This window comes from Tauraco erythrolophus, chromosome Z (assembly GCF_009769465.1).
Source record: "Tauraco erythrolophus isolate bTauEry1 chromosome Z, bTauEry1.pri, whole genome shotgun sequence".
Classification (NCBI taxonomy): domain Eukaryota; kingdom Metazoa; phylum Chordata; class Aves; order Musophagiformes; family Musophagidae; genus Tauraco; species Tauraco erythrolophus.
The window spans coordinates 70,141,148-70,213,236 of record NC_141496.1 but is presented as its reverse complement, the minus strand read 5'-3'; the positions used below and the strand labels follow the sequence as shown (position 1 = coordinate 70,213,236).

At 41.4% G+C, this 72,089-nt stretch overlaps 1 protein-coding gene across 3 annotated transcripts; it reads left to right on the top strand.

The window, feature by feature from the left end:
* The first annotated feature begins 34,004 nt into the window (after positions 1 to 34,004).
* FAM174A (family with sequence similarity 174 member A) lies at positions 34,005 to 53,623 on the top strand. Of its 3 annotated transcripts, XR_015222931.1 has the most exons (4): positions 34,005 to 34,279; positions 43,361 to 43,495; positions 43,602 to 43,714; positions 53,174 to 53,211. XR_015222931.1 is itself a non-coding variant. In XM_086629321.1 (3 exons), the coding sequence occupies exons 1-3, from the start codon at positions 34,005 to 34,007 to the stop codon at positions 53,193 to 53,195; spliced, it is 432 nt and encodes a 143-aa protein (XP_086485447.1). In that variant the 3' UTR covers positions 53,196 to 53,623. The 3 variants fall into 3 exon arrangements, 2 of the variants coding, with proteins under 2 accessions (XP_086485447.1, XP_086485446.1); XM_086629321.1 differs by lacking the exon at positions 43,602 to 43,714 and having other exon boundaries at positions 53,174 to 53,623; XM_086629320.1 differs by lacking the exon at positions 53,174 to 53,211 and having other exon boundaries at positions 43,602 to 43,715.
* The last annotated feature ends 18,466 nt before the right edge of the window (positions 53,624 to 72,089 follow it).

The window sequence follows — 72,089 nt, the reverse complement described above, 5'->3', positions numbered from 1 at the left end:
CACCCCAACACGACCAGCCTCAGGCTCAGGCATCTTCTCCCCACAGGCTGCGAGTGGGTCTCTTCTCCACCGAGGCTGTCCTGGTTGCAGGGGGGCCGCCTGCTATCTCACCATCAGCCGCAGGGGAAACTCGGCTCCGGCACCTCCTCCCGCTCCATCCTCACTGACCTGCTGTCGATGCGGCTGTTTCTCTCAGATCTCAGTCCTCTCCAGGTGAACTCAGCCCAGTGGGCACCCCGGGACTGGGGTGCCCCCGAGTTCCCCAGCTGGCTCCGCCGCCACCATTCTCCGTGGGCGGCGCCGGCCCGACGCAGGCAGGGAGCGGGGGCAGTGCCCTCCTCCCTTCTCTCCTCGATCTTGGGCAAAGCACCTTTTCCGGTTCCTTTGTCCTGACTTAAATAGGGCAATTCGCAGAGGCGCCCTATTGGCTCAACCCCGAGGGGGAGGGCAGTCTGATCTGGTGGCCAGAACTAAGCCTAACCCGGTTCCAAAACCGGGGAGGTCACAGGGAGCAAAACCCCTCTCCTGCCACCAGAACCACCCCCCCTCCACATCAAACCATGACAGCTATACAGGGAGTTTCATAGCAGCATGTGATTACTGTACGACCTTACTTTTCATTGAAATATTTCTTATAATTCTATATTATTAAAATCAACTACAAACCACATTAATTACAAACTATTGATTAAATTTTAATTACCAAATTTCTGAAACATTCTGAAACATTCTGCCCATTACTGAAACATGGTGGGATGACTCGTATAATTGGAGCGCTACCATGGATGGCTACAAGCTCTTCAGGAGGGATAGGAGAGGTAGGAGAGGTGGTGGGGTTGCCCTTTATGTAAGGGAAGGTCTAAACTGCTTAGAGTTAAGTGTTGGGGACGACTTGGTGGAATGTCTGTGGGTAAAAATCAAAGGGGAGCCTATGAAGGCGGATATTGTAGTGGGAATCTGCTACAGGCCACCCTATCAGGAGGGTGAGGCTGATGAACTATTCTTTAAACAACTGGGGGAAGTCTCGCGCTCACTAGCCCTTGTCCTTGTGGGTGACTTTAACCTACCTGATGTCTGTTGGAAGTATAACACGGCAGGCAGGAAACAGTCTAGGCAATTCCTGCAGTGTGTGGAGGACAACTTCCTATCGCAACTGGTCAGTGAACCAGCTAGAGAAGGTGCTCCCCTAGACCTGCTGTTTGTGAACAGAGGTCTCGTGGGAGATGTGACGGTTGGAGAATGCCTGGGGCATAGTGACCATGAGATAATAGAATTCTCAATTCTAGTTGGGAGGGGGAGCACTCAAACGGCCAAGCTGGACGTTGGGAGAGCTCACTTTGGGCTGTTTAGAAGTCTGGTTAATAAAGTCCAGTGGGAGACAGCTCTCAAGGGTAAAGGGGGCGCAGGAGGGCTGGTTACTACTCAAAAAGGAAATTCTGGAGGCACAGGAGCGAGCTGTCCCTGTGTGCCGGAAATCGAGCCGCCGGGGTAGAAAACCAGCTTGGATGACCAAGATTTGGGAACACCTCAAAAGAAAAAGGGAAGTCTATAAGTCTTGGAAGAATGGGCAGGCATCCAGGGAGGAACACAGGGAGAAAGTTAGGGCATTTAGGGAGATAATCAGGGGGGCAAAAGCCCAACTGGAACTTAGACTAGCCTGCTCCGTAAGGGACAACAAAAAGTCCTTCTATAAATACACTAATAACAAAAGGAGGGCTAAAGATCACCTCCAGCCCCTACTGGACACAGGGGGGTACGTTAGTCACTAGGGATGAGGACAAGGCTGAGGTCCTTAATGCCTTAGATTACCTTTAATCTCAGTAATTACTTAATTACAAATAATTTTGTTAAACATTAATTTTAATTAGATGCAAATGAATTTATATGATGCAAAGCTATTTGGAAGAAGAATAGGCTGAGTACCTTGTAATTAAACATTATTTCACATCTTGAATATCAAGAAGAATAAAGACAGGTGGCATGTCTATATACGTAAACTCGTGCATATTTCATAACTAACAAAAGGAATTTAAGTCCATATTCAGGCACAGCTTTATGGCACCTCTGGGATTACAGAGAGCTGGTGGATTAACTTGCATGTCTTAAAGTATGGATAGGGAGCAGGTAGGGAAGGGAAGCAGGGTCAGAAGAAAAGAAGATGTTACTGTGGGCATGTCCTGCAAAAGATGAGAAAGCGGACAAAGTAATCTCTGCCTCTTATGAAGGTATGAGTAGCTCAGTGAAAGAGGGGAAAGTAGGAATTTACCTTGACATTAACAAGGCCTATGGCATGTTCTCTTATACTTCTGTAGTAGCCAAACCATGAAGGTCCAGACTGAATAGGTAGACTACAAGACAGATGAAAACTGTCTGCATGATTAGGCTCAGTAGTGGCTGAGCATATCTAGTGGCTGGTAAACAAGTGGCATTTTTCAGTGCTCGATCTGAAGTCCAACATCGTACCATCTTTAGAAGTGATTGGTGTGTGTGGTGGAGTAGAAGGCATTATCATTGTGTCTGTAGGTAACAGCAAACTGGCGAAGCAGCCTGTGGGCACAGGGCAAGGCTGCAATTCAAGGGAACCTCTACTGTCTGGCAGGAGGCACATTGAGGTGTGTAATGTCAAATGCATAATATTGTGCCTGAAATGGAGTAACCCTGTACAAGAGCTATGCAGAAGAAGATCAGTGTCCTGATTTGCAAAAAAGTGGACCGGTCACGAGTGGCGTCCCTCAGGGGTCCGTGTTGGGCCCGGCCCTCTTCAACATCTTTGTCGGTGACGTGGACAGTGTCATGGAGTGCATCCTCAGCAAGTTCGCCGATGACACCAAGCTGTGTGGTGCTGTCAACACGCTGGAAGGGAGGGATGCCATCCAGAGGGACCTCGACAGGCTGGAGAGGTGGGCCCGTACCAACCTCATGAAGTTCAACCAGGCCAAATGCAAGGTCCTACATCTGGGTCGTGGCAATCCCAGGCACAAATACAGACTGGGCGGAGAATGGATCGAGAGCAGCCCTGAGGAGAAGGACTTGGGAGTGCTGGTGGACGAGAAGCTCAATATGAGCCGGCAATGTGCTCTTGCGGCCCAGAAGGCCAACCGCGTCCTGGGCTGCATCAAGAGGAGCGTGGCCAGCAGGTCGAGGGAGGTGATTCTTCCCCTCTACTCTGCCCTCGTGAGACCTCACCTGGAGTACTGCGTCCAGTTCTGGAGCCCCCAACATAAGAAGGACATGGATCAGTTGGAGAGGGTCCAGAGGAGGGCCACGAAGATGATAAGAGGGCTGGAGCACCTTTCCTATGAGGACAGGCTGAAAGAGTTGGGGCTGTTCAGCCTGGAGAAGAGGAGGCTCCGGGGTGACCTTATAGCGGTCTTCCAGTACCTCAAGGGGGCCTACAGGAAAGATGGGGAGAGGCTATTCAGGAGGGCCAGTTGTGATAGGACAAGGGGTAATGGTTTTAAAATAGAGGGAGGTAGATTCAGATTGGCTATTAGGAAAAAATTTTTTACTATGAGAGTTGTAGAACACTGGAACAGGTTGCCCAGAGAGGTGGTGGATGCTCCATCCCTGGAGACATTCAAGGCCAGGTTGGACGAGGCCCTGAGCAACCTGATCTAGTTGGAGATATCCCTGTTTGTTGCAGGGGGGTTGGACTAGATGACCTTTGAAGGTCCCTTCCAGCCCTAACCATTCTATGATTTTATGATTCTATGATTCTATGATTCTAATTACTGATATTGTTACCTTGGGGTCTTGGGTTTTATGGGACAGTGAGTGAGTTATTTGGTGGGGGATTTTTTTAGTTTTTACTATGGATTCTGTTAGATAGTCTACATTTGTGTCTAGAAAGACCTCAATGACATTTGACACATATGACACAGTCTCCCACAGCATCCTCACAGCTAAACTGAGGAAGTATGGTTTGGATGATCGGATAGTGAGATGAATTGTGAACTGGCTGAAGGATAGAAGCCAGAGAGTAGTGGTCAATGGGACAAAGTCCAGTTGGAGGCCTGTATCCTGTGGAGTCCTTCAAGGGTCGGTACTGGGACCAGTATTGTTCAACATATTCATCAATGACTTGGATGAGAGGATAGAGTGCATGGTCAGCAAGTTTGCTGATGACACTAAACTGGGAGGAGTGGCTGACACACCTGAAGGCTGTGTTGCCATTCAGAGAGACCTGGACAGGCTGGAGAGTTGGGTGAGGAGAAATTTAATGAAATACAAGGGCAAGTGTAGAGTCTTGCATTCGGGTAAGAACAATCCCATGTACCAGTACAAGTCGGGGACTGAACTGTTGTAGAACAGCACATGGGAAAGGGACCTGGGGGTGCTGGTGGACAGCAGGATGAACATGAGCCAGCAACGTGCCCTTGTAGCCAAGAAGGCCAATGACATCCTGGAGTGTATTAGAAGGGGTGTGGTTAGTGGGTCGAGAGAGATTCTCCTCCCCCTCTACTCTGCCCTAATGAGGCCGCATCTGGAATATTGTGTCCTGTTCTGGGCTCCTCAGTTCAAGAAGGACAAGGAACTGCTTAAGAGAGTCCAGCACATGGCCACAAATATGATTAAGGGAGTGGAGCATCTCCCTTCTGAGGAAAGGCTGAAGGAGCTGGATCTCTTTAGCTTGGAGAAGAGGAGACTGAGGGGGACCTCATTAGTGTTTATAAATATGTAAAGGGTGACAGTCATGAGGATGGAACCAGGCTCTTCTCACTGGCATCCCATGATAGGACAAGGGGAAATGGATATAGAATCATAGAACGGCATAGGATGGAAGGGACCACAGAGATCATCTAATCCAACCTCCTTGTCATGGGCAGGGACGCCGCTCAACTAGATCAGGCTACTCAAGGCTCTGTCCAACCTGGCCTTCAACACCTCCAGGGAGGGGGCATCCACAACCTCTCCGGCCAATCTATTCCAAAATCTTACCACCCTCGTACTGAAGAATTTCTTCCTAAGATCTAATCTAAATCTGTTCTCCTTCAACTTAAACCCATTTCCCCTTGTCCTATCAGTGGACACTCTTGTAAAAATTCCCTCATCAGCCTTTCTGTAGGTTCCTTCAGATATTGGAAGGCAGCTATTAGGTGCCCCCAAAGTCTTCTCTTTTCAAGGCTGAACAATCCCAGCTCTCGCAACCTGTCCTCGAACAGAGGTGCTCCAGCCCCTGCGTCATCATTGTGGCCCTCCTCCGAACACGCTCCAACAGATCTATGTCTCTCTTATGGTGGGGACACCACAACTGGATGCAGTATTCAAGATGGGATCTCACAAGAGCAGAGTAAAGAGGGAGAATCACCTGTCTTGACCTGCTGACCACGCTTCTCTTGATACATCCTAGGATGTGGTTGGCCTTCTGGGCCACATGAACGCACTGATGGCTCATGTTGAGCTTCTCATCTATAAACACCCCCAAATCCTTCTCTTCAGGGCTACTCTCAACCCACTCTGTGCCCAGTTTGTATTTGTGCCTAGGATTGGCCCAACCCAGGTGAAGTACCTTGCATTTTGACTTGTTGAATCTCATGCAGTTTGCACTGGCCCAATTCTCAAGCCTATCAAGGTCCCTCTGGATGGCATCTCTTCCCTCAAGTGAGTCCACGGCACCACACAACTTGCTGTCATAGGCAAACCTACTGAGGGTGCACTCAATGCCGTCATCCATGTCGCTGACAAAGATGTTGACCAGCACTGGACCCAGAACAGAACCCTGATTAACACCACTTGACACTGGTCTCCATGTAGACATTGCACCATTGACCACAACTCTTTGAGTGCGACCATCCAGTCAATTCCTTATCCACCAAGTGGTCCATCCGTCAAATCCGTGTCTCTCCATGACAAGGATGTCATTTTGGACAGTATCAAATGCCTTGCACAAGTCCAGAAAAATGACATCCGTTACTTTACCCATGTCAACCAGCACTGTAGCTTTGTCATAGAAGGCCAAGTTGGATATATATCCATATAGAATATCCATATATTCATATATATGAACACTAGAACAGGCTGTCCAGAGAGGTTGTGGAGTGTCCTTCCATGGAAATGTTCAAAACCCACCTGGACGCGTTCTTGTGTGATCTAATCTAGGTGGTCCTTCTCTGGCAGGGGGATTGGACGAGATGATCCTTTGAGGTCCCTTCCAATCGTTAACATTCTGTGATTCTGTGTGATTCTGTGAATGGAAAGGTACTAGATGCTAAATCCAATTTAAATGTAAGAGAATAAGATTTCTTACAGAAGGCTGCAAGTTTTCAAAGTTTTTTTACTTTTTTTGGATGAAGTCCAGATTACTTGCTGTCTAATTTTTATATTTTTGAAATATAAAAATTTTTAAAGAAAGTTTAGTCAGAGTAAACTAAGTATGTTTTTAAATGCATCAATTAATATTTGTTGGCGATTTTCCTGAGTCTCGTATCTTTTTCCTGTCCTATGGGAACTACGAAAATTCTTCTTTGAGGAATGTTAGTTTAATTCTTTTCTCTAGAAGGTTTTCCTTCTAGCTCTTCTGTCCTGCAGCTTTTTCTTCTCTGAATATTTGTTGATATGGAATGTTTTTAGCAGTTATAACAGTATCATTAAACAGAGTTGACTATAACTGCACCTAACTGATTGTCCTGGTTTTAGCTGGGACAGAGTTAGCTCTTCTTTTTAGCAGCTAGAAGAGCTCCGTGTTTTGGTTTTACTCAGAGGCTCGCTCTGAGATGAATGTGGATAGCAAGCTGCTGTTTATAGTTGGCACTGAGGTCTCAAGGACTTTTCAGCTTGCCGTGTTCTTGCCAGTGTGCAGAAGCAAAGCATAACAAGGGGCGAGCATAGCTGGGACAAGGGGGCCACAATTCCCCTTGTGGAACTTAAGATTGAGGGCCAAACTGGCCAATTCCTATTCCATATATACTATCTCTCTCTGCCCCTCTCTATTTCGGGGCCTCGCATTCGACCGGGATTGCAGCTTTGGGACGAGACGGGCTTCACATACGAGGGGGTGGTGAGCATCTACACTGTGTATTAAATCATCTGTATTAAATTGTTCTTATCTCAACCCACGGGTATCCCATTTATCCTTTATTTCTCTCCCTCATCCCTCGGGCTGGGGGAGGGTGAGTGAACGACGTGAGGGGGGGAGCGGTTTGGTTGCCAGAGTGGTCTAACCCACAACACTAAAACTCCCATCACACCTTCTCATTCCTGCATTTGTTGTGTTCTAGGCACCTTCCTCAGCTGCACATAAGCATGCCATCTGAAGATCTACAAATTCTACCTGTGCATCTAGACTTTTTCTTCTCTACGATTTACTTTCTAGGCCAACATGCTTCAATGTGGTTTAGTACGCTGTGATCATATAGATATCAGCTGGATAGCTTGTCTCATTTTTTGCATATATCAGGGTAGGATCAACAAGACTGAACTTTGCCCTATATGCTTAGCAATGTTCTATGAATGGAAATAATGCAAACCATATCAGTTCTCTGCAGCCATAGTCTGCCTCCACCAGTGGTTAGAACTGAATCCAGTTCAAGACTTAGTGTTATGAAGGAGTTGTTGACTCAGAATTTAAGTACCTCTGAAAAATTTACGTATGACATATTCAGATTTTGTAGTTTAGCAATTATTTCTGTCAGCAGCTTTCTATTTCCAAAGATGTTTCTGTTACTTAACTTAGCCGAGAACAATGTTATTTAAATGACTCTTTTCATTTACATTTCTAAATTGCGGAAATAAGGTGAAAAGCTGGCTGAAAGAAGAAATTCCATACGCTTTTCGGGAATTTACTTGTTTTTAAGCCTGTCATTTCTAGAATTTGTCTCCCATTCTGTCAAGTATTCAAAATTTAACAGGTTGATACCCTCCCTGCATTTATAATCGCTTTTAGCAATGCTTTGTACACATGTGCAGCATGTCATTCCTATGGTACACTGTATAAATTTTATTCTATTTTAGAATGAAGAATAATGAAGTTTCTAATCCAGAAAAGTAACTCTCCATGGAGTTTTCATCATGCATCAGCTAATAAATTCATATCAGAATGCACTGTATTACTAACTAGACACTTAAAGAACAGTAGCTGAAGCTTCTTAAATTTGTCTTCTTTTTGAGATCTTCCTTGTTCAATTTAGATGAAAATTGTTAATTTTTAAATTTCATAATGGACACATGATAGTGTTTTATACTTTCTCCCTGTAGCATCTTTCTTGATTTCACCCTCCTTTTTGAAATCCTAGCACCTTCTTTTACATTTATATTCTTAAAGTTCCCATTGGAGGAGTAAATTTTTTCCAGTATTTTCCACATGTTGGAGGCAACATACAAAGAGACAAAACAATTACACAGAAATTACAACCCCAAATATTAGACCAAATTAATAGGATACCTGTTAAAATTAATTAATTAATTTAAAAATGTTAATTAATTAAATTTTTAAATTAATTAACAATTAATCAAACTGCTAATTTAAACAGGATAATTTGCATTTATTGGATTTTAACGTGAAAAGGAATGAATCATCAACTCTCTTAGTAAGACTGGACTTCCAAAAATTCTCCAAAGCTATTTCTCCTTTTGTAAAACAGGTTCTGTGCGGCACCTGGGGATTCTATTTTATCAGTGAGATCATGCAGTTTGCTATGGATCACACCAATGATCCACTTAGTTCATAATATTTTTAACAGTGCTTGTGCTACTGACTTATAGTGAAGGTTTCTTACTAAACCTTCCTTTTCACTTGATGTAGGTGATCGTTTATGGACAAGAAGGTGGTTTATAACTCCTTTCAAACAGTTTGGGGAGTATTTTAATCTCTGCATAAATGTTAAAATAGCAAGGTCTTATTAGTACTTGAATTCGGGTAAATTTGATGCAATAACTTGTATAGACTTAATTCTCATTATGTCGAAGGAAATTTATAATCTTTTTTTTTCCCCAGTTTTTCTCTTGCATTGTCAAATGATTCTTCAGCTCTCCAGATAATAACCTAAACTTCTTTTCTGTCCTTTGAATTTGCTGGATCGCTCTAATCCTCATTTCAGATTTTCGTTAAACTAAGATTCTGAAAATTACACTAAATCATATTTTCACTGATATTCTTAAAATAAGGACAAAATAAGGTTTGGTTGTTACAACTATCTTTCTTTTTTCTTTTTCTCTCTTGCTTACAACTTTTTAATTAGATCACATTTGACTTCTGACATTCTTTTGGGACAGACGGATCTATATACCAAACTGTAGGATGAATTTCCTCATAAATGACACTTTGGAGAGTGGTCTGCCCATAAATGCTAGACAGCAAATAGCTGATTCCTATATCATTTTGGCTCTCAGAAGTTTTAAAAGTCTGTAGTATGTTTGACCATAGAGGTAGCTTTGAGTGAGAGAAATTACTTCAAAATGGCATGTGTTTTGGACCATAGCTGTAATTCTGCCTTAGTTCCAAAATTCACAGCTCTTAATGACATCAAACAGCTGATAGCATCTCTTCTTTGTGACGTTTATCACCATGGTGTTTTTAAAGATATCAGGACTAAGATCATATTCTATTCATCAGATTCACTTAATCTTTGATTTTGAAAAACCTTATTTTGCAATTGTATGTGTCGTGGTTTCAGCTGGGACAGAGTTAGCTCTTCTTTTTAACAGCTAGAAGAGCTCCGTCTTTTGGTTTTCGTTTGAGAGTTGCTCTGAGAAGAAAGTTGATAGCGCAAGATAGTACAAGATGTTTATATTTGGCACTGAGGTCTCAAGGACTTTTCGGCTGCCGTGTTCTTGCCAGTGTGCAGGAGCACAACAGGATATGGGGAAGCATAGTTGGGACGGGGGATCCACAACTCAATCCTTATGATTTGTACCTAGACTTAGGATTGAGGGCCAAATTGGCCAATAAGTGCTCCATATCATGCAGCATCATGCCCAGTATAAAAATGAGGGTCCGCTGGAGAGAAGGGCCTTTTGTTCTTCCGGGACTCTCACTTTTGGACTCTGAGTGCTCTCTCTGACTCACTCTCTATTTTCGGGCTTCTTGATCATCCAGGATTGCGGTATCGAGACTTATCTGTTTCAGGATTGTTAATTCAGCATGAGACGGGCTTCGGTCAAGGGGTGGTGAGCAATTACACCGTACATCACTCGTTTGTATATATTTATCATTGTACATATATATTTATATATTAGTAGCAGTAGTATTAAATTGTTCTTATCTCAACCCACGGGTGTCTTTTCCTTTTCTCCTTTAATTGTCTTCCTCATATCCGGGGGTGAGGGAGGGTGAGCGAGCGGCTGTTTGGAGTTTAGTTGCTGGAGTGGCCTAAAACACGACAATATGGCATTGCAGGAAAATGTTATAAGCACAAATCACAGTTTATGCATTGAAAACATTGTCATTCTGATTTTCTTTATTAGATTGCATTTTCTTCCACAATCAATCTCTGAGTAATGTTCCTACACATTTTGAATAACCTCCACTAATTCTTTTCTTGTAAAGCACTCTTGCTACACATGAAAAACAAATTAAGACATTTAACTTGTTGGAAAGGCTTAAGAAACTATTCTCAAGTGGCAGGAACCTAGAATCCTGGTGGTTTTCCTAATTTCTCTTACTTTTTTCTCTTATGAAAAAATTTAACTTTTTTAGAAGAATTAGAAAATATTTTGCACCTTGTGCTATGCAGGGGATTGAGGTGACGTGAACAATTTGGAAACTCTTGGACAGGGTGTTGCATAAAATTTGCACTTGGTATCCTTACGCAGTCTCTTTTTATTCTTTTTTAATTCTTTGAGGTATAATTTTGAGTTCTGACAGACGATGTTCCACTGTTGTTTCAAGCTTCATATTTATTCCAGCTTCCTGAACCAGTGCCTTCATAACGGAGAGTTTTCAAAAGTTTGTCTGTAGCCTTGTAGTTCAGAACTGAACTGACACAGATTGCGAAATACAAATCAGTTACATCTGTCTGCAAAGCTGCAGTTACTTTTTGGCTTCATTCCAGTCCTGTCTTACTGTTGAACCCAAAACCTCAAACCTGGGAACTTGCTGAAGAAGCCACCAGAAGACAGCACATGCCACAAACGGCCTGAAGGTCCCTGACAGCCTAAGTAAGGGTTTATTGACATAGAATTTGGTATGCTCTCCATAGACATTTGGGATTAAAAAAAGACTAGGGAGAGATCAAGTGTTTTAAATATGACTTCAGATTTTTAAATTAAAACTAGCCATAAAAAGAAATATGGGAAATGATCCAGAGAGATTTTTGGGTTGTTGTTTGTTTGTTTTAAGAATAACAGTAATGTGAATAAGTTCCCTAAATGTTTTTACCCCTAACTGTGAATTTGCAAATAGCAGATTTAAATAAATTCTAATGGAGGTTTAGGGATCCCTGCATTTTTTATAATGGAAAGTGCCAGCCAGTCCTGTGAAAATACAGGGCCAGATAGAAAGAATGGCTCAGTCAGTACCTCAAATGAATAAAGCAACATTGTGGTCATTGTTTTTATAAGTGAGCAGGAAATCCACATGAGCAATTGCACTCAAGCCTTAGATCTATAGGAAACCAAAAGCTCATTCTTCTCCTTCAGCAGCTTCTGTTCATGGAGGATCTAAATGTCTTTACACACCTGTCTTGTGTATGAACACCATATTAAAACCTGTTATGCAGCTTTATCTTCTCTTTTTAGACTTGATATACTTTGGAAAGCTTAGTAAGTCTTTCTTATTGGACACAACTTGCCTTTGGGGCAAGACTTGGATTCACCTGAATTCAGGTGTATCATTACCAAGGATACTCGTGTATCACACTTATTTAAGGAGAAAAACACATTTAACAAAAGCTGGAAAAAGTGGAGGCCTAAGGGGATTTTCCTGGTCATAGAATTATTTAAAATAAGTTAAAAACTTGCACCATCCATATATTTCAGAAATTGTCAAGTACAGAGATAAATTATATTGTCCATAAATTATTTTGAAATGTCAATATCTTACAGTGAAGTAACCTAGCAAGACTATGGAAGGATGTCGCTTTTTAAAAGAGACTTCTGACTGATAAGCAGTAAATGTAAATGTAGATGTAGATAACAGAGATAATCAAACTGCTTTATTTTTAAAGCCTCAAAATAGATATTTTAAATCATCAGAATCTGAGCTATGAAAGTTTATTTTTCAGAAAAGAAATAGGTTTTAACATTTCTTGAAAATGTGACTAGAATGTGGGTGAAGTCCTCTGGACAAATGTATTTTAGTCATCTTCTTTCTTCATGGAGCACATTAAAGTGTAGGATTTAATTTTTTTCCTATAATGAAATGCAGCGGGATATGAAAGTACTTTGTAACTTTCTAAACATTTATCTGGAGATAAGACTGGAAGATATGAGAGAGTAAATGGATTAAGAAGTAGAAAAAGCTGCATGAGTGTGAAACAGCGATAAATACAGAGTAGAAAAGACTGAAGTTTTATAGACATATCTTTTACAGAATGTGAAGTAAAGCAGTAGCTTTCTGTGAGAGCTTTTCCCAGATCCCAGTTAGGAATATAAAATAATGAAATGGAATTTAAATGACTACATATTTATCCTTTCAGTTTAGTTCTACTTTTGCCAGTTTGATTAATTACTTAAGCATCATGAGACAGATACTACAGGGGAGATGAAGACAATCTTAAAATACTTGGTGGTCACTGAATGATGTGAAGACATTTTTTTCTGAGTCTTCTCTGCCAAAAATAAATGACTGAGCTTCCAAACTGTTCAGGGTATGTATAAATTTATTTGTTTCTTTACTACAGTTCAGAGAGTCTTGAAGACTTGGACAAGATATTAAGGATCCACAGTTTAATTTTCAGTGATATAGAACAAGTTTCTATTCTGCTGAGGCAGGTCCTCAGTCCTTGCATTTTTTCTGAAACATAACTGGGTCTTCCCTGTTCATATGCTAGACTTTTCTCACTAGAAGAAAGTTTCACAATATATTATTTAATTTTTCATCTGTGGATGATATTTCTAAAAAGAGACAGAAAATATAAATGTGGTTCTTAGACCGATACTTCATGGAAAAGCTTGTTTTGACTATACTTCAGAGGTAAGAAGTGCAACTCAAAATTGTTTTTGGTAGTCAAACGTGACATCAAAGTGTTTTATCAACAACAAGATAGTTGGAAAGTAAGTTGCAGAATTAAGACAGAGAGACTAAAAAGTTCTGCTACAGACCACCTGACCAGGAGGACTGGGTGGATGAGGCCATCTACAGACATATAGGAGCTGCCTCACGTTCACGAGTCCTGGTCCTCATGGGGGACTTCAACCACCCTGATATCTGTTGGAGGGACAAAACAGCAGGGCAGAGGCAATACAGGAGGTTCCTGGAATGCATGGATGATAACTTCCTTCTCCAAGGGGTAGAGGAACCAACGAGGAGAGGTGCTTTGCTGGACCTTGTTCTCACCAACAAAGAAGGGCTGTTGGGGAACGTGACGCTCAAGGACAGCCTTGGCTGCAGTGATCATGAAATGGTGGAATTCAAGATTCTTAGGGAAGCAAGGAAGGTGCACAGCAAGCTCACTACCCTTGTGAGCCTGCAGCACTATGACCTGATCAGCATCACACAGACATCAATCACAGACTCCTGCAATTGGTGTGTTGGACTAGAGGGGTATAAACTGTTCAGGAAGGACAGGCAGGGGAGACGAGGAGGGGGTGTTGTCCTCTATGTCAATGAATGGCTAGAATGCATGGAACTCCACCTGGTAAGTGATGACGATAGAACCAAGTGCCTGTGGGCCAGGGTGAAAGGAACGGTAGGAGACTTTACAGGGGGAGTGTGCTACAGACCACCCAATCAGGAGGACCGAGTGGATAAGGCCTTACATAGGCAGATAGGAGTTGCTGCTCATTCACAAGCCCTGATCCTCATGGGGGATTTTAACCTCCCTGACATCAGTTGGAAAAACAACACGGCAGGGAACAAACAATCCAGGAGATTCCTGGAATGCATTAATGATGACTTCCTTATCCAAGTGATAGAGGAACCAACAAGGAGAGGTGCCATGTTAGACCTTGTTCTCATCAATAGGGAAGGGCTGGTAGGTAATGTTGAACTCGTGGGTAGCCTTGGCTGCAGTGACCATGAGTTTGAGATCCTAAGGGCAGCTAAGAGGGGGAAGCTCAGCAAGCTTGAAACCCTCGATTTCAGAAGAGCTGACTTTCGCCGCTTCAGGAACCTCCTTGGTAGTGTGCCGTGGGATAAAGCCCTGGAAGGACTGGGAGCCCAAGATTGCTGGTAGACTTTCAAGGATCATCTCCTCCAAGTTCAAAGGCGTTGCATCCCTAAAAGGAAGAAATCAGGCAAAAACACCAGAAGACCTATATGGCTAAACAAAGAACTCCTGAATAAACTCAAATACAAAAGGACAATACACAAAGCATGGAAGCAGGGACTGGTAACCTGGGATGAGAAGTTGCTCGTGTCCTCAGAGACCAGGTTAGAAAAGCTAAGGGCCTGACAGTGTCAAATCTGTCCAGCAATATTTGAAATAATGGAAAAGGATTTTATACGTATGTGAGAGAAAAAAGAAAAACAAGAGAGAATGTTTTTTTTCCCATATCCTCCGGAAGGATATGGGTGACCTGGTTGCTGAGGACATGGAGAAGGCTGAAATATTCAACAACTTTTTTCCTCAGTCTTCACTGGCAACCACCTGAACCACACCACCTAAATCACAGAGGATGTTGGCTGGCTCTGGGAGAGTGAAGAACCACCCAGGGTAGGAGTAGATCAGGTCCGGGAACACCTAGAGAACCTGAAGGTGCACAAGTCCCTGAGACCTGATGAGATACATCCACGGGTCCTGAAGAAACTGGCGGCTGAAGTTGCTAGGCCACTAGCCATCATATTTGAGAGGTCCTGGCAGTCTGGTGAAGTTCCTACAGATTGGAAAAGGGCAAACATAACCCCCATCTTTAAAAAAGGGACCAAGAACAACCCGGGAAACTACAGACCAGTCAGCCTTACTTCTGTGCCAGGTAAAATCATGGAACAGATTGTCCTGGTAGCTGTACTAAGGCACATAAAAAACAACCAAGTGGTGGGTGACAGCCAACATGGCTTCACTAGGGGCAAGTCGTGCCTGACTAATTTAGTGGCCTTCTACGACAAAGCTACAGTGCTGGTTGATGTGGGTAAAGCAACGGATGTCATTTTCCTGGAGTTGTTGCAAGGCGTTTGACACTGTCCCACATGACGTCCTTGTCTCTGTAATGGAGAGACACGGATTTGACGGACGGACCACTCGGTGGATAAAGAACTGGCTGGATGGTCGCACTCAAAGAGTTGTGGTCAATGGTGCAATGTCTACATGGAGACCAGTGTCAAGTGGTGTTCCTCAGGGGTCTGTTCTGGGTCCAGTGCTGGTCAACATCTTTGTCAGCGACATGGATGATGGCATTGAGTGTACCCTCAGTAAGTTTACCGATGACAGCAAGTTGTGTGGTGCCGTGGACTCACTTGAGGGAAGAGATGCCATCCAGAGGGACCTTGATAGGCTTGAGAATTGGGCCAGTGCAAACTGCATGAGATTCAACAAGTCAAAATGCAAGGTACTTCACCTGGGTTGGGCCAATCCTAGGCACAAATACAAACTGGGCACAGAGTGGGTTGAGAGTAGCCCTGAAGAGAAGGATTTGGGGGTGTTTATAGATGAGAAGCTCAACATGAGCTGGCAGTGCGCTCATGCGGCCCAGAAGGCCAACCTCATCCTGGGATGTATCAAGAGAAGCGTGGTCAGCAGGTCAAGAGAGGTGATTCTCCTCCCCCTTTACTGGGCTCTTGTGAGACCCCATCTTGAATACTGCATCCAGTTGTGGTGTCCCCACCATAAGAGAGACATAGATCTGTTGGAGCGTGTTCAGAGGAGGGCCACAAAGGTGATGCAGGGGCTGGAGCACCTCTGCTACAAGGACAGGTTGCGAGAGCTGGGATTTTTCAGCCTTGAAAAGAGAAGATTTCAGGGGGACCTAATAGCTGCCTTCCAATACCTGAAGGGAACTTACAGGAAGGCTGGGGAGGGACTTTTTACAAGAGTGTCCACTGATAGGACAAGGGGGAATGGGTTTAAGTTGAAGGAGAACAGATTTAGATTAGATTTTAGGAAGAAATGCTTCACTACGAGGGTGGTAAGACTTTGAAATAAATTGCCCAGAGAAGTTGTGGATGCCCCCTCTCTGGAGTTGTTGAAGGACAGGTTGGACGGAGCCTTGAGTAGCCTGATCTAGTTGAGAGGCGTCCCTGCCCATGACAGGGAGGTTGGATTAGATGATCTCTAAGGTGCCTTCCAGCCTATGCCATTCTATGATTTCAGGAGAGCAGATTTCGGCCTCTTCAGGGATCTCCTCGCTGGAGTACAATGGCATGAAGCCCTGAGGGGAAGAGGGGCACAAAAAAGCTGGTTAATATTCAAGGATCACCTCCTCCAAGCTCAGGAGCGGTGCATCCCAACAAAGAGAAAGTCTGGTAGGAACACCAGGAGGCCCGCATGGATGAACAAGGAGCTCCTGGACCAACTCGGGCACAAAAAGAAGGCCTATAGAGGGTGGAAGCAAGGACAGGAAGCCTGGGAAGAATACAGAGCAATTGTCTCAGCAACTGGAGATCAGGTGAGGAAAGCTAAAGCCCTGATAGAGTTAAATCAGGCCAGGGACATAAAGGGCAACAAGAAAAACTTCTATAGATATGTCAGTGATAAAAAGAGATGTAGGGAAAATGTGGGCCCTCTCAGGAAGGAAACGGGGGACCTGTCTACTCGGGATATGGAGAAGGTTGAGGTTCTTAATGATTTATTTGCCTCAGTCTTCACTGGCAAGAGCTTTGGCTGCACAGCCCAAGCCACAGAAGGCAAAGGCTGGGAGAATGTAGAACCGCCCACTGTAGGAGAAGATCAGGTTTGAGACAATCTAAAGAACCCGAAGGTGGACTAGTCCATGAGGTGCTTCTGTGGGTCCTGAAGGAACTGGCGGATGAAATTGCTAAGCCAGTATCTGTCATATTTCAGAAGCTGTGGCAATCTGAAGTTCCCACTGACTGGAAAAGGGGAAACATAACCCCCATCTTTAAAAAGGGGAAAAGAGAAGACCCAGGGAACTACAGGAACACAGTCTCTCCTCTGTGCTTGGCAAGATCATAGAGGAGATCCTCCTGTTGACTATGCTTAGGCACATAGAAAATAAGGAGGTGATTGGTGACAGCCAACATGGCTTCACTAAGGGCAAATCCTGCCTAACTAATTTGGTGGCCTTCTACGATGAGGTTAGAGCATTGATGGATAGGGGAAGAGCAACTGACACCATCTACCTGGACTTATCCAAAGCATTTGATACAGTCCAACACGACATCCTTGTTTCTAAACTGGAAAGACAAGGTTTTAATGGATGGATCACTCGGTGCATAAGGAATTGGCTGGATGGTCGCACTGAAAGATGTGTGGTCAACGGTTCAATGTCCACGTGGAGGCCTGTGACGAGTGGTGTTCCTCAGGGGTTGTACTGGGGCCAGTGCTATTTAACATCTTTGTTTGTGACATGGACAGTGGGATTGAGTGCACCCTCTGCAAGTTTGCAGATGATATCAAGTGGTATGGTGTTGTGGACACGCTGGAGGGAAGGGATGCCATCCAGAGGGACCTTGATAGGCTGGAGAGATGGGCCTGTGAGAACCTCATGAAGTTCAACAAGGCCAAGTGCAAGGTCCTGTACGTGGGTCGGGGCAATCCCAAGCACAAGTACAGGCTGGGCAGAGAATGGATTGAGAGCAGCCCTGAAGAAAAGGACTTGGGAGTGCTGGTGGATAATCTTAACATGAGCCGGCAATGTGCACTGGCAGCCCAGAAAGCCAACCGTATCCTGGGCTGCATCAAAAGGAGCGTAGCCAGCAGGTCGAGGGAGATGATTCTGCCTCTCTACTATGCTCTCGTGAGACCCCACCTGGAATACTGCATTCACCTCTGGAGTCTACAGCACAAGAAGGACATGGAGCTACTGGAGCAGGTCCAGAGGAGGGCCACAAAGATGATCAGAGGGCTGGAGCACCTCTGCTATGAAGACAGGCTGAGAGAGTTGGGACTGTTCAGCCTGGAGAAGAGAAGGCTCCGGGGTGACCTTATAGCAGCCTTCCAGTACCTAAAGGAGGCCTACTGGAAAGCTGGAGAGGGACTTTTTACAAGAGCGTGTAGTGACAGGACACAGGGCAATGGATTTAAACTGAAAGAGGGGAGATTTAGATTGGATATAAGGAAGAAATTCTTTATATTGAGGGTGGTGAGGTACTGGAACATGTTGCCCAGAGAAGTTGTAGATGCCCCATCCCTGGAGGTGTTCAAGGCCAGGTTGGATGAGGCTTTGGGCAACCTGGTGTAGTGGAGGGTTTCCCTGCCCATGGCAGGGGGGTTGGAACTAGATGATCTTTGAGGTCCCTTCCAACCCTAACCATTCTATGATTCTACAATGAAGTACTGCTACACAAAGTAGCACATTCCGTTTATATAACAAAGAAAACAAGCAAACAATGAGGTATTTAAATTAAATGCCAGCAGTATGAAAAAATGATCACAGAAAAGACTGTCACAAATATTTTGAATCTAGCCACAAATGTCAACTACCACAAGACTGAAAATTAGTGGGAAGCAAAGGAAGAAAAGACTGGATAGGCAAGGATACATAACTGCTCTATTTAGTCCAGGGCACTTGCAAAGAAGTATGGAGCATTTAGGTATTGAAAGTATAATAAGATTTTTTAAAAGAAGAGTATTAAAAGATGCTAGCTCAGTCATAAACTGTTAGATTCAATTTTCTAGGGCAATAGGTCATCAAAAGTCTTATTGAATCTGGAGGCTGGTGACTGAGAATGTGTTTTCAAAACTAGATTTCTGGAATTCAAGCTTAAAATTCTGAGAAGTTGAAATTGTGCAGGAACTAGTAATTTGTTTGGATTTAACACAATAGCTGTGTACTAGAAGCTACAAACAGCATGTTTTCAAGCTGAAGAAATTCCCTTGAGAATTGTGGCTCATGATAATTTGTACAAAAATCTTTTTCTAATTGTACAGATAAAAAAGGCCACATGTTCAACACAGAAAATGACAATAACTGGACAGACTTCCAGAAAGGATGAGAACTGGTTGAAATCTATTATGTGAACTATTAAGGCTTTGGTCTTGTCTTGTATATTTATTGAATGTTTCTGAAAAGCAGAAAATAGCAAATAAGGAACTCTGGTTACAAGATATTAACAGCTTTAGAGAACTAATGTGCAAGAAAACTACAGAGACTTTGCATTTAACTTACCTACTGGCAATTGGACATTACTTTAAATTTAAATGGAGAACAGTCCATCACATAAGTTATCAAACTTTTGAGATCACATGTACACTTCAAAATTTCCTTCCTTTCCAATATACATGCAAGTCATACAATGACCTACAATACACTGCATCCCCAAGTCTAGAGCTGTAAGAGTCCATACTACCTAACCTCTACCAGCCTTGCACCACAAGACCGTAAGATCTTGAAAAGCCACCCTCATCTCTGCTGCATTAAGCATTTTCCCTAATGTCACGGAATGACACAGCATCCGACCAATAGAGGTCAGTTCAATAAAAGTCAGGAGCAATTCGACCAGTCTACCAGTTTCCCAAGAAAGACAACACCTTTGTATCCAACCTGCCTGCCCACCCTGAACAGCCTGCTAAGTCGGAGGGTGTTTGCCTAACCTATTCAGGGACCTCGCTGGCAGCTCAATGGGTCATCCTCCCTTATATTAAAGTTTCCGGAAACTTATATTAAAACAACGAATTTTAATACTGATGCTCGTGACAGGATACAGATTCAAAGATAGCCAGTGATAGGGACTGACTGCAAAAATAGATTTGATTTAGAACAATATAAACTAGAACTGATCAGCGATAATACTAAATAGCTAGCAAAATGTTAGTAAGTAAATGCGCATAACACAGAGCTCTTACCCAATAGGTGTCCCAATTGAGGGGGGGGAAGAGAGGTCCAGCCCGTCGACTGATCCCAGACATTTTGATGGAAGTCTTCACCTCATCCGCCTTCTCTTTAGCCATTTTATATTATTTCTTTACTTTTAGGTGGAGCTTGAATGACTCTAGTCATACATATGACATATGAATGTGACATACATATGACATATGAAAATGACATACATTTTCAAGGCCAGGTTGGATGAGGCCCTGAGCAACCTGATCTAGTTGGAGATATCCCTGTTCCTTGCAGGGGGGTTGGACTAGATGACCTTTGAAGGTCCCTTCCAGCCCTAATCATTCTATGATTCTATGATTCTATATCAAAATGACATTATAATGAGCAAAGTTCAGCTTCAGGACACGATCCAACTGTTGTGGTTGAGGAGGCAGTTGCAGTCCATCTTTCTTGACAGCAGTTGTGCTGTTATCTTCTGATAACAGGGACAAGCTGTGGTACCTCCGCACCACTCTACTCCTCATTTCAGGGGTATTGCACATTCCATCTGGCCAGATGCAGGCCTTAACTGTTTCCTGGCATTCCGTTTCTTGGAACAGCAACTGTGTATCACCTCACAGCTGCTCTAATACTACAGCTCATTGTTTAAGACGTAAGCTGAACTTTGGGGGGACAATATTCTCCCACTCCCCCAATTTCTGTTATTTTTCCACACCTAAACTCTAGACCTCCAGTTCTACCCTGCATTCCCTTAGTCACTTTAGCCATAGTACTCTCAAAAAATCCTTTCTGCTCTTTCATCTTGTGTTAATTGTCCTAAACTCCTGTACTACCCATCTGCAAGGACTCCCTCCTGAAGAGGATGCCTTTCCTGAACCCTCATATCTGCTGCTTGCTCAAATTGGCAGTCCTTACCCTTCCCTGTGAAGGTGAAGTTCTCTCCTGCCCATGGTTTCAGTGCAGTTACCACAGCACATCCTGTGATTCTGCCTGGATTGGTTAAGAAAACCACCTCTGTGCTACCAGCAATTAAGTCAGCCACTGCCTGGACACAGTTAACAGCTCCTGTAGCCTGCAAAGTAAAATCATCTGCTCCTCAGCAAAAGGGAGAGGTCTTAAGGGCAGAAGAGAGAGGGAAGACAGCGGAAGGGAGGAATGGAAGGTCAGAAAAGAAAGAAAGTTTAATGGGTTTTCCTTAGGGATTTCATTCTGACTGGACAAATTTCTTAGAGCCCATAGGTTCCCCCTACATGCAAAAACTTCTGTGACTGATGTTAAGAAAAAACAGTCAAGCCAAAAGAAATGCAGACTGATAGCTTCATCTTTGTATAGCTATTTTTCATTTTATCCTCCCTTACAGTCATTCCCTTATGCTTTCATAGAAGATAAGCTTCATGGTACTTTTGAGAGACATTAAATATTCAGGAACACTATAGATAGTCCTTTGCCAGAGAAGCAAGGAGAAATTTCTCCCTGAGATAATGCTGGGCACTGAGATAAGCTGTCCATAAGGGGCCCTTTTTTCATCTGTCCTGAATTTTACTCACATGGAATTTCTTTCTTAAGTTACACTGATACAGTCCAGTTAAAAAAACCACCTAATTTGGAAAAAAACCAGCATTAACACTATTAAAGCACCTCAAAAAGGTAAGTGCTACTTTTATAACTTAAAATGTAAATTTAGATTTCTCTAGAGCCAATTGTGGGCTAGTTTTAACAGCTTTTCCTCTAAGGCTTTGCTCCACTTTTCTCAATAAGCTAAATTTGAAGGGGGCAGGCCATCACTGCCTAACAGCAGTTACCAGGCTTGTGCCAGGAGGAAACACGACTAATACAGACCATGTCATAACAGGCATTGGAGCACTCAGGCAAGCCTGTACGCTCAACACTCTACATTCTTACTCTCCTGCACCCCTTTTTCCCTCAGACGTGACTTGACTCCACATACCCAGGATGTCAGGCACCTGGGATGAGGACACACAGGATGTAGCTCTTCTCTTTGGAGGTCCCTTCTTTACCAATGCCACCTGTACTACCACCAGCATCCTCCTCTTCAAAGCCTCTCAGAGCTCAGGAGCAGGTTGCCATTTATTCACCTCTGTGGCTTCTCTGTCAGAGCCAGGCATAAGGATCTGTCAGAGCCAGGCATAAGGAAAGTGCTCCCAGCCCTCTGAGGCAATCAGAGATGGGAAAAGACAGAGCTGACAAATGAAGTATGCGATATGCACACCAGGTTGAGGGAGAGTGAATGACGCATGGAGGTGAAGGAGGAGGACCAAAGACATAAATATCATCACCATCTACTCAGCTTTACTGCCCGCGAAAGAGGCAACAGCAGCGGGGATTTGCCTCTCATACCAACCCAAAACAGACTTTTCTAGTCTGTATGTCAGCAAGTATTGATGATGCATTATGTTGGTGTGGGAAAATAACTGAAATTGGGGAAAAATGGAGAAATACAGCTTTGCAAAGTTCAGCTCAAAGGCTGCAATATTAGAGTAGCTTTGAAGTGAGACACAGTTGCTGCTCCCAGGACAGGCACGGCCTGCTGGTTGGACAGAATGAGCAATGTCCTTGAAGTGGGGATTAGAGTGGTACAGAGGTACCATGGCTCATCCTTGTTATCAGGGGCAAAGAACATCTGGTGGAGATAACTGTCTAATTGCCATCAAGCAAGATGGATTGCAAATGTTACCTCAGCAATAATGGTAAAATCTTGTCCTTTAGTTGAACTTTGCTCATGATAATATCATTATAATACCAAAACACACCTCCACCTCAAAAGCTACTGGCTGCTACCTCTCACTGAGCAGGCACCCTGAATTTCTTCTAGCCTATACCTTTAAATCGAAACGAGAAAAATTTACACCAATCCTAATAAAGGTATGTATAACTAAAGTCACTCAAGCTCCACCTAAAAGTAATGAAATAGTATAAAATAGCCAAAGAGAAGGGATGTCAGGGAGAAGCCCCCCATTGAAACGTCTGGAATCAGTCGATGGGCTGGACCTCTCTTCTCCCCCCAATAGGGACGCCTGTTGGGTAAGAGCTCTGTGTTATGCACGTTTAGTTACTAACATCTTGCTAGCTACTTAGTATTATCACTGCAGTATTTTAATCAAAGTTGTTTTCGTAGTCAGTTGCTATCACTGGCTATCTTTGAATCTATATCCTGTCACGAATAAAATTATACATATATATATGTTTCCAGAAACTTTTGGATTATTATAAGGAATTTTGCCCATAGTACTACTGGTGTTGGTCCTTAATAAGTAGACGTATCACCCTCTGATTCAGCGGACTGCCAAGGTAAGGCAGGGGGAGTCGGACACAAGGGTCTCGCCTGCCTAGGGACACTGATAGACTGGTCTTTTGACCTAAGAACGTAACAGTTGGCTTCTAGTAAGCTCCTGCTTACTTCAGGACTAAATTATTTTTTAAGATGCTATTTTTTTTCCTTTTTTGTTAGTCAAAGCTTTAATTAATACAGACTTCTAACTATGTTTTAAAATTGTACTTAGAAATTTGTATCATGAATGATACATATATATAGTCACAAGTTTCCCAGAGGCAGACATTCATCTGACAAAATATGGATGTAAAATTGAAATTCTGACTGAATGTGAAGTATGGTCTGAAAAACAATTCTACTACAGGCCTCACTTACAGTCAATATACTTTTGCATTGCCCCCAGCCACAGAGAAAACTTGGGTAAGAGGTTCTCTCACTTTCCTCCTAAATCTCTTCTGATCTACGTGATCTCTTACATAGGAATAATTAGGCATTACAATATTCATTTAAATGTGGCAGATAATTGTTAAAAGGTTACAAGTTTCATTTTCTATCATAAAGCATTAGATTGAAATACATGGACTAATTGTCCTGGTTTTAGCTGGGACAGAGTTAGCTCTTCTTTTTAGCAGCTAGAAGAGCTCCGTGTTTTGGTTTTACTCAGAGGCTCGCTCTGAGAAGAACGTTGATAGCAAGCTGATGTTTGTGGTTGGAAGTGAAACTCCAAGGACTTTTCAGTGTGCCGGAGTGCAGAAGCACGGCGGGATAAGGGGGGAGCATAGCCAGGACAAGGGGGACACGATTTCCCTTGTGATTTGTGGTGGAACTTAAGATTGAGGGCCAAACTGGCCAATTACTACTCCATATCATGCAGCGTCATGCGCAGTATAAAGGTGAGGGGCAGCCGGAAAGAAGGGCTTTTTGTGCTTTGGCTTTTTCGCTGCTTTTGCTCTTTTGTGCTTGCTGCGCTTTTGCTCTATTGCTTTTTTTTTCCCCTCTCTCTCCCAGTACTCCCACTCTTGGAGTACTCTCTCTCTCTGCCCCTCTCTATTTCGGGGCCTCGCGTTCGTCCGGGATTGCAGCTTCGGGACGAGACGGGCTTCACATATGAGGGGGTGGTGAGCATCTACACTGTGTATTAAATCATCTGTATTAAATTGTTCTTATCTCAACCCATGGGTATCCCATTTATCCTTTAATTCTCTCTCATTCCTGGGGCTGGGGGAGGGTGAGTGAACGACTGTGGGGGGGACGGTTTGTTTGCCGGAGCGCCCTAACCCACAACACTAATATTTTCCCCTGACAGTAAAAGATTACAAACACATTACAATATTAAAGGTATTTGCAACCTTTCTGTGAGGCACTTTTTTTGGAATAAAACTGCACATAAGAGAGTGTATTTTGAATATGTTTTTTTTTTTTTTCTCCTTTTTGTGAGTACTCTGTTAATCCACTTTAGGTGAAAAAGATGGGTGTTATGACTCTAAGAATTGGATTTAGTAACGTCATCTGTCATCAGCTTCACTTTAAATTTGTCTATAAAGAACCTATACATAAAACATGCTGAGAAAATCCCCAAAGCCACTCTTGAAACTTTCATATTGGAAAAGCTGTTAATGATAAAAAGGGCTGACGTATAAAAGGAAACTCACTGTAACAAATTACTTCCCATAACAAATTAGTATAGTATTACAGCATTTAATCACACAATTTACCACTAAATTTTTTGTAGGTACTAGCTAGGGCAATTATAGGTTCCCTTTTCTGCTATAATATGATAATGTAGTGAAAGATCACAATGTAAATGTGCAAGACATCCTTGATGGTTTATCTCCACAAAACTCTTGATTTAAAGTACATCTGAGTCTTGGTGTATTGTCTAGACAGGTCCTATTATGAATTTTTCTGCCCTCTTTAGGGCTCTATTTTCTGGCTGCCTCTTGCTTGGATATGAACCACTTTGTACTTTTTTAAGATAAACTGCTATTTGTCAACAAAAGGTTACAGATTAAAAATTCTTTTTTCTCTCTGTATTGTATTTAATTGTTGACAGGTAACACCTTCACATTTTTAACAATAATAACAAATAAAAAGTGTTATAAACAAGCAAGTTTTCTCTATATTTTCTTTAAACAGAATTCAACTGTTAACCCACTATGGTCTGCTCTTCATTTCCCTCTTTCACTCAGCATGTCTTTGAAGACACAGAGTAAGGAAAGATAAAAACATTTCCTAAAGTCCAATTGTAAAGCTGTTCTTTTTGACACCCTGATTCACGGTGTAGACTGTATATGAAAACATTTATAAATCACTTTTATCTTGAAAAGTGTTAGTAGGTAGGTATTAAACCAAATATTCTTTTAACATCTGTTTAGGATTACAGTAAAACTGGATCATGAACTTTACTTTGTGCATCTTCAAAGTACAGTTGTGTCTAATCTTACAAATTTTAATATAAATTGTGTGCATAACACCGAGAATCTAGGCCTTTGAGATTTAATTCATGCTTTGTAAACAGTCCATGCAGTTCTAAATAGAAAAATGTAGTACTATTTCACAGTTTCATGGAGGAAAAAAAATGGTTCTGTAACTGATGTATTTAACTGTCATATTTTTATTGCTCCTAAACCAAGCCTTTCTGGTGATGTTTATAACACAAGACAAAACTGCAGAGACTTTATTTTTGTTCATGAAAATCATCTTTCAAGAGTGCAGTAAAGCCCTAAACAGTGTACTTCTCCACTGAGGCAACACATTGAATTCTTGATGCCTTTGCAAGGAAGAATGCAAGCAAGCAAAACCCAAAAGTTTCAAAAACAGGTGAATATATAACTTTAAAATGTAAATAATCATGCAAGCCAAAAGAGTACTCACGTGTGCGGAAGTTGTTGATAAATTTCAGGCAATTAATGAGACATAAATCTTTAAACCAGATATATTAGTTTTTTAAGAAGCAATTAAAGTGTTAAGCAGTACTGTTTATTTTGAAGCCCCAACCTCCAACCCTTTTAAACAGCGGACATCCTACATGCTTTCAGCATCAGGAAACAGTCATAGGCCACTTACCCTTTTAGAGAATATTCAGTGCTTCCAGAAAGGGTCAGGACTACCATGGATGCATCAAGCATATGTATCATGCAGATGGATTTTGCCAAGAGTACCACATCTGTGCACGTGAGTTTGTGTACACTGGAGCAGCCCAGAAATGAGCTGCTGTCAGGAGAATAGTTAATATTCTGCACTCACTGTGATTCTCTCTACTGGGGTCTTTTTGTCCTTTTGCTCATCACTTGGCCAGCTGTGACTTACGGGCAAGGGAGCAGAAGATTTTCAGGAAGCAATGCAGCTGACACTTCAACTGAGACACAGTATGCCTCTAGGAAGTTCACAATGTCTTTGTGACAGTTTAAGAGGCTGCAATGGTCCATAGGCTCAAAACATGTAGGAATCACACATTTAGATCAATTCAGTTAAGATAAAATAATCAGAGGACTGTGATAGAAGGTTAAGAATAACAATACATGACACAAATCGTGACCCCTTCCAGCTTTTGTCGTTAAGTAAACAGCCTAGATCGTTCTGGAAGCTGTTGGATCTAAAGATAAATTTGAGAGTAAATAAAGTACAATACCGTTCACTGGAATACTAGACGGCACTGATGTAGATGAAAACTTTCCAAAGAAACATTTGTTCAGACCAATACTAAGAACTCATTTTAAAATCCTTTAGCTAATTTATTGCTGCTATAAATTACTGAATTTTTTACAGCTGTACATAGACCAATTTCCTATTCAAAACAAATTAAACTAGCTTGTCTACGTGCAGCAATTTGCCATTACATTAAAAGCAGATTGTATCTGGCAACTCAATTTTACAAAAACACTATAAAAGAGTAACATTTATTGTTAACTCTTAGTATACTCCTGCCTAAAATAAGAAAGCAAAGTATAGAGTGCATAAAATGCTGTGATTTTATTAGCAAGTATCACCTCAAACATTCTAAAGTTTAAATTTAAACTTTAATTAATTTAAATTTAAATATATTGCATATATTTATATATGCAATATATTGCTAAGTATATTTTAATGATTTACAACAAAAAGCAGAAGAGATTTTTTTTTAGCATTCTTTTGTCCTCTTAATTACTTCATATTCTTGAGCACAAGAAATTGTTTCTGGCACTACCAGAGCCAGAAATCCTCCACTGGATTTGTAGTGGAAATCCTCCACTACACCAGGTTGCCCAAAGCCTCATCCAACCTAGCCTTGAACATTGCCAGGGATGGGGCATCCACAACTTCTCTGGACAATCTGTTCCACTGCCTCACCACCCTCTGAGTGAAAAATTTCTTCCTTATATCCAATCTAAATCTCCCCTCTTTCAGTTTAAATACATTGCCCCTTGTCCTATCACTACACGCCCTTGTAAAAAGTCCCTCTCCAGCTTTCCTGTAGGCCCCCTTTAGGTACTGGAAGGCTGCTATAAGGTCACCCCAGAGCCTTCTCTTCTCCAGGCTGAACAGCCCCAACTCTCTCAGCCTGTCTTCATAGCAGAGGTGCTCCAGCCCTCGGATCATCTTCGTGGCCCTCCTCTGGGCTCGTTCCAGCAGCTCCATGTCTTTCTTGTGTTGGGGACTCCAGAACTGAACACAGTATTCCAGGTGGGGTCTCACGAGAGCTGAGTTGAGGGGCAGAATCACTTCCCTCGACCTACTGGCCATGCTCCTTTTGATACAGCCCAGGATACGGTTGGCTTTCCGGACTGCAAGCGCACATTGCCAGCTCCATTTTGAGCTTCTCATCCACCAGCACTCCCAAGTCCTTTTCCTCAGGGCTGCTCTCAATCCATTCTCCACCCAGCCTGTATTTGTGCTTGGGATTGCCCCGACACACGTGCAGGACCTTGCACTTGTCCTTGTTGAACTTCATGACGTTCTCACAGGCCCATCTCTCCAGCCTGTCAAGGTCCCTCTGGATGGCATCCCTTCCCTCCAGCGTGTCCACAACTCACACAACTTGGTGTCATCTGCAAACTTGCTGAGGGTGCACTCAATCCCACTGTCCATGTCTCCAACAAAGATGTTAAATAGCACTGGTCCCAGTACCGACCCCTGAGGAACACCACTCGTCACTGACCTCCACTTGGACATTGAACCGTTGACCACAACACTTTGAGAGCGACCATCCAGCCAATTCCTTCTCCACCGAGTGGAGAGAGATGGTCCATCCAATAAAACCACGTCTTTCCAGTTTAGAGATAAGGATGTCATGTGGGACAGTATCAAAAGGTTTGGAGAAGTTCAGGTAGACAATGTCAGTTGCTCTTCCCCTATCCATCCATGCTGTAACCTCATCATAGAAGGCCACCAAATTAGTCAGGCAGGATTTACCCTTAGTGAAGCCATGTTGGCTGTCACCAATCACCTCCTTGTTTTCTATGTGTCTTAGCATAGTCGCCAGGAGGATCTGCTCCATGATCTTGCCAGGCACAGAGGTGAGACTGACTGGCCTGTAGTTCCCTGGGTCTTCTTTTTTCCCCTTTTTAAAGATGGGGGCTATGTTTCCCTTTTTCCAGTCATTGGGAACTTCACCAGACTGCCATGACTTGTCCCTTCAAGGCATTTTGTCAAAAACTTAGACAGAAATACAACCAATTATTTTAATTATGATAAACACTTTGTGCAGGAGTATCATGACAAGAACACCATGGAATTGTTTTGCTTCAATGGTACTAGCTACAGTAAGTCTCTGGCTCTGTAGTTGCACAAGTTCAGGAAGAGCCATTCCACGCCTCATCTGGGATGCGTCTGTGTGAACCACCAGAATACCATTCCAAACTTGTTTTCAGACAGTATTTTCTCAAACTTTCAAAAGATTCCTTACCTTCAGATACTAGATACCATTTTTACGTGCAGGAAATCATACTGTCTTTTTCACAAAGTTTTCTTTAAATACAATAGCTTAATTAATTTGGTCCAAAGCTAATGAAGACATTTAAAATACCAATTACGTATACCTAAATAGCTGGATTTTTAAAGGCACCTCCCTAGACAGGCATTCAGCTGCATTCGAAAAAGCAGTCAGAGACCAATCTCCAGCTGACTGTACCTAAATTTAAAATGCATCACTTTTTCTTTTTTTTTTTTACAAAAGTTATATACATGGTTTTTTTTACAAAATGTATCTGTAAATCCTTTGCAGAATATATTCTTCTGCAATCCTTTGCCACAGTTCATAGTTACTTGGTTTGCATATCATCAGGGGGAAGAGTCATTAAAAGAAAAGGGACAGATTAACCTCTGGGCTTTTTTTTAATTGATTGCTTGAAAAGATTTCTGATCCATGCAAGGGTAAGTATAGATCTATTTAGACAATTATATCCTCAGATAGCATAAATAACAGTGATTAGAATGTGGTTTAGAGACCTATAGAATTGGATAGTGCTATTCAGGGTTTAAGAGCTTAATACAGCTTATAAGGGTAGAGGACAGCTTGCACCTGAGAAGCTTCCTATCAGAGCAGCATAGTCGCTTCTGGTTTCTTCATTTCTCAGTGTCATAGAATCATAGAATGGTTTGGATCGGAAGAGACCTTAAAGATCTAGTTCCAACCCCCATGCCATGGACAGGGACACCTTCCACTTACACCAGGTTGCTCAAAGCCCCATCCAACCCGGCCTTCAAAACTTTCAGGGCTGGGGCATTCACAACATCTCTGGGCAACGTGTTCCAGTGCCTCACCAGCCTTTGACTGAAGAATTGCTTCATTAGATATAATCAAAATCTATCCTCTTTCAGTTTAAAGCCATTTCCCCTTGTCCTATCACCACACGTCCTCGCAAAAAATCCCTTTCCAAATTCCCTGTAAAAAGTCCCTTTAAGTACTGGAAGGCTGTTAGAAGGTCTCCCCAGAGCCTTCTCTTCTCCAGCCTGAACAATCCCTGCTCTTTCAGCCTGTCTTCAGAGAGGTGCTCCAGCCCTCTGATCATCTTTGTGGCCCTCCTCTGGACACGCTTCAATAGCTCCATGTCCTTCTTCAGTTGGGGATCCCAGAGCTGAATGCAGTATTCCAGGTGGGGTCTCACAAGAGCAGAGTAGAGGGGCAGAATCATCTCCGTTGACCTGCTGGCCATGCTTCTTTGGATACAGCCCAGGATACAGTCGGCTTTCTGGGCTGCAAGCACACATTGCCGGCTCAAGTTGAGCTTCTCATCAACAAACGCCCCGAAGTCCTTCTCCGCACTGCTCTAAATCCATTTTCCACTCAGTCTGTATCTGTGCTTGGGATTGCCTCGACCCATGTGCAAAACTTTGCACTTGTCCTTGTTGAACTTTGTGAGGTTTTCACAGGCCCACCTCTCAAGCCTATTAAGGTGCCTCTGGACGGTATCGTTTCCCTCCAGCCTGCCCGCCATACCACACAGCTTGGTGTCATCAGCAAACTTGCTGAGAGTGCAGTCAATCCCACTGTCCATGTTACCGACAAAGATGTTAAACAGTGTTGGCCCCAATACTGACCCACAAGGAATGCCACTTGTCCCTGGTTTCCGCTTGGACATGAAGCTGTTGACTGCAACTCTCTAAGTGCGACGATCCGGCCAATTCCCTGTCCAGGAAGTAGTCCATCTATCAAATCCAGGTCTCTCCAATTTAGAGAAAGGGGTGTCATGTGCGACAGTGTCAAATGCTTTGCACAAGTCCAGGTAGATGATGTCAGTTGCTCTTCCCTTATCCACCAATCTGAAAGTCATTCCACAAGGATTTCATAAAGAATGGTATCAACAGACTTATAGGGCTGAGGGAAAAGGAAGTAGATGTGTTCTGCACTGTGTTCATTGTTGCTACAAGTATCAGGAAGCACACAATGACATTTTAGTAGAACCAGCAAAATGAGAAAGAATATATAGAGCTCCTAAGTGCCTTTCTCTGAACTACCATTTCATTTCCTAATAAAAAGGCCCCTTTCTAGACATCCTTGACACATAATCTTGCAAAGTAATTTCTCCGTTCTTTCAATTCATCTACAAGGTCTGTTTTAAGGAACTCAAAAAAATTGGCTGATTTCATTTGTCTTAAAGCTGAAAATCAGGTAAGCTCCATTAATTTTAATGGACAATTTAGCAGTCTCAGGATCTTTCACTGACACTGAAGCTCTTTCACCTTTTGAGTGTAAGATATGAAAGTAAAGTTCTTTATGTCTTTTCTAAGTGAGAAAAGTTCTACAATTTACACATGGAATGGGGGAATATAACCCTAAGACACTTCTTTCAAAACCTGCTGTATACTAGGATGATCACAGAATGTCACCATTTATTTTTCATTCTCTTTCCTGTCTTCAGCTCCAAGTAATAACTTATAAAACAATTACTAACAGGCAGGTACACTTGAAAAACTTAAATTCAATTTCCACATGCAGGTTCAAAGTTATGTCACATTTCATCAAAGAATTATCTCAAAGCAAATTTTTGCCTACAACTTGAAGTCTATTTATACATGACTTGAATATTAAACAAATTTTTATATTTCAATGATTAAAAAAAAACCAAATCTACGAAGACTTCAATAATTGTTTTTGTTTCAAAATAAAGAATACAAATTGCTGTACTTCTGTTCTCTATTCTGAAAACTCAAAGAATATCTTACCTTGAAATAAGAGTAATAGCTTTCCATTTTAGAAAAAACTTCAAAAAACAACTTTCCCTGGCCACACAGCACTAGAACCCTCAGTTTTAAGGAGGGTAGTTTTGCAAATATGGACATTGAAAAATGAAAATATTAAGTCATGCCATAGTCTTCACTGACCAAGACAATGCCTTTGTCCTGGTCAAAAAATGCCTTTTCTCCCTCATACTTTGCGTCTGACATAGTTTGCCAAGCAATATGCCACCACATTCTCCTGAGTATCTAAGCACTGCTACATCTTACACAGTCCATGCATCATTTGCATTTCCTTAGGACAGTTTTACATAAATGACTGATGTTCTAAAAAGTATTCCTCCTTGACTTTTGAACATAACACTTTCCTCAGTCATAAGCCACTGTGCTGGAAGGCAGTTGCTTGGGCTTGTCAGGAAGAAACAGACTTCAAGGGAATGCATGGGGAAGAAGTTTGATAGATATCGAAGGTGGGAAGAGGTGAATCAGTAAAGCTCTATCAAAGTTATAAACCATGGAAAAAGCTATCAAGAAAGTTTACTCACATGTTCCCTTCAGAACCTTCAGCAAAAACTGCAGTTCAAAGCACATAAAACAATATTCCCATAAAAAGGACCACGATTTTTCAAAAAGACATACAGATCATAGTTAAATGACACACATGACATTTAAATCAGTTTCACCCTTTCCAAATTCTGCCTCATTGTTTGTATGACACAAGACGTTGAAATTATTTTCTGAGTTAACTAACAGCTAAACTTTTTAATAGTTTATTAACTAATCATCATTGAAATTATCTATATGACGTGACATAAATCTATATTTACATGACCCAATACAATTGATAAACTGAAAAGTTTAAGGCCTCTGGATACCTAAGCAAGTCTGCTCACACTCAAAATCTGGTTGTTACCCACGTTACTTCAACTGCAGAAATTTTACTGTACAAGGCTTCTTTGCTACTCTGGTATTTTATCGATTTCCTTCCACATTGTGACAAATGAAAAAGCGCTTACTGCCAATGTGGATTTCCTCTTCTATATGCACATCTGACCGCTGAAAGTCTTGCTGTAGTTTACTCTTCACAAAAAAGGAGTCAAAGAAAATAATCTAACAATGGACTCTTAACAATTAAAGGACTATCCTACTGGAAAGGCATTTACTAAGTAACACCTGTGACACATGCGTATTAAACATTACAGCAGATTCACTCTGTACAAAGCGTTAACTTAAGTCAAGGTCCTGTCTCACAAGTTCGTGAATGCCCGCTTGTTTCATAACATACTCACTGCTCCAACACCTTTGGTTGTGGCCCACTGAGACACAACTACTTTCCTGATCTTTATACCATTTGACCTCCACTGAAGTAAAAATTAAAGTCTTCAGGCCCTAATATTTTCCAGACCCTCCTTCTGCTTATCTTTTCTTAACCTTTTCACATAAAGATTTAATACGTGAGAAGTCAAGCAGATCACAAATGTGGTACTTCATCACCATATCCTTAACATCTGGCCGTTATGACCGAGAAAATGAACGTCTCTTACTAGTTTGACCTACACAAACGAGCTCCAGGTCTTGAATGCCTGAACGCGGCCCAACAGGCAGACAGCAGAGCAGGCAGCTGTGGGCGCTGCCGCCGCAGCCGCGCCCCTCCGCGCGACTCACCACCTGTCCCGCGCGGCTTCTGTCCCGCGCACGCCCGCAGGACCTGGCAGCTGGCGCGCCCGGCCACCCGCACAGCAGCTCAAGTGCTCCCGGCGGGCGCTCAGCGGATCCGGCAGGAGGAAAGCGGGCCGCTCGAGCGGAAGGTAGCGCTGCAGTGCCGGGGCAGCAGGATCCCTGGTGGGCGTAGGGAACCTGCGCCCGCCGCCATTCGCCCACACTGCACCTCCCGCCGGGCCCCGCCTCGTGACTGCAAACAGCAGCGGAGCGGGCTGCCCGCCAACGCTTCCATGGCAGCGGTGGGTGCCGGCCTATGAACGCTTCCGCTTCCGGAAGGCGGCAGCGCCCGGCAGCGCTTAGGCCGCGCTGGGCGGCAGGGGAGGTGCGGGTGTGCGCCGGGCACGCGGGGGGGGGTGACATGTGTCCGCTGCCCTGGCTCCTGGCGGGGCTGCTGCTGGCTGCCTGTTGCGAGAAGGCTGCAGCGGCGGCCCTTTTACCCAGGAGTGCCGCCACCGCCTCTCCGCGCCCCACGGAGGTGGCCGGCGGGGGCGCCACGCGAAGCAGCAGCAGCAGCCGCCTGGCCGAGGCGTTGGCGCCGCCCGAGCAGGGCCAGCCCATGACCCAGCGCGCCCTGTCCGTGCTGGTGCTGGCCAGCGCCGCCCTTATCGTCTACTTCGTGATCCGGACCGTGCGGTGAGGGCAGGGACTGCGCCGGCTGAAGCGCTGCCGGGGGGAGCGGGCGGGCGAGCGAGGGAAGCGCTGCTGCCCGCTCCAGGCTACTGTGGGGAGACAGCGTGTCGCCAAGGGGCCAGGGCCGGAGCCGGCACTGCTGGTGCTGCCAGCGCGGCGCCGGGCCCGGCTGGTTGTTTTGGCTGTCACGGTCCACTCGGTTCCTGGCTGGGGGCTGCCGAACAGGACTTGTTTCTGCTGCGTGCGCAGAGCGCCGCTGGCTGCGGCGTTTAGGGGACTTCTGGTGCCACCTCCTTGCCGCGTATGAGCGGAAAGGTGCTCGGTCGGGCTCCGCTAAAAGCAGTGATATCACGTAGCAGTGTCGGCCCTTTCCTGTCTCACTCCTGTTCTCTTCAAGTGGACGTGCCACTACTGACATCCATTAGTCTACCTGAATTTAATGCTGTGCATTCTGTGGTTTATTTTTGCCCCGTTTGCAGACTTCTGTCTTGCTGAGCTGCTAAATTTGTCCATCTCCCCTTCTGTGTCAGTAAACATCTTTCTTTTATACTTTCTTTTTCAGTAAACTTATGTATTTCGTGCTTTCTGAAGAAAAGGGCCCTTAAAAAGCTTGCACTACTAGTCAACTGCCTTTATGTTTCTCACGGAAGCTATTGACTGCAAAACTCCTATATGTTTTTACGGTTAATTACAGTGTCTGTTGCTGTGTTTTGTAGTTGCAGTTTAACTTACTCTCTCTTATGCTTAAACTGTGAACTCTTCTGAGCAAGCCCAAATATGTGATTATGCATAAAGCACATTCATTATCTAGCGAGCTCTATATGTACTTTCTATTTTAGTTAGGTATACTGGTGGTTACTGCGTCGAATATCTTCACCATTTATTCTAGAAAGATGGTTGAAAGACGGTCATCTGTGTGGGGCACATGCAGTCCAAGTAAACTAGGATATCCTGATTGCTCCATAGCTCGTACAGATCACTCTTGAGGGGCCTTCAATATTATTTTCAGTAGAATGCATATCTTGATGGTACCATATCTTAAAGGAAACAGCATAATCTTTTAAGCAAGTGAAAATGGACAGGAGCACTATTCAGTGTTGTGGTTCTTCCTAACAGTAGCCTGTTGTATTTGGAGTTCTGAGTAGTACTATGGAAAGGCCAAAAAAATAAATAAAAGCCTCTCATTGCAGGAACTGGAGAAGGAATTCTCATCTACTGCCATTATTTTCTGAATGAGTGGCAATTATTTGATATTCTGGTTTTGGCAATAGAAAGGCTACTGTTCTACATTTGAAACTGGAGTGCCACTGTAAACAGGAAGGTTAAACCTCATGTTATTCTGTAATTCTGCAGCATCTTTCTGTTGCATCTTGCTTCTGAAATTCAGAGTAGATGAAGCACATGGTTTTGAATTTGAACTTGTAGCCAAAAATATTTTTGACAATAGTTGTATAGGAAATGTAAGGTTTAGGTACAAACCTCCCAGTTTCCATTTGAAAGATTTTCTCAGGAAGAAACCATATGTGTTTTAATCAGACATTAATATTTCAGGGCTTTTTACAAACTTTCAGCTAGGTCAGCCCCGTAGTGAATGAAGGGAAGGTGGTGGATGTAGTTTTTCTGGATTTTAGTAAGGCTTTTGATACTGTCCCTCAGCAACTTTCTTGACCAATTGTCCAACTGTGGGCTAAGTGGCTTCATGATGCACTGTCAAGAACGGGCTGAAGGGCAGAGCAAAAAGGGTTGTAGTGAATGGGACTACATCTGGCTGGCAACTGGTCTCCAGTGGTGTTCCTCAAGGCTCAGTTCTAGGGTCAGTCCTGTTCAATATATTTATCAACGCTCTGGATGCACATGTTGAATGCATCATTAGTAAGTTTGCTGATGATTCCAAACTGGGAGGTGCTGTTGACTCTCTTGAGGGACAAGATGCCTTGCAGAGGAGTCTAGATAGATTGGGAGAATTGATCAGTGATTAATGGCATGAAATTTAAGAAGTCCAAATGTCAACTTCTGCATCGTGGAACGCAGTAACACCAAATACAAGTATAAGTTTGGGAGAGGAGTGGCTGGAGAGCAGCCCTGCAGAAAGGGATCCTGTGGGTGCTCGTTGATGGTAAGCCTAATATGAGTCAGGAGTGTACCCTGGCAGCCAAGAGGGGCAAACCACATCCTGGGATGCGTCAAACACAGTATAACTAGCCAGTCAAAAGAGGTGATTCTCCCACTATATTTAGTGTTTGTGTGGCCTCACCTTGAGTATTGTGTGCAGTTCTCGGTCCCACAATTTAAGAAGGATGTGAAGGTCCAGAGGAGGGCAGCAAAGCTGATGGAAGGACTGAAGGCATGTCTTGTGAGGAGCGGCTAAGGACTCTGGGCTTGCCTAGTTTGGAGAGCAGGAGCCCAAGGGATGACCTTATTACTCTTTACAGCTTCCTGGGAGTGTAAGGGGAGAGGGAGGTGCTGATCTTTTCTCCCTGGTATCCAGTGATAGAACGCGTGGGAGTGGCTCAAAGCTGCGCATGATGAGGTTCAGACTTGACATCAGGAAGCACTTCTTTACCAACGCGCTGGTCATACACTGGAACAGGCTTCCTAGAGAAGTGGTCAATGTGCTATGACTTCAGTGTTTAAGAGGCACTTGGACAATGCCCCTAATAACATGCTTTAACTTTTGGTCAGCCCTGAAGCGGTCAGGCAGTTGGAATAGATAATCATTGTAGATCCCTTCCAACTAAAATGTCTAGTCTAGTCTATTCTATCTTAATATATACATATCCTTCAACTTCATTTATTCGGAGGAAAGATCTGTAATTTTGAAATAAAACTTTTTTTTTTTCAAGTTCTGGTAAAGACATTGCCTGGAAAATCTAGTTACTTTCTGTTGAGATACCTTCAGCCAAAGCATTGCCTGATTCAGGAAGGTAGCAATCTTGTCCTTTTTATAAATTTTATACATTCTGATAAAGGTATGACTTTTCTGTTTTCAGAGATTTGTGACTTTCTTCGAAGGTGGCGCCCTGAAAATAAATTTCCAAGAAACTCTTGTGCAACCTGATGTAACTTTGCTAATGTGGCTAACACTTGATTTCTCTCACTTAGGAGAAAGATTTTGATTGAGAATGGTTCTGTAAACTGTAGCAATCTGCTAACCACCTTTTGAAGTGATACTGCTGATGATACAATTTCTCTGTCAGGAAAAAAAATAATCTTAATTTCATTTCTAGTTTTGTATGGGGACTTGTTTTTGAACCCACTGATCATAAAGATTAGGCTGCTTGCACCTGTCCTTCTCCTGGTACACTAAGAAATTTAGTTTGGGAGATATTGTCAATAGTTGTGACAACTGAAATGGACAATCACAGAGTGAATCACTGGAGATTGAATAGTCCAATTTCCTGCTTATGACAGGGTCACCTACTGCGGGTTGCTCAGCGCTTGTGCAGTTGAGTTTTGAGTATCTCTAATTACACAGATTGTATAACCTCTCAGGGCAACATGTTTCTGTGTTTTACCATTCTCGCAGTAAGAAAATCTATTTCTTTTCTGTTGATGCTCTTACTGTTTTTTGGTTTTCTCCAATAACGTTGGTGAAAAAAGTTTTTATTATAGTGAAGCCTTAGTCTTTTCTAGAGTCACTTGGACTGGAAGTCTTGCTTGCACAGGCTTGGTTTGCTGCAATAGCTAATTCTGCCAATTACAATAGAAGGTTTTGGCTTTCGTGGATTTTTATTTTGGTATATAGCAAACTCCATTTGTAACAGAAGATTTGCAAAGAATGAAGTATGTAGTGCAAAGATCATACACCAGATCCATCAGAGCTAGTAATAAGAAAACTGAGGCACAGTGATGCCTTGTTCAGTCTACCGGTGTAGTTTTATTGCTTCTTAGCTTTGATACTTAGATAAAATACCTCATGTGCGTGATTGCCATTCATGATGCATAGAAGGGCGGCTAAGGTTACAACTCATACGTTCTTCAGGTTTTTCTCCTTATTGCTCTGTCTTGAGAGTTTTGGTTTTTGAACTTAAAGCCTATTGCAGACAAAGGTCTTATTCTGTGTTTATGTAGGAAGAAGTGTAGGGCCTTAGGTCTTCAGTCTTTCTGGGATGATGAGAAAACAGATGTAGCAGATGAGGTGAAATAGCTTTTCTTCTTTTTGGAGAAAAGTGTGCTACATAATTTGGCATGCTAAGTAAGACATTCAAAATATGTTTTTGTATGAATTGTGTATCATGAGTTTAATTTAAAACAAATTTCTGGGAAGTTATCGATAAGCCTGTTAAAGGTTGATTACCAAATGTCTTTCACAGATGTGAAATCTGTAGCTCATGCGTGCCTGTCACAGAAGAAAGGCTCAGTTAGCTTCAAGCAATAACTTTATGAGGATGTTTTTTGTAACGGATGTAACTCATAGTTCAAGAAAAATAAATTTCTTTAAAAATATGTGTCGATGGATAATGTGATTTAACTCTACCATATTTTGTAGCACAAGGTATGAGAAAACTTTACAATGGAACTTTCCCAGCACTAGGTCAACTCTGGGACAGAGAAGACTTATTTCTGTCACATAGAATGTTGCTGAACTTTTCCATGATACTTTGGCAGAGCTCTTGAGTGTTTCCCATAACTAAACCACTTATTTGAAAGTAGTCTGGTTTTGGAGCTATTGAGCAAGAAAGTCTCAGTTAAACTTTTGAGAAGACATATACTGGCCCATAAGCAAAGCTTGTCTATAGGTTGAGGTTTTTGGAGAGCTGCAGTTTCCTTGGCACATACTTCTCAGAATCCTCTAAAATATTGTGAACCTGAAGGGTGATGGGTTGAGGAGGTTGATTTATTGTAGAATTTACTAACAGTAAAAAGCTTCTAGAAGAAAGACACTTTACCTGAAAAGACAGGGTGATTAGCAATTACTATTTTATTGAACTGATCTTTTTTGAAGTGTTTGTGGCTTGAAACAAGGGTAGTACCTTTCACCCGGAAGAATTACAAAAGTGTAATATAGCTTGTTTGTTGTCCACTTATAGGTGGAAATGACTACAGAAAAATGTCGTTTGGTGCCAACACTTCTTTTTAGCATTTAGAGACATTTATATGTTAAGCTTGCAGTTTGCAATGAGTATGCCTTATACGGTGTGTGTAATCATAGAAATTCTATGTATGTATTGTAAGCCCTGGTCAATCTTTTATTAATCTTAACTAATTCTGTTAGACCAGTGCTGCTGTATTTGTCAGTCTTCTTTTAAGAAAAGGTGCTGCTGATTATGCTCCTAGAGTAGAACTTCATTCATGGCACTAATACAGTATGGATTTATCCCAGCCTTTTAAATTAAATTTAAGTTTCTTGAATTTACATGTAGTGGGATCATAGGACAGTAGAATGAGGAAGTCTTGAACTTTTTGGAAAGCATTTGCAAACTTGATGAATAGAACTAGCTTCTCTGTGTGATCATTAGCATTGAAAAGCCACCTCATTAGAGAAGAAAGCAAGAAATCTGTTTTCTTTTTGTTTGGCTAGGTTTTTCTCTAACACATGCAGTGTTTTTTTTTTTCTCTCTACGACAGTCTAAGGACAGAGTAGGTTGTTTCAGACTACATTTACATCTCCATTGTTCAGGATTTACCTAAAAGAAGGTGGACAGTTATTTTGAAGCTGTTGAAGTTACTTCAGCTTATAAGCAGCCATTATCCTGCAAATCCTACAATGCTATGTTCTACACAGAAAATACTGGAAAGGTCCTTGGAAAAAAAATATTTTACACAATTATTATGCTAAATTAGTTTTCTGAGTGGAATTAAGGACAAGTATTACTGTGAACCAAGTATTTACTTGGTGTCAGATTCCAGTAAGAATTGTGTTTGAACTGTCTTGTTGCTTGAAAGAAGTTTGCCTCTTCTAAGTGAAGTGGTATTTGTCACTGAAAATAACTGCAGTTTCTCAAGATGTACCCTGTCAATGTGTTGATACACAAAACTAAATCAATGAGTGGTCAAGTTCTTGTGTAAAAGTGAAAATTCTTTTATGTAAATGTACCTTGCACTGTTGCTTTTTGATTTTTAATGATTCTGCTGCCACTATTTGGTGTAGATGTGTTTAGAAGAGGTTTGTATTCGATACAGCAGATAAACATTCAAAAAACTTGGGGATATATGATTGAGAATACCTTTTTGTACAAGGAAGTTCTGGGATCTAAGCTAACATGTAACTGTCTGAGATGACAGATATTGAGGTTTCTGTCAGCAGTCAATTTTGTAATTGTATGTCCCGAAAAAGGCGGTCTCTTGTTATGTAGTGACAGTTTTTCACCTTGCTCTGTGGAGTTTTTTTAACTCTTCCCACCCTTGCAAGTCCCTTGCAGTCACTGGATGTTCTTTAAACTTAACCTGTCGTTTTGCTTCAATTCTCATTTTCTTAACATACTTTCTGCCTTTTTTTTTCACCCAACATTTCTTAGTTTTCTCTTATTTAGCCTTCCTCTTGGTTTAACAGTCTCTATGCCATCTCTGCTGTTAGTCAGATAATGTCTGTTAATATTTGTGGATTCCTCTACTGCTTTTAGCTGTATTTGAGAGGAGATTGGGGCTGAGTATGTAGAAATATAGCATTAAATTTTTATCTACTTTAAATCCATTTTCATGACTTTATCTTATTAGAGCCCACGGTATCAATAGTAACTACAAAGATAAAAATTATCCGTTAAGTTCGTGAAAGGCATAGAGAGCACTACTGATTTAATGAAATTGGGATTTTGTCTTAGGTTTTCTTCCTATCAGTCACAGGGTAAAAGGTTTTCAGTTAGTTTTTGTTAACACTCATTACACTGGTCTAGTGTCATAGTTATGACCATACACATATGTTGCATAAGCATCTCCAGTATCCTTTTAGCTTTAGTCTTTTGATTAATCTGTGTATAGAGAAAATTTTCATGTCACAAGTAATTCTTTTATCCTTTTATCAACAGCATTTGTTTGACTTTAGAAATTTGTGTCAGCCTTTTGATAAGATTTTTTTTTTTGTTATCTGCAATCTGGACATTTGCTATGATTGTCTTCGGTTATTCTTGACTTATAGTAGCGACTCACTTTCCTTTTTACCCCATTAAGTAAAAAAAGTAAAGGGTGTAGTGAGATTGACAGAAATATTGACTATACAAATAGCATGAACTGCCTGTCCTTCATTTCATATTTTATTTGTGTTCAAAATAATGTCTCGTCTGTTAGAATATCTGGGAGTGCTTGTTCTAGTGCCAGTTGCTTGGCTTCTACTTTAGTAAAAACAAAACAGAAGACACATTATGTATGAAACAACCATGTTTTTCATCATGCTTTAATCTTAAAATTTTAGAATTTTCTTCTACTTGGTGCTATGAAGTATACAACTTCTTTCTATGTTGAGGACTAAAGGCCGGATGAAACGAAGGATGAAAATGGAAGGAACTTTTTCTAGAACCGAAAGGTGAAATTTGCATCTTTGTTATTAGCCCTAGCTTTAAAAAATAAAGTTAGGTACTTTAAGTTGTGCTAAAGCACTTAAATGCCTGGCACAACAGTTGCTGCAGTTTCAAATCATAGTTGAGGGTACAGGAGATGATTGTGCTGATTATTTCTTTTTATAATATCAAAAGTTGGAGCACATTGAAGAAAGGTATGTTTTTTAACCTTCCCATCCTAACAAGGTTACATTTACTTCTCAGTTCCAAAAGGAGGTCTAATTCACTGGAGTACAGTCTAAACCAAGACTAGATGCTGCTGTGTGTTCTTTCAAAGTTGCCCTGGTATAAAAAGATGAATCTTTTTCAAGTTAAATATTAAAAAAAAATTCCTTAAGCACATTAGAATTCAGGACAGAATCCGAAGCTGAGAATCTCAGTATCGTATTTAATCTCTCTTACAAGGTGGTTAAAGTGGTGCATAGTGTAATATATTATACATAGCATGATGGTTCATACTATAGTAAGATAATATGTTGTACATACTTAATAACTTAATCTTTTTATTATTAGCTCTGAAATATCCAGTGTTGTAGTTCCTGAATGTTGTAAACACCTTTCCTAGGCATCTAAGCTTAAATTTGTAAATTTTGGCATTTCTAAAAGGAAGGGCTATTGTCACCTTGGAGTATAGCGCTAAATGCCTAGAAAGCAGATTTATTCAAGTCCAGTAGCTTTCACGTAGCTACCATTTGCTAGTATACAGTAACTGGAAGTGACTCTGCGTTTTGTAAACAGATGCATTTACATAGTGTTACTGAGTGGCTAGTAAACTGGGTACCTGTTCCTCAAAGACTTGAGCAAGGCATATTCAGTGCATATAAGAGCAATTCTGCAAAGCCAAACAGAACAGTTCAGTGTGCATGGGACTTACGTGCGACCCAGGCCTGTGCAGAGAAGCCATGGAAAATCAGAAAAGCAGATGCAGTTGGTTCATCTGCAATAAGCATTGTGCCTTAATCCTGAAATGTGAATCACTGCCTCTTCATTCCGTGTTTTGTGAAGCATACAAGACATTGACTCTACAAGTTCTCTGTTATTCCAAAGGGTAGTTATAAACAGTGTTTTTAAATTGATAGCTGTAAAAGACTTCATGAATTATAATAAAAAGTTTCAATGTCACCCATGACTTGTGATGTGTGTCTTGTCTCTGCTATAATTTTGTTTTCTCTCCAATTTGATCTGCTGTTCTATAGAGACACATAGAACACAGAGAATATGTATCAAGACAATTTTTTTTTCTTATTGTAAGGTCTGCTAGAAGTATACTTTTGCATGTATTTTTATCTGGATCTTGCATTTAACTACCAAGGGCCTGTATAAACTTTTCATATTCACTACAATAATTCTGTACGAAACTACAAGTGACCTTCTTGCTGGCCTTAATCATTTCATATAAACTCTTGACACTTCGAATTGTCTGATCTCTGAATTTCACAGAGCTGAGTATGTGAATTTTACATATACTAAGCTTTTTAAAATTTATGATAAGCATTAGTATGGCTGTATTTAAGAGATAATTTTCTTACATTGTTGAAATAGAAAGTAGAGAAGAATTTATGGAACTTAAATGTTTTAAAATACATTTCAGGCTCAGAAGGCGAAACAGAAAAACCCGAAGATACGGAGTTTTGGATACAAACATAGAAAACATGGAGCTGACCCCATTAGAACAAGATGATGATGATGATGATACAACACTATTTGATGCCAATCATCCTCGAAGGTTTGTATAGAGATGCTGAATGTACTTCTAGCAATAGAAGTGAAGGAGTATGAATGATAAGCAGTTTCACTGAGAAAGCTCATTACTGTGTTTCATATGCATGTAGTTGGAGAAGGGATGTCAAGATCACTTGAATTTTAAATGGGCAAGAATTTAGTGGGCAAGAAGATAAACACCATTTGTCTTCAGCGTATGAGTTCCAGAGAAATGACCAGGAAGGTAGGATATTTTTGTTACAAATACAGTGTCATTGTTGAAGCTTATGCTAAAATCAACAACTAGCTTTTAGCTTTCTCTTTTATTTTATTGTGGAGGCTTCTCAATTTTTCCTGTGTATTCTTTCTTGTGGATTCTGCTTCCAGCAGCTTCATTCTGCTTTCTCATTGCTAGTCAGCAGTTAGTTGGTGATGATCCTGCACCAAGTTTTAGATTTGATACTGCTGCTCAGAAAGGCACATATATTCCTAAGTAACTCTCTGAAACTATGTAGATACAGGAAAATTTTGTTACATTTCCTTATTGTCTTTATGCTTAAGCATTATGATCAATTCAAACTTAAACTTATGTAATATAAACTTAAAAGTTTTCCTTATTGAGTAATGCCATCACACTTCACATGCAAAGACATAATGCAAAATTTGATAGAATTGTCATAGTGAGGACTACTGTCAAGTATCAGAAGAGATAAAATGATGAATTCTGCCAGTCACGACTAGTAATTGATTCCACACTGTTTACAATGAAACTGGATAAAGTCTCAAGCAAAACAATTCAACAAATGCAATATATATGTCAAATGAATTAAAAGTATTGAAGTAGTAAGTCAGATGTTCTGCTATTTATTAGGAAACAGCTTCGGATGCCGTTCTGGAACTTGAAGTGCAAGGTCCAGTCTTTTTTACCGTTGTCCCTTAGGGGGAGTCTTTCAGATTAAACTTTTTTCGTAAGTCAAAGTTGCTCTTCCCTTTTTCTCTCCCTGATACATTAGAAGAAACTAGTTGGAATATCTCCACTTACTACTGCTCTATATTGTGGCATTTAAAGTTACTCCATGTTACCAGTCGTCTTCAATATAAATTACACCTATTATGTAATAGATAATTGTCACATTATATCCAGGAATTCCCTCAGTGTCTTTACTAGATCTTTTAAATTTTCCTGTAACTCAGCATACTTAGTATACTTTGACATATTTGATGAACAGTTAACATGATACTTCCTCATAAATATTTATTTACAGGAGTTTAAAGTAACCTTTTTACTAGGAATGAGCGTGGTAATATGGCTAGTCCTTATTAACAATCAATATTATACAATTAACAACAGTATTGTTGTATTCATGTTATAGAAATTAATTTGTACTCTTGTATGCTTATTTGGATATTAAGCATGGTTGTATTTGTTGTTAAGCTTCAAGGAGCTGATTATGTCTCGAGCAGTATTTCATCTAAAGGGTCTATACTATTTACTACGTTAATAGGTATATACGCTGTGTCTTCTAGTGCAGAGGAGGCTGTGTTAATAAGTGGTATTGAAATACGTGTCTTATGCATGTAGATAGGTGTTCCGATTTTTTTGACTGCTTATAATAAATTTCAGTTTACCTATTTTGGAAATTTTATATTAAGCTTTCCAGACACTGAAATGGTAGCATGCATCTTTTAACCATACGCTTTTACTTTAGTAGGTTGCTGTCTAAATTTTATGCACATTCTACAGATAAATCTAAAATTCCTAGCTTGAAGCTTACTGTATATTTACATCAAAAAGATTGTATTTTTGAAGTCTGAAGCTACAAAACCACCTCAAAGTGTTTATATCTGTTTCTTTAAACTTCTTTGCATACCTTCAAATAGAAGCAATGAAAACCCTAGAGGGAAAGTTCACTAAAACAGTATCAAAGGTTTTCAGAGGTTAGATTTCTTTTTTTTTTTTTTTTTTTAACCCCTGTATGTTTCTAAACACTTCAATTTGAGGGAGAAAAAATTTTCATTCAATTATTTTACTGTAGAATTATCTAATATGCACAGTAGTTTTAAATTGTTACAAATCTAATTTGCAGCCATGGTCTTGCAGCTGCTTATGAAGTAATCAAAGTATGTAAAGCAGATAGATACTGTTCTTACCTGGTTTACATACTTGAGTTATTTCCTTCTTGGGTGCTTCATTCTTGTCTATAACAGGATGTGTAAGGACAAAACAGAAGTGAGGACAGTAAGAAGAGAAGCATGGTTTAGACTGAGGTCCTTATTTTTATTTTACTTTTCCCTTTTTGCCTCAAAAAACATGCTAGGGTGATGCTGATATGTATATATGCTTGTTAACTGCCTGCCATTCTAAAGACACAAACTGAGAACTTCTAAAAGCTAAATAGGGCTGTACCAAGGATTCTATGTATTTCTGTTGTGGTTATTCAACCAGGTAGAGCATATTCGATTTATTCCTCTTCAAAATTTATCTTGGAAACTCATACTCAATGAAGTGATTGTCTTATGGATTGCCCTACCTCTGGTCCCAATATGTATTTTGTCAAAATATGTCCTAAATTATTTTTTTTGCCACTGCACTTTCTATGGATCTGTGGTTGAAATGAATTAGGTTTATGATTAAGAAATGAACTTGCATTAAAGCAGACTCTTTGTAACTATAGACAGCAGACTTTGAACTGCACTTGACCTTAGCTGTGAAAACTACCAAAAAAATGGTGTTATTAATGTTGTAGTTGGAAAACAAAGACCCAAAAAACTACACCAAAAAACCCTGTCCTAATTGCCAAATGTTCAGCCCCTCTTTAAATTGAAGTACTACAGCAAATCATCATTTAGATTAGCTATACCAGGCAATTTGGAATTATTTGAAAGTAGATTACTAATAAAAATGGTCATTTGGATGACATACGGTACAAACAGTTTGAATACATTATTAGTGTTTCATTTAGCTGATGGCATAGCTATTGTAGGATAAATCAAGTATTTATTTTAATAGAGTTCCTCACCCGCTATATCTTGTTGATAAAAGAACTTCTGCTAGATAAATAGTATTTAATTTTAAAAGCACCAGCTTCAGCTGGAAAACCAGTATGTGATGTTTTGATTATTAAGTTCCAAATTGCCCAGGAAAAGTGGAGAGAGAAGTGGCATGTAATGTTTGAACGTGTCATAGTCTGGAGTAAAGTACATAGACTGATGTAACTTGTGGTGCAGGCAAACCTTTATTTTTGCCCTATGGGGCTGCAAAATACTTAAAATTAGGTGTTTTCTCACAGAAGAGATGATAATGTCAACCTCACAGTCAAACTGCAAGAAAAATAATTGGAGTAACTGAGTGATCAGGCTTAATTCCAACACGTTTCTGTTAACTTGCTAAGGAAAACTGACTAAATAGATCAGAAGTAATACCTTCAGAAGAGAGTAACTATACATAATAAAGGAAGGTGTTACTGTTGTTTCAAGATAGCTCAGAAACTAAGTGCTTAAATGATCAAAAACATTATTTTGATATTGAGAGCTTGAGAAAACAAGGACTTCAGTTATGTGTAGTTAATAATATGAATATACTTTGTGTGTATTGAGAGCTTGCTGTGTTCTCCTTTATGGGCAGGAGCTCTCGAAATTTTAGAAGTTACTTTTTATCTTGAAACAGTGTTTATGTATAGGAGGAGTACAGTGCTGAACAATGTGAACTTACTCCACAAATCTGTATAGAACACCTTGATAAAATGCTGTCCAAACTTTGCAAAGCAATAGCATTGCTGGGAGGGAAGCTTGGAAACTAGTGTGGAGTACCTTAAAAAAAAAATCTTTAATTGGGAATGTACTTTTTTCAGTTAATTTCTTTCCCCTGTTTCAACTGAGTCTTTTGCATCTGCCCTGAAGCTTAGTAATCAGTTTTCATATCACTGCTTAACCAAGAATTACCAAAGGGAGTACAAAATGTGTAAGTAATCAGAAAATTGCGGAGGACAACTTGATAATACTGATACTCTCTTCTCAGGAGATGTCATAGAATCATAGAATGGTTAGGGCTGGAAGGGACCTTCAAAGGTCATCTAGTCCAACCCCCCTGCAACAAACAGGGATATCTCCAACTAGATCAGGTTGCTCAGGGCCTTGTCCAACCTGGCCTTGAATGTCTCCAGGGATGGAGCATCCACCACCTCTCTGGGCAACCTGTTCCAGTGTTCTACCACTCTCATAGTAAAAAATTTTTTCCTAATATCCAACCTGAATCTACCTCCCTCTATTTTAAAACCATTACCCCTTGTCCTATCACAACTGGCCCTCCTGAACAGCCTCTCCCCATCTTTCCTGTAGGCCCCCTTGAGGTACTGGAAGACCGCTATAAGGTCACCCCGGAGCCTCCTCTTCTCCAGGCTGAACAGCCCCAACTCTTTCAGCCTGTCCTCATAGGAAAGGTGCTCCAGCCCTCTTATCATCTTCGTGGCCCTCCTCTGGACCCTCTCCAACTGGTCCATGTCCTTCTTATGTTGGGGACTCCAGAACTGGACGCAGTACTCCAAGTGAGGTCTCACGAGGGCAGAGTAGAGGGGGAGAATCACCTCCCTCGACCTGCTGGCCACGCTCCTCTTGATGCAGCCCAGGACGCGGTTGGCCTTCTGGGCCGCAAGAGCACATTGCCGGCTCATATTGAGCTTCTCGTCCACCAGTACTCCCAAGTCCTTCTCCTCAGGGCTGCTCTCGATCCAATCACCACCCAGTCTGTATTTATGCCTGAGATTGCCACGACCCAGATGTAGGACCTTGCATTTGGCCTGGTTGAACTTCATGAGGTTGGTACGGGCCCACCTCTCCAGCCTGTCAAGGTCCCTCTGGATGGCATCCCTCCCTTCCAGCGTGTCGACGGCACCACACAGCTTGGTGTCATCGGCGAACTTGCTGAGGGTGCACTCCATGCCACTGTCCACGTCACCGACAAAGATGTTGAAGAGGGCCGGGCCCAACACGGACCCCTGAGGGACGCCACTTGTGACCGGTCTCCACTTGGACATTGAGCCGTTGACCACTACTCTCTGAGTGCGGCCATTGAGCCAATTCCTTATCCACCGAGTGGTCCATCCATCAAACCCATGACTCTCTAATTTAGAGAGAAGAATGTCGTGCGGGACAGTGTCAAAAGCTTTGCACAAGTCCAGGTAGATGACATCCATTGGTCGACCCTTGTCCACCGATGCTGTCACCCCATCGTAAAAGGCCACCAAGCTGGTCAGGCACGATCTGCCTTTGGTGAAGCCATGTTGGCTGTCACCCACCACCTCCTTGCTCTCCATGTGCCTTAGCATGGTTCCCAGGAGAATCTGCTCCATGACCTTGCCAGGCACAGAGGTGAGGCTGACCGGTCTGTAGTTGCCCGGGTCCTCCTTGTTCCCCTTTTTAAAAATGGGGGTTATGTTCCCTCTCTTCCAGTCATCGGGGACCTCGCCAGACCACCACGACTTCTCGAATACAATAGCCAGTGGCTTGGCAACTTCATCCGCCAGTTCCTTCAGGACCCGCGGATGGATCTCATCAGGTCCCATGGACTTGTGCACCTTCAAGTTCCTCAGATGTTCTCGAACCTGCTCTTCAAGTACAGTGGGCGGTGGTTCATCCTCACAGTCCCTGCTAGTTCTTTCCACAGCTTGGGTGGTAAGACAAGAGGCTTTACCATTGAAGACTGAGGCAAAAAATTCATTGAGTACCTCAGCCTTCTCTATGTCCCGGGTAACCAGAGCACCAGTATCCTTCCGGAGGGGGCCTACATTCTCTTTGGACTTCCTTTTGTCCCCTACATACCTATAGAAGCATTTCTTGTTGCTTTTTATATCCCTTGCCAAATTCAATTCCTTCAGGGCTTTAGCCTTCCTCACTTGATCCCTGGTCACTCTTACAGCTTCTCTGTATTCCTCCCAGGCTATCTGTCTCCGCTTCCACCCTCTGTAGGCTAACCTCTTCATTTTCAGTTGGTCCAGGAGCTCCTTGCTCATCCACGCCAGCCTCCTGGTCTTTTTGCCTGACTTGTTCTTCGTCGGGATGCACCTCTGCTGAGCTTGGAGAAGGTGCTCCTTGAATGTGGGCCAACTTTCCTGGGCCCCTTGTCCCTCCAGGGCCACCTCCCACGGCACTTTGCCCATCAGGTGCTTCAAGAGGCCGAAGTCCGCCTTCTTGAAGTCTAGGGTACAGAGCTTGCTGAATGGTTTCCTTGCTGCCCCATGGATCTTGAACTCCACTGTGTCGTGGTCACTGCAGCCAAGGCTATCCTTAAGTTTCACATCGCCCACCAGTCCCTCCCTGTTGGTGAGCACAAGGTCAAGCATGGCACCCCTCCTTGTCGGCTCCTCTATCATCTGCAGGAGGAAGTTGTCATCCACGCATTCCAGGAACCTCCTGGACTGCCCGTGCCCTGCCGTATTGTCTCTCCAACAGATGTCAGGGTGGTTGAAGTCCCCCATGAGGACCAGGGCTTGTGACCGCGAGGCTGCTCCTATCTGGCTATAAAGCGCCTCATCTGCTCTGTCCTCCTGGCCAGGTGGCCTGTAACAGACCCCTACCGTAACATCCCCTATCCGTCCCCGTCCTCTAATCTTGACCCGTAAGCTCTCTGTCAGCTCGTCCTCCGACCCCAGGTGAAGCTCCACGCACTCCAGCCGTTTGCTGACGTAGAGAGCAACATCCCCTCCTCGTCTCCCCTTCCTGTCCTTTCTAAAAAGCTTATACCCCTCCATGTTGACACTCCAGTCATAGGAGTCGTCCCACCATGTCTCCGTGATGCCAATAAGGTCGTAGCCCTGCTCATGTGCACGCATCTCCAGTTCATCCTGTTTATTTCCCATGCTGCGTGCATTGGTGTACATACACTTTAGCTGGGCTCCCGACAAAGCCGACTCGCTGGCTGGAGTGACAGGGGTTCTCTTGGGTGGCAGCATAAGTTCATTTGAACATACCTGTGATCCTTCCTCAGCCTCTGGACCCTCGGTGCTGGCACTGGCGCCATGCTGACAGCAGTAGGCTGAACTGTGCTCGCCCTCCCCCAGCAATACTAGTTTAAAGCTCTTTGCATAAGTCTGGCAAGCCTTTGTCCAAGCACCTTCTTCCCTTTCTCGGTTAGGTGCACGCCATCTGCCCCTAGCAACCCAGGCTTCTCAAAATTTACCCCATGGTCAAAATACCCAAAGCCCTGGCTGTAGCACCAGTCCCTGAGCCATGAGTTAACCTGCCAGATACGTTTGGCCCTTGCAGGTCCCTGCCCCTCGACTGGAAGCACTGATGAGAACACTATCTGTGCCCCAGAGTCCTTGACTGCTGCACCCAGGGCCCTGAAGTCCCTTTTGATGTTTTTCAGATTGCTGACAGCTGTATCACTGGCACCCACATGAAACACCAGTAGTGGGTAATAGTCTGTGGGCTGTATGAGGCTAGGTAATCTCTTGGTAACATCCCTGATACGAGCACCCGGGAGACAGCATACCTCCCGAGACAGTGCATCGGGTCAGCAGATGGGTGCCTCCGTACCTCTTAGGAGGGAGTCACCCACTACCACCACGCGCCTTTTTTTCTTGGTGGCGCTAGTTACCACACTTGTTGGTTGAGCTGCCTCGTCTTTCTCCAGTGCCTCCCCCGAGGTGCTAGGTTTTACTTCTTCGGTCTGCAGAGTGGCAAAGCGGTTCTGCAGGGGTATCGTGGGGTTCTGGGGAAGCTGCTGCTTCTTCCTGCTGCGCCTGCTGCGCCGTACAACTTCCCATTTGTTGGCATCTTCTGCCTTCTTACTTACCTTATGTGTCAGTGGAGGGGTTTCTGGTTGGTGCACTGGTTGCTGCGGTTCGGGTGCAGACTGCGCCTGGAACCAAGCATCCAGCTCCCTTTCAGCCTCCCTGATGTCCCTCAGCCTCCTGACAGCCTCTTGCAGTTCAGCCACCTGCCGCAGGAGCTCCTCCACCTGGATGCACCTTCTGCAGTCAGGGCTGGTGCCTGCCCCAGAAGTAGGATCCAGGCACTGCCTGCAGCCCAGGGTCTGCACCGCCGCCTCTCCCCTTGGCTGTTCCGTCTGCACGGAGGCATCGACTGCCGCAGGGGGAGCCGGTGCAGACCTCGCGGCCGAAGCTGCAGCCCTTGCTCTAAGGCGGGTGTTGGCCATGTTATCCTGAGAACCAGGAACAGCAAACGTCCCGGGTCGGCGCCCTCCCTGCGCGAACTGCCGCGCAAACTGCCGCGCCCCTAGTTCTGCCGCGCCCCGCCCCTGTTTGCCCGCTCCGGGTCGCTGCGCTCCCCAGGGCCGTTTAAATCTCCCGCGTCAGTTTCCGGGGCCGCCCCCCTGCGTCAGCAGTCACGAAGGCACTGCCGGAACCGGGACACAGGAGAACCTGGCTCCCCGCCGGCGATGCCGCGCTTTTGCCTCGCTTATTCCGCCCCAATCCAGCTCCCGGCCGCAGAACTCACCGTCCTTGCCGCCGAGCGTCGCTGAAAAGTGTCATTACACTTTGTCCTGACCTTTGCAGTAATTCAGAGGTATGGTTGATTTGGTTTCTTAAGGTAGCATAAGTATGCAGTCAGACTTGGAGCAACTGGTTAGGGAACAAGGAAGAGTGGCTTTTAACTGTTTTTAAGTTTAGTCTTTTGTTAAGTAAATCACAGTTTCAGTTTTGCTTAACTGCAGTCAATAATCTTACCCTCATAACTCATAATGGAAGGCACTAAAAAACTAAATGCTGTTACAGGAAATTCTGATCTACATGTTCTAGTGGATTCATATACATTTGTTATGGACAGCAAATTATATTAGTGTTGGTTTATATAGAAAATAATTGTCTTTTTTCCTTCTTTCTTTATGACCTCTTAATAGACTGCAGTAGTATCCACTCTGCTTTCATTTTTCTTGAATAAAACAATTGAGGTTTTTTAAGACTATACTCTGGTTTCTTTCCTAAAATCAGCATAGCAGTGTTAGTATACTGGTGTGCTGATATGGTTATTATCTCCAGTGTTGTTGCTGTTTTCTTTCAGAGCTATATGAAAAAAGTCTACAGTGTCCTCTGTTGTAACATAGATGCAATTTAAGCATACTCCCACTGTTGTCATCACCCATGTAGCTAGTCTCTTCAATTTGGGACATGTTACCTGAATGGGATGTTTCAGCCGTTTTATTCAATGCATACAGTTACATGTTGAAGTTTGAAATGCTAACCTTTGGTTTCTCACCATGCAACTTTGCCTACATTTGAGCTGAGGTACAGTATCCTAATATCACATCTTTGTTTATCAAAGATATATCACACTTATATTTTACAATCCTCATTAAATCACTTTACACACGCAGTACTTGCTGCTCTGCAAGGCAGAAGGAAAAGCACTTACTCTGTTTTAGATAGCATCCCAGTTATGGAATGTTGCCACGACTTAACCAAAGTTTGAGCAGGAACTCAAAAGCCTTGGAAGTTTAAAAATATATCCAGCATGGTAAAACCCCACATTTTTGTAAGTGAATTGCCTCTCTATTTGGGAATTTTAAATGAATGGAGTTTTGCTTCACAGTAATATGGTAACGTGAGTTTTTACACACAAATTTAATACTAAAATGTTACATCTCTCTGGGTTTTTTTGTAATGTTTGGTCTTCAAAAACGTATGCTAAAGTTCCCCTTGAAACAGGGCGTTTCAGATTAATGCATCTGTTTCTTCTGTTGTAGAGAAGTACGTGCCTTTCAGTGAAAGAACTTAATCTTAGAACCAGAGAAGGAGACTGCTTCATGGGAGGAATAAGAAGCAAGAGGGTATGCAAGCTGGGGAGACTAATTTAATTTGTGTATATTATGGCATCCTTAATTTGTTGCAATAAATACTGCACTAATTTGTTGTACTTTTTGTATATAGAGGATTCTAAATATAAAGCCTATGGGGAGAGAGTGCACTAAAATGAAAACTTGTTTGGAAAGGAGATTACTTTTAAAATGGTATTTTTCGCTTGTTGCAAATCTTCTATGTCAGAAGTATGGCATGCACTTTTTCTACAGTAGTGTGAAATATTAACAAATTTTTTTGCTGATATTAAATTGTAATTAAACATAGCCTCTATGGACTCCTCAGAGTTGTTAGAACTTGGTTTTAGTTCAAGAAATGCTTTATCCTTTACAAATAAAAAGCCAAACTACTGCCTTCTGTGTTGAGACTTTTTTAAACTAAATTAACATGTTTCATGTAAACTTTAGTGAACAAATAAAAACTGTATACAGTGTTCCTAGCATTTAGCGTGATACTTCAACACTTTATGGATTTTAAGAATATTAATATGATCTTGTAAAACACAATACTGCAACTTCTTTTTGCTCTTAAGACTACTGATTACAACTATTGAGTGAATTTTTTTGTAAGGTCCGTCTTCAGCTTGTGTGAACAGATGTTGCTCAACGACCTTAAGGTGCTGCTGGTGTAGTCCACATGATGTTCAGACCTGTGATGAAACAGAGATAAGCCTTTGGGTAGCCTTGTTTACTTTTGTACTCTTTACACAGTCTAGGTCAAATACTAAATTTACTGTAACTCTAAAATGAAAAAGTGACATCAGAAGCAGCTGTTACTATGAAATGAATGGTAATATTCACATGAATGTAGTTGGCATCCAGCAGTTACATTTATTTTTAGGTAGTGCCATAAAAATTAATAGAACAAGCTTTAAGACCTGGAAGACCTAATTTTTCAAAAATGTATTGAACTGTTCACAGGAATCTTGATTATGCAAAGTGTTCAAATTCCAGTTCATTAAAATTACTGTGTAAATTTATTGCTAATTATGTATATATCTAGTATGAAGACATAAACTTGCTATAGCAATACTGGTGGGGCTGGCTAAGCTTCCTGAAAGTTCCTGTGTTGTGGGCTGTAGGGAAAGAGGGAATATCTTTTCTGCTTCTTCAGTCCCCTCTTGGTGTTTGAACAAAATAGGAATACCTTATTTGCCTTTAAGGTTATTTCTACAGTGATGGATTGGGGAGGGGGTCTGCTGTAGGCGTTTTTAACCATGTACCAGGCGATTTGCTGTACTGAAACCTACTTACTTTGCCCTAGTAGCAACAGAGATGAGGTCCAAAGTAATGGATGCTAAATCAGCCTCCCAAGGTAATTTTCATCTGCGGTTGCCCATGTGCCGCAGACAGCTGAGAAATATATTGTATTTACAATAAATGCAAGTCTTTCTTTTGGTTCCTCTCCTCTTGTACTCAACTTTTTCTGCCCATATTTAAAGATAAAATTGAAATGAAAACACATCACTGATTCTCGGAGAGGTTTAATTGGGGAATCTGGACGCATAGTGAAGAAGAGCTATGTCATAGACTGCAGGTGAGAGAACAAGTAATGAAAGAAGGCAGAGTATGTTGGTCCCCTATATAAAGGGGACCATCAGTGTTGAAACTAAACATAATTACAGTCTTTCTTTAGATTTTAATTTTTCTGGTAGTGGCATATTGTAGCTCTAGCAATACAGACTGTCTTCCTCACATCCTAGAATTAATTGTTTTAATTCTGTGGAATCTAGCCATTGAGCTGAATGCATCCTGAGAAGCTGTTGTGCTTGCTAAGCATACTTGAGCTGTTTAAGTATGTTAGAGACACTGGAAGTACAAACACTGTTTGTAAGCTTTTATGTCTCCCGCAAGTAATTCTTGAGATTTTCCTGGAGGAAGAACAAAATAGAACAGATTATTTACCTTTTGCAGCAAATTTCTTGGGGGGAGGAGAGGAAATAAACCCAACAAATTTAAAAAAAAAAAATATGTGAGCTTCTTGGATTCATGCATCCAAAATAATGAGGATCTGTGTTATAGGATGAGTGTCTATAAAGCAGTCATACAACTGGTAATAAGCTGAGACAGTTTTGTTTTCTGTTATGCCAGATTCTATGTGGACCATGATGTGAAATCCCTCTGCCTTGTCCAGACTGTATCTAATTTCAGTAGCTGAACTGGCTCTCATTGCTTTTGCAGACACAAAATCAGTCAAAAATACCAGTGTTGTATGTATGTTGGTCTTAACAGTTGGAAATCTACTCTGAATTAGTGCAGCCCCTGTTGATATGTGCAACACTATCAGTAGTATTTTCATCTGTGGCTGAAAAGTTGTTCCTATGGTAGCCTAACATTCTTTCAAAAATTTTGGGAAGAGTACTCCACCCCAGAGGCTTTCAAAGTTTATATCAAGTGTACCTACCACTTTACAGTTTGATGTAAAACACAAGGTTAAAAAGATGAAGACATTTAATTATTAAATTTATAACTTAGTAGCCATGCGTGGAAATTTTTATTTCCATTTGAGTCAAGATGTTAATAGGCCAGTAGAGAATGAGAGCTAATCTGCTGAAATAAATCTCTTTAAAGATTCAAGATAGCCCAAGTTTAATAGGAAATAAGCTCAGTGAGAGACAACTTGAATTGCTGGAGACAGAAATAGAATGTGGAGAAAATTTTGGAAGACTCAAAGAAGAAAGGCTGTTAAAAGATACCTTTACAAATTTTACAGTATTATAACTATCATGGTATATCTATTATTATTTGTTAGGGCTTTGTGACTTTTTTTCCTCATTAGTGCAATTTGAGACATAGCATGTACAAGAATATGTAGTTCCTGATGAAGTCTGAACATGTTAGTTCAGTGCATTGATAGGATAATGGAGTATATATAATGGAGGATATTGGACTAGATGATCCTTTGAGGTCCCTTCCAATCGCTAACATTCTGTGATACACCCTCAGATACTGTGAATGGATCTGAGAATGAGAAATCCATGAGGCAGAAGAGGCAGAAAGCATTTTTATTGTTGACCAGTAAGAGCCAGGAAAGGACTCTAATATGTAAACCAACTGAAAGACCTAGGTCTCAAAAGTCCCAGTGTGACTGGAGTGCTTCATAGTTTTAGAACAGACTGCTGTTTCCTACAAACTTTGTGTCTCATGGTACTACTGGTGATGATGATGTTCCAAGTTGTTAAATACTAAACCCCTGTAGAATTGACCGAGATCTCTCTGGAGTGCTGTCCTCTGATGAGATTTTTGCAAGATTTTTCTGTGTCCACAGTTGCTCATCTATTCCAAGTGGCTTGCGCTCTGTTTAGCTTACATCTTGAAGCATTCTTATTTTAAGACACAGTAAAATGAGAAGATTTCTTAAAGATATTATTAGGAAGGATGGATAAGTTCAGGATTTTATTAAGAGATATAAATGAGGTGCTTAAATCATGAAATCTTTTGAATGGGGTTTCCTGCTTTCTTCCATTGGAAGAGTATGAACTAAAAGGCTCATGCTTTTGGCATAAGCCTTTTGGATGCTTATGACACTATGCTTATACAATGTGCTATGTGTATAATGTTTTTATAATGATCTGGACATGGGAATTGAATGTATGTTGTTCGACGATGATACTAAACTAGGAAGAGCTGTGGACTCCCTCGAGGGTATAGAGGCCTTCCAGAGTGGTCTGGATAAACTAGAGAGCTGGGCAGTCACCAACCGTATGAAATTTAACAAGAGCAAGTGCTGGGTTCTCCAGCTGGGATGAGGTAATGCTGCTTACAAATTGAGGGGCAAGAGGCTGGAGAGCAGCCCTGTGGAAGAAATCTGGGAGTTTGGGTTGATGGCAAGTTGAATATGAGTCAACAGTGTGCCCTGGCAGCCAAGAGGGCCAAATGTGTCCTGTGGTGCATCAAGCACAGCATAGCTAGGTGGTCAAGGGAGGTGACTGGTTTGGCCCCACCTCAAGTATTGTGTGCAGTCTTGGGTGCCTCACTATAAGAAGGACATCAAACTATTAGAGCATGTCCAAAGGAGGGAGACCAAGATAGTGAAAGGTCTCAAGGGCAAGACTTAAGAGGAGTGGCGAAGGTCACTTGGTTTGTTCAGCTTAGAAAAGAGAAGGCTGAGGGGTGACTTCATTGCAGCCTGCAACTTCCTCAGGGGCAGCGGTGGAGGAGGAGGTGCTGATCTCTCTGTGGTGACCAGCAATAGGACATGGGGAAATGGAATGAAACTACATCAGGAGAAGTTCAGATTGGACATGAGGAAAAGATTCTTCACTGAGAGGGTGGTCCGTCACTGGAACAGGCTCCTCAGGGAAGTGATCACAGCACCAAGACTGTCAGAGTTCAAGGAGCGTCTGGACAATGCTCTGGTCATATAGTTTAGTTTTAGGTGGTCCTGTGGGGAGTAGGGAGTTGGACTTGATCCCATGGGTCCCTTCCAACTTGAAATATTCTATGATTGTATATATGGTGAGGGCGTAGTCTGAGTTCAAAACCAAAAGTTACATCATAGATATTTTTGAACTGTTACTCCAAAAGGGGAGTTTGTTTATTCATCTTCTTCCCTAAGCCTCATTCTGTTTAATAGAAATAAAAATTCATTTATTACAGCTTCAGAAAACCTAATCCATAAAGACTGAGAATGAAAGAATAAACATTCTCACACCAGCTTTTCATTGTTCATGTTTTAAATAAAAGTCAGTGTCAGTTCAGCAGCTATCCAACTGGATCGTGGATTGTAAGAAGAATTATTCATTTCTAACCAACAAACTCTGTATTCTTTCCACAGCTTTTTCTTAAAAAACAAACAAACAAACAAAAAAAACCCACCAAAAACAGGAAAAAAAAAAGCTATAAGGTAAAATGTAAGGTAAAGCTGTAAGGTAAAAAAAAAAATCAGTACGGTAAATGATATTCACAAGGAATCTTTACGATACTTACAGTTTTAGGAGTTTTAGACTAGCAGAGACTTAAGCAAGAGATTACTTCATTCAAAAGCCTTTTTGCCACCAATGTTTTGAAACATGGAGGTTCCACAGGGGAAGTGCAATATTTTTGCACTGATCTTACTCTCCTGAACCTGCTTTGGTCACTGTCCAAGAAAAGATGCATGTATAGGTGGATTTCTATTCAGACCAAATAACAACTGTTGTCATTCTGTGCTCTGATAGAGTCCAAAGGCCCCTCATCTTTCTAGGCACAGAAAACGTAGTTTTGTGAAGATATACATTAAACCTACTGATCAAAGCAGGAACAAATATACGAACGTGATGTTAGTTTTGCACCTCCAAATATGAAGAACATTTAGGTAAGTTGAGAAATCTAGTTCAAAGCTTAACTGTCCATTCTAGTAGATGGGGTTTTAATTTTGTTTTTCCTGCTGTATAATCTAAATCTCGTTTTTATTGTAATTTTAAGCCTATTACGCTTAAGCTATAGAGAATTATAAAAAGAGCTTTGTTGTGTTGCAGATCTGCCATATATTTCAAGATCATTATATTCTCCCTCAGTCTTGTCTAAGCAAAGTACCCTCCCTCAGTTTCTTTCCTAGCACTTATATGATGTAGGTGTGTAGTATATTTCATTCTAGAAATGAACTGGCTGGTTCACATGCTCCATGAACTGCAGTGTCCAAAAGAGAAAACAGTGGATGCTGTTTATGAGATGGCAGCAATCGAAAGTATGTGTGCAACATCAGTTTACATAGCCCACCTGTCCTTATCACTGCAAAAGATCACTGCCTTTTTTTTTTTGCATTTGTTGAAAGATCTAATGGGGAATCGGCTGTCTACACATCAATTTCTATGCATGGTTGCTAGCACAACATAAAAGGCTTTTAAGCTACCCCAGTAGTGTTACAGTGAAAGTTTTTATTTAAAGTGTGCTTAAGCATACTGAATGATACATGATCTTAAACCTTCTGTCTGCATGTTGTATCTAGGTATATGGCAATGCTGGACCATGCAAAGAAACCAAGCCAGGCATAAGCCAACTTAAATACAACAGAGGTTATCTGCATCAGCTCAGTACTCTATCTGGCCTACTTAACATGTCTATTTCTTATCAAAGTCAGTTTATTTGGTTGGATCAGATATTTGTGAAGTGCTGTTTTATGCCATGTAGATTTGGTTCTCAGTCAGCAGTAATTCCAACTGTTTTTTTCTGCTGAAGCAACACTTGGCTTTAATCACTTATGCTGTTTACCTGAGTGCAGCATGCATGTTTAAGTTTTTCTGCTAATATTTACAGCTATCAAAATAATGGTTGGTGTTTCCCCTTAGGCACAATTTTCGCCCATGTGAGATGGAAAGGGATGAAGTCTTGGCTGTTAGCTCAGTGATCGGAGGCTTACGTGTAACTTCAGTGATTTACATTCAATTCCTTTTCTGAATTTTACAAACATAAGAAATAAAAACTTTTTTCTTCTTCTCCTACCCATATAAAAGATAAGAAGTTGCTATATTTTCAGTTTTAGTGCTCTGAATAACTTTTCTTTATTTAGGGTCTTAGATTTTGTAGCAGCATTGGAACAATTCAATACTAGGAAGTAAAAACAGCTACCAATGGAACACTGATGTGGTATTGCCAACATATTTCTTCACCACTTATTGCAAATGTATGTACGCTTTTGGCACTTGACAAAGCAACAAAATAGTTGCACATTACAACATATGGGGTTTCTGTCTTGGAAAGGCCATGATTTTCTCTATTTCTGTGACATATAAATGCTACCCTTTATGGAACTCGTCCTGCTGTTAGCTTCTCAAGGAAGAGAGGCTGTGTCCAGATAACTTGGAGGCATATGAAGTGAAATGGAAGGTCCTGCCTTTGAGGAACCGTGAAAGGAAGGGAAAGGTAAGCCTTCTTGCATAGTTATCATTTACAGGTGGTTTTAGGACATACAGATGAAGCAAGTTGTTGCATTTTGCTGGACTATGAACAATTCCATGTCTTGCCTTCCCCCTCCCTCCTCCTCTGCCTGCCTTCCTCTTTCAACAAATCCACCTTTTTCTATTGTGTAATAAGTTCTGGCAAGGAGACATATCCTTCCTATGAGTTACCTTCCTGAGTAGGATCACTCTCCAGAAACAATGTATGAACCTGGAAGCCATCAGTTTGGATGGGTTTGCCATTGCTCATGTGGATTACAAAGTGCAGCAGCTCATTATAATCCTGCCAGTGCAGAAGACAAAGCCAGTGTCTATGAAGATGCCTGAAGGCTTAGTTCATGGTCACCTGGCTTAAGTTAAGAACCCACTGAATTTCCAATAGCTTTGATGATTGTATAGAACAATGTTAGGCACCAGAGCAATAGAAGTAAGGCAGTGCTGCTGACAATGTTGTAGTTGTTGTCCCGTGTTTGAAACAGGTGCTATCTTACCACACGAGACAGCTGCTAGAGTTCTAATACTGATACTCATCAGTGGTGTTTACAGCCAGTAGGCTTAATGTAAGTATGCATGAATCACTTTTGCTTAGACACTGCTGTCATTTCACTCTATTCTTCTGTTGACTGTGACTGCAGGCTTCCTGTGTTAGTCACTGATTTTCTCATCTATGGGCCAGCAATGTTGGAGCTGATATGTGTCCTGAATTCTTACACTAAATATTTCAGGTGATGCCACAGACCTTGATAGTAATTGTGTTAACTGTGCAGTACTGAACTGCTGTGCTGCTTATCCCTTGAAGGTTAATGTTGCCTGCTTCTGAAATGCAACAGAAGCCCAGAAAATGAAGGTTGCTTAATTGGACATAGCACCAGCTTCAATGACTGACTCAGCAATTACAGAAATGTATGGGTACAGAAGTTGAGGGGATCAGCCTGTATATCTTTATTTTTTTGACAGGGTGGATGTAGGCTCAAAACCTGCCAATTAACAACTCAAAAGTACTCAGACAACAACTTACTCTTTTTTTTCCGACCAGGTTGTTGCAGATTCATTAGCTGCCTCTCTTGTGCTTGACTAGATGTCTCTTGAAGTCTTACTTGGTAAAAGCTTCTTTACCTCTGCCCTGCAGATCATAGGTTGGTGCACCATACTGGCTCAATGAGGTTTGTGTGGACCCTGAAGGTAAATAGCAGACAGAGCTTAAAAAAACCCTATATGATAGATGAGAGAGGTGCCGAAGAGCTGGAGGTGAGAAGAGGCCCAGAACAGACTTGTGAAACTTTGGGCAAATCTTCTAAGCTTTGCCTTAGATCATGCCTTGTATCTGTCTTAAATCTTGATTTAGTGTTCCCTCTGTGGTTTATTAGTGTAGGTATGAGTGGAGATATATTGCTATCTTGTCATTTGGTAATGTTATGTAAATATAGGTGAAGCTGCATAGCCTAACTAAACCTTTGTGAATAATGTATCAGACTGTGCTAGATGTAGTCACTCAGACATGTGCAAACAGGGCAGTTGTGTAAGTCATTGTCTTATATTTGTGACAGGCAGTTTTCTAAGGTGAATGCGTCTAGGCCACCAAGCTTATTTTACATAGACATAAGCTCAAACAGGCAGCAGATAATAACATTTTCATTTCAAATCTAGATTTGATGTGAAGAAGCAATATATCCATGATGATTTTATATCTCATTACAAAGTACTTCATGCCCTCTTAAGGAGCTCAGACAGATTCTTCTACGTTCTCAACACAGTGTACTAAGAGGAGAAACGGTTTATTTAGAAGCAGTGTACACATTTAACTCCTGAATAACTGCACTACTCATAGCTCTGCCTCGCGATATTTTTACTACACATTCATATTGATGCTTATTTAAAACAAACAAATGAACAAACAAACTTACCAAAGCACTTAATCATATGCTTAATTCCCACAGAGGTCAACTGGATTTAACCTATGTCTAACGTCTCTACTAAGGTAAGATCTTGAAGCATTGTTGTTGTGGTTTAAGTGGGCCACTAAACACCAGGGGATGGGGAGGAGAATTAAAGGGGAAAAGGGAAAGAGACCCATGGGTTGAGATCAGAAAAATTTAATACTACTACTACTAATATAAGAATATTCACATATATAATAATATATACAAACAAGTGATGCACCGTGTAATTCACACATCACCCAGTGACCAAGGCCCTATCCTGTCCTGAACTAATAATCCTGAAACAGATAAGTTGCGACACCGCAATCCCAGACGAGCGAGGGGCCCGAAAAGAGAGAGAGAGAGAGAGAGCGCGCCCTTGGAGAGTCCGATTGTGAGAGAGCCCTCAGAAGAGCAAAGTTTCTTCTTTCCGGTCAACCTGCATTTTTATTCTGGGCATGACATTGCATGATATGGAATACTTCATTGGTGAGTTTGGCCTCAGTCTAGTTTCAAATCATATAGACCTTTTGACCCGGCCATGCTTCCCCCTCAGCCTGTTGTGCTCCTGCACACTGGCAAGAACATGGGAAGCTGAAAAGTCCTTGAGGTCTCGGTGGCAACTATAAACATCAGTGCGCTGTCAACATTCTTCTCATAACGAGTCTCAGACTAATACCAAAACACAGAGCTCTTCTAGCTTCTAAAAAGAAGAAACTAACTCTGTCCCAGCTGAAACCAGGACAATTGTAAATTATTGTAATGGAATTCCAGTTTTTTTTTTAAAATTCAAGTAACTGTACCATGCTATTGGAAAGCCATTCCCTGTGGAAGTATACACGTAGATACAATACCTGTTCATGTCAATAAATCATGTGTTACTTAGTAGTACTAAGCGAAATTTGACAGACCTCAGAGACTTGGCACACTCTGAAGTAGATATATTTAAACGATCACTTGCAACGCACAAAGAACTTGCAAACCACTTTCATTGCATGTGTTCAAGAACAGATATTCAGCAGGTTAGATGCTTCAGTGTACCAAGAAGAGGAGCAGTCATTCAACTTAAAAATTACAGTTACATATTTAATGGTGGTATGCAATATTGCAAATTTAACTACATGCTGTGTTAAACATTATTTTTTGTTTTGTATTAAAGTAAAAATTTAATCAAGTTTCTCTAGGCAATCAAATTCCTTGATATCTTCAAAAACAAGTTCATCTGCTTGAAGAGTCTTGTTTGAAATGAGTCTGTGTTTAAGACAGACATAAATCTTCACATGCTTTTGATAACATCTGTTGCAAGTAATCTTTGATGTTGCTGACCATAATGGAATTTTTTGGCCTTCATGATCAGAAGTTTGGTTTTCCCTTTTTTGCTGTTTTGCACTTCCTTAAAGTAAAAATTATCTGGTTTTACATACCTCTTTTTCTTTTAAATCTCAAAACCTTTTCAATAGTGTAGTTGATTTCTCAGTTGAAAACTGATTGTCAATATTTATTTAGGCAGCATTTCAAATAGGCTCTTGTTAGCTTCTCTCACAGCTTGCATATGTGTGTGGCCACATGGCATACAAAGAAGTTAAAAATAGCTGAACTTACAAAAAAAGATGATATGCTTAAATGTTGGAAAGTATCGTACATGTTTTCTGTGAAACTTTAGTTTAATTTGTATATGTATAAACATAATGATATTATGGTTATTACTGAACATATAACCTTTTTTCCATAAGACTTTCCTTGCTTACTACAGGGCAAAGAAACTTAATTAATAAATAGATGTTCAATATACTGTTTTCCTCACACATTTGCATGATTTAGGCCTTAATCCTGAATTCAAATATTTTTCCACATAAACAATGACTACTTTCCTCTTATCTTTCTTCCAAGACACCGATGCCAATACATGCCAATAGTAGCTTAGACCTTGAAATGAATAAAACCAAACAGATTTTCACAGAAGCAAAAGAAGTTCGTATTCCCGTTTTACAGATAGGGTACTGAGACTGAGAGAGAATAAAATGTTACTAATTGATTTTTCAAGATGTTGAAACATTTCACATGTTCTAAATATGTGTTTTTTCTTTCATCATTGTGCTGTAACAACTTTAACAGACAGAGCTGGAATCTTAATTTAATCAATGAGAAAATGATTAAATTTCTCTTTAAAAATGATTAAAATTTCTGCTTACATTAAAGTACATAGTGAATGACAAACTGGAAAAATTTTCAATTAAAAGATTTGTTTAGCATCACCTGGAAACTCAGTGACAGAACCTGGAGTAGAATCTGTTTCTGTATTGTTCAATTTTCTTTGCCTTTCTTCTTCCTTTTAACCTTGTAATAAAGCACATAGATCTTTAATCACCATATATCCTTAGTTCATTCCTTGAGTGTACTTCATCTGGTATGTTGAATGAAGCGGAGTCCTGTTGTGGTTTAGCCCAGCCAGCAGCTAAGCTATCACATGGTCGCTCGCTCACTCCCCACCATCACCCAGTGGGGTGGAGAGAAGAAAAATGTAAAAAAATGCCTGAGGGTCGATATAAGAACTGGGAAGGATGACCCATCAACCATGGCCCTGGGCAAAACAGACTCGGCTTGGGAACAAATAAATTTAATTCATTATCAGTTACTTCAGGGAGGATAATGAGAAACAAAGATCTTAAAACCATCTTCCCCTTGTCCCTCTTTTTTTCCAGGCTTTACCTCCTCCCCCTAGCAGCATAGAGGACAGGGAATGAGAGTTGCAGGTCAGTTTGTCATCTATTGTTTCTGCTGCTGCTCCTTCCTTAAAGGACGAGGACTCTTTACACTCTTCCCCTGCTCCGTAGGGCCACTTCTCATGAGAAGTAGTCCACAGACTTCTCCAGTGTGAGTCCTTCCCACAGGATGTAATCCTTACCCATCAGATTGCTCCAGCATGGGCTTTTCCCATGGAGTTATGGCTTCTTAGGGTGCAGCCACCTATTTCAGCTTGGAGTCCCTTCCCACGGACTGCAGATGCATCTCCACTCCACTGTCAGTCTCCAGCAGTGTGGGGTTCTTTCCCACAAGAGCCAGTCCTCTACAAACTCCTTCAGGCTCAGGCATCTCTGCTTCAGTGTGGGGTTCTCGATGGGCTGCAGGTGGATCTCTTCTCCACTCTTCTCTCAAGGGCTGCAGCAGAGCAGCCTGGTGTCTCACCGCAGGCTGCAGGGGAATGAATCTCAGCTGCATCACACCTCCTCCCACTCCATCCTCACTGACCTTGTCTGCATAGTTGTTTCTCTCAGATCTCAGCCCTCTCTCCGCTTCTGCCTTGCTGGACTTGACTGGCCCAACAATCCGCCGCAGTCCTGGCAGGAACAAATTCTGCCCAGCCAGCGCCCAGGCAGTGGTGTGCTTCGGAGCTCTCCAAGCAGCACTGCCACAGCCATCTCCAGTTGAGTGGTGGTTGCACAGTGCAGGCAGCCGCCTGTGCAGCAGGCCCAAGGCCGTGTCCCACCTCTCCACCCTCTTCATTGCAGGTCCTGTGTAGCGCAGGATTCCTTGTCCCCTTCTTAAGTATGACATTCGCAGTGGTGTGACAGGCTGAGCCCTGGCCAGAGGCAGGTTCAACTTGGCCAGAGGCCGATCCAACTGGTTTTGGAGTCAGGGAAGCTTCTCACAGCTCCTTACAGGGGCTATCCCTGCAGTCCGTCCCCTGCTACCAAAACCCCATCGCATAAACCCAGCACAGATCCTTTGGAAAATTGCCTTCTGATTACATAATTAAGGATTGTATTGCAGTACATATGCACAAGGGGGCAACTTTCTTCTGCTGTGATTAAAGAAAAGTTATTTGTCTTTGCAGATCAGGAGGAAAAAAATGAGAATGAACTTGGGAATGGTTAACTTAGATTTGTGATTGTTTTGGAAGGGAAAATTTTATTAAAGATTCTTCTGCAGGAAAGGGATTTCTTTGAGGGTGGAGGATATGAGATATGTTGAGAATGAAGATCAATCTTTGGAGTGTTCTTTCTGCAGGTTTTAATTTACTTCATTCTCTAACAGAAACAAATTGTAATTTTATTTGCTTTGAATAACCTGTTACAAAGCTGGATCTGTGAATTGCATGAATTATCCAGAATTTGATAGTTATTGCTTGAGGATGACTGAGCAGGAATTTAGTGTATGACAGACAGAAAGGTTGAAAGAAACACTCTGGCAGGAGTAAATTTTAAATCCTGTTGGAGGATATGCTTTATTCCCGTTTGGAATAGATGCATGTCAGAAATCCTGCTTGCTGTGGTACAGCTATGTGCTCAGTTTTGTAGACACCTGATTTATTTCCTTCCCAAGCACTTTTTTTCTTTACTACAAAATGTTTCTAACAAGAAAGATAAAGGTTCTCCAGGTAGAATCAAGGATTTACTATGTACATTTCAACATAAATGGTACAACATAAATATAATAACAGACCAAAAGCTTAGAAACTAAGCAGGTGAAGAGGACAAGGAATAATAGACAAGGAGTAGCTGTGTCTTCTTTTTATGTCTACAAGATGTAATGTCCACTACCAACTGCCAGAAACTTTGCATCAGGTAGGGCAAATCGCAAACTCTTTGCTAGTCTAATCACTTCTGATCTTTCACTCAATAAAAGTAAGAGCAGAAGTTTTCCTTTTATTTTTCTTTATGAAGGAGTAATAAAAAGATGTAACAACTTTATCTGAGAGTCAGTTTTTAAGTAAGGTGTCTTTCCTGATCTAGAGAGAGGTATGTCCCATCTTACCTTTTAACACAAATTAGATGGTTGGGCTTAGTTTTCCTGTACTAGAGTAGATTCTGTTGAATGTCTAAGCAGTGTAGATATACATAGATCCAAAAATAATGAGAATAAGAGAGGGTCATTTTTATTCTGAATGAGAAATTACTTTACCATTAATGCCTAAACACTTAACTAACAGGAATTCTGGGGATGGTGGATTCCAGAGGACACTGCAGAGTCTACCCTACCCGCAGTCAGTGCAATCCTTGGGCTGGACTAAAAGACAAGTTAGGAGACCAGCTGCTGGCCACGAAGAGATTACTCCAACATGTCAGACCTAGACATAACTAACTGGTGTTTGAGGCAAAGAAGAGGAGAAATTAATGTACCAGATTCACATCTTCATGTCTGAGTGTAATACTGGTTTGTCATACTGGGTTGAATGTGAACAGACATGACACTTCGGGGAGGCTGCGTCAAAGCAGCTGGAAGTGAAAAGTGCTTGCAGCAAACAGAGGCAGCGTTTGACTTCCCAGAGTCAGAATTCCTGAAAAGAGTCTAGATCCCTCAGCCACACAAGAGACAACCAAACTCCATGAGTTTCAGTGCTGCTTGCCTCTTTTAGGCCACAGCAGGAGCAGAAAGTAGTAGATAGCCAGGAATTTATGTCACTGGTGACTTAATCCTTCTGAAAGGAAGTTGATTGCCTAAAAAGGGATGTGTATACAGAGCTCCAATTTGCAGATCAACAAAAGTTTGTGGGAAAATTACAATGCATGTTTGCTAATACTTAGTTTGAGTCACTTTACTGTTTAGCAATTTATGTTTGTTATTTGGTATCCAAGGCTTCCTTGCCTTCTTTTCCTTCCTGTCTTTTAATTAAACACAGTTTAATTCTCTACGGGAACAAACACTTTAAAAAAATATAATCTTGATTTCCTGTTATTCTGATATGTAATAGCTTTGAAATTTTACGGATCATCCTCAGTCATTTTCTTGGACACTTGTTGGCAGCACTAAGCCTCAAGCCCTGGGCTCCCTATTTCAAGGGGTTCACCTTGACCTGGAGGGAGGAATGAAGAGCACCAAACATTTCTGATAAGACCCAGTTGCAACTGTAGAGCTCTCAATATTTCCTTTTTCTTTTTGTTCGGAGTGTCAGTTCTTAAGCAGAGTGTCGATTCTGATTTCAGGTTTGTTAACAAATGGAGTCTCTGACAGGTTGCTGCAACTTGACATCGGTGCCAAAACAATGGTGTTAACTTTTGCTGAAAATGGCAGGAAATAATAATAAGATGCAGCAACTAATGGACAAGGAGAAAGAGTTGTCCAAATTCACTCCAGAATTTCTGCAGAACAGTGAATGAGTGAATACCTGGAACAAGTCTTTCAATTATATTTCAGGTACGAAGGATTTTCATTACATTTAGATGAGATACGTTTTACTTACAAAATTATCTTATTGTTCTCAGTTGAGAACAGCTGAAGTTACCTTTCTCTAAGAAGTACTGCTATTTTTATTGCACGATGTATTAAAATAATGTAAGTATAGTGATTTTAGAATTATGATTAAAAATGTAACAGAACTACTCTATGCCTTATAAAATACACTATAAAAATTGAAATGCACAATATATCTGAATTTTGGAGAACTTTGGCATTCATGAGATGTTCTTTAGACCACTGAAGTATGACTTTACTTTTCTTCCTCTGAAGAAATATTTTCATATTGTAAAGAAAGTTTTTATTCTAAAATATTCCCAATATTGTTCTATCAAATGACGCATGTATTATCAATTAATGGAAAATATTTAATGGTTCTTTATTTCCTCTTCGTCAAACAAGCCAGGGTGGGTTTTTTTGGGTTTTTTTTAGGCTTACATTTGGACAACTAAAGGATAACGAGCTCCATTTACTGAAAACTTAAGTACTGCTCAAAATGGTGAGTATTGCTTGCATTTATTATGATTCTTCTGTTCTTTTAAAATCCTAGCAAGAATTACATTCTTAGTTTTATTAGTGTCTAACAATGAAGAATCCTGGTGAGAACAAATTAAATATCCCCTTAAATGCCCTGTAAATATTCACTTGAATCCTGTTTTATGTAGTGTCCCTGCTGGCAGGAGTGATTTATAACTGACCTGTAATGGAAAAGACTAATGTGTCTAAATAGAAGCACCAAAAGCCACAACTCTGCCACAATGTGCGGAATGTGCAGAACCGTAACCTGTATATACGTTATCTCAGATCCTTTCATTTAAGCAGACTCAGTCAAATTCTTCCAGCTATGAATTGTGAAAGACATAATTCTTTTCAGCAATCAAGCTGTTCTCACGGAATATCAATAGCTTTTCATCATTGAGATTGTAAAAGGCAGTTTCACAACTCAGAGAGCAACCATGCTTTCACATAAACTGTTGAAACACTATCATCCTGACATTTACAGCAAAATAAACTGCCTTGGTGCTCAAGTACTCCTGAACTCATGTTCTCCTGAACATAGAGAAGCAATTTTATTCTTTGTCCATCAATGCATGCAATCTTTTTAATTCAACCCATGAATTGCATGCCTGTGTAAATATTTCTTTAAAGCAAGGACTCTACTCTGCAGTAATTGTTACGTCGAGAAAAAATAGTTAAGCATACTATGGGAGAAAGTAAAATAGGCAAAGATATTTCCTTCAAAACACTAAAAAATATCTGTATATAATTACATTAATTAATTGTCCACTGAAGAAAATACATAAAGATAAAGAAGGCGGAAAGGAAGTGTATGAAATCCACTGGGATAGGTACAACAGACTGATGTGTTGTTTGAGGTTCGTTCAGTAGACAGTTACCTCTGAAGAAACTTAATTCATCATTTTTTCAATGGTTGGACAATTTAATTGTATTTTTGTTGCATATGAATAATGAGAATAGTCAATAAACTGTATATCTCTCATGGTGGATTCTGAGATAGAAACTTAGGTCAAAGTAGAGTGTGGCATACATAAAATGACTTAATGGAGTGGGTGTGTTCAAGTATTATTTTTGTAGGGAAAAAATTCTATGCACAATTTTTCCCTGAATTGATTTGTACTAGCACGAAAATGCATTTATTTTCCATATTTTTAATTTTTCAGTTTCATAGTAATTTCAGTATGGGAATTCCTGTAGCTCAGCTTGCAGTTTTGAAATAAAAAATGGAAGGTGAAGAAAAACTCTAAAGATGTGGAATTAGATCTGTGAATTTGCACTAAATAATATAATGTGAGGTTTGACCCAGAATCTTTGCAGAAATTAGTAGATAATTGTCAATAATGGTCTCAATTGTAAGGGGTTTGTTAGCACTAAAACCTAATATTTTTTAATGCCTTTTCTCCAACTGATGAGTAGACATGACTGAATGTTGCCGTAATAGAGTTACAAGTGACTCTAAGTACTGCAGGGGTCTGGCTGATTTAACTGTTCTGTTCAGACTGTTCTGTTAAATCTTTCTTCATGTTGCAACACTGGCTCTTTAATCAACCTACTTATTGATCCAAATTGCATGTGAAAAATGAGACATTCAGCAAGGTGATTGTTGTGCTTGTTAAAAAACTGAAAAGAACCATGCAAAATTTAACAGAGTACATGTGTAAGAAACATGCTTTTGAAGTTAAGTATTTTTCACTTTCTAATGCTTTATAAAACACTTTTTATTCACATACGTGATTATAATTATTGTGTGATAATGCTTTTTATTTATAAATATTATCAGTACTTTTAAAGACAGGAATATATATGATTCCTTTGGTTTACACTATGATAGTAGCTGAATTAATGGAAGTAATATTGCCAGTGCTTTGTGATTCATTCATATTAAAGTAGAGAAAAATGCATTTATGTTAAAAATGGATGTGAAGAACTAAAATGAAATTAATCTTGCTGACATCCTAGGTCAGGCTAGGAAAGTTAGAATCAAGTTTAATTTAGGGTCATAATGACATTGGGCCTTCTGTAGCCTTGCTGTTTAAAGTACATAAGGAAAGAAGTTTGCATGCAATATTTTAAAATCTGATGTCCTCCATCTCTTAAAAAAAAAAGTTTTACAGTCACAATTACAGAATTATAGAATCATAGAATGGTTTAGGTTGATAGAGACATTAAAGACCATCTAGTTCTAATTCCCAGGCCATGGGCAGGGAAACTTTCCCCTAGATCAGGTTGCTCAAAACTTCATCCAACATGGCCTTGAACACTGCCAGGGATGGTGCATCCACAACTTCTCTGGGCAATATATTCCAGTACTTCACCACCCTCACAGTGAAAAATTTCTTCCTTATAGCTAATGTAAATCTATTCTCTTTCAGTTTAAAGCCATTGTCCCTTGTCCTGTCTCTACACACCCTTGCGAAACATCCCTCTCCAGCTTTCTTGTAGGCCCCCTTCAGATACTGGAAGGCTGCTAGAAGGTCTCCTTGGAATCTTCTCTTCTCCATGCTGAATAACCCCAACTCTCTCAGCCTGTCTTTAGAGAAGAGGTGCTTCAGTCCTCGGATCATCTTTGTGGCCCTCCTCTAGACATGCCTCAACAGGTCCATGTCTTTCTTCTGGTGGGGCCACAGAGCTGGATGCAGTATTTCACGTGGGGTCTCACGAGAGCGGAGTAGAGGGACAGAATCACTTCCTTGACCTGCTGGCCACGCTTTTTTTTTGATGCAGCCCAGGATATGGTTGGCTTTCTGGGCAGCAAGCGCACATTGCCAGCATATGCTGAGCTTCTTATCAGCCAACACCCCCAAGTCCTTCTCCTCAGGGCTGCTCTCAATCCAGTTTTTGCCCAGCTTGTATCTGTGCTTGTGATTGCCCTGACCCATGTGCAGGACCTTGCACTTGGCTTTGTTGAACTTCATGAGGTTTGAACAGGTCCACCCCTCAAGCCTGTCAAGGTGCCTCTGGATGACATCCCTTCCCTCCAGCATTTCAACCACACCACATGACTTGGTGTTATCAGCAAACTTGCTGAGGATCCACTCAATCCCACCGTCCATGTTGCCAACAACGATGGTTAAACAGCACTGGTGCTAATACTGACCCCCCAGTAACACCACTCGTCACAGTTCTCCACTTGGACATCACGCTGTTGACCACAACTCTTTGAGTGAGACCATCCAAACAATTCCTTATGCACTGAGTGGTTCATCTATCAAATCCATGTCTCTCCAATTTAGAGACACGGATGACATGCGAGACAATGTCAAATGCTTTGCACAAGTCCAGGTAGATGATGTCGGTTGCTCTTCACTTATGTGG

Excerpts from the sequence above, each read along its gene's own strand:
- FAM174A (XM_086629320.1), top strand. The coding sequence starts at position 34,005 with ATGTGTCCGCTGCCCTGGCTCCTGGCGGGGCTGCTGCTGGCTGCCTGT. Across the intron at positions 34,280-43,360 it reads TTCGTGATCCGGACCGTGCG|GCTCAGAAGGCGAAACAGAA; the intron begins GTGAGGGCAGGG and ends AATACATTTCAG. Across the intron at positions 43,496-43,601 it reads GATGCCAATCATCCTCGAAG|TTGGAGAAGGGATGTCAAGA; the intron begins GTTTGTATAGAG and ends ATATGCATGTAG.